This window comes from Jaculus jaculus, chromosome 19 (genome assembly GCF_020740685.1).
Source record: "Jaculus jaculus isolate mJacJac1 chromosome 19, mJacJac1.mat.Y.cur, whole genome shotgun sequence".
NCBI classification, from domain to species: Eukaryota; Metazoa; Chordata; class Mammalia; order Rodentia; family Dipodidae; genus Jaculus; species Jaculus jaculus.
The window spans coordinates 21,906,226-21,978,314 of NC_059120.1; the positions used below are offsets into that span (position 1 = coordinate 21,906,226).

General features: G+C 43.0%; 1 protein-coding gene across 1 annotated transcript; it reads left to right on the forward strand.

Moving 5' to 3' along the window:
• The first annotated feature begins 4,200 nt into the window (after positions 1 to 4,200).
• Positions 4,201 to 24,458, forward strand: Dr1 (down-regulator of transcription 1). The gene is made up of 3 exons (XM_045138769.1): positions 4,201 to 4,982; positions 14,264 to 14,427; positions 23,475 to 24,458. The coding sequence occupies exons 1-3, from the start codon at positions 4,763 to 4,765 to the stop codon at positions 23,619 to 23,621; spliced, it is 531 nt and encodes a 176-aa protein (XP_044994704.1). The 5' UTR covers positions 4,201 to 4,762; the 3' UTR covers positions 23,622 to 24,458.
• The last annotated feature ends 47,631 nt before the right edge of the window (positions 24,459 to 72,089 follow it).

A 72,089-nucleotide genomic window follows, 5' to 3' on the forward strand; every position in this document is an offset into this window, starting at 1 on the left:
CATGCATGTGCTACGATGCATGTGTGGAGGTCTGAGGTCTTTGGGGTGTTTGTCCTCAACATTTATTCTACTCGAGACAGGTTTGGTGTGAACCACTGTAGCTGGTCCCAGAGCATCTGGATTCTCCTGGCTCTGTCTACCTCCCATTCGTATCTGGCTTTCTGAGGGAGCTGGGGAGTCAAACTCTTGCTGGCAAGCTTGCAAGTTCCTTTAATCACTGAATCACCTTCCTAGCCCCACCATTTTTTGTCTCTGTGTGCATATATGTGTTGTGTACACACGTGTATGGGTGCACATGTATACACAGGCCGTACAGGTAGTGCAAGAACTAGGGATGCAGCACCGAGTCACCCTTGTACTGTAAATACCCTAATGAACTCCCAGGTTTCACTAAACTGGACTTGGGAACAATCATTTTTCTTTGGTCTATCTGCCTTACCTGGATTGAAGAGACATTTTTTTTTTTAAGTAATTAATTTATTTGAGAATGAGAGAGAAAGAGACAGAAAGAGGGAGAGAATGGGCACGCCAAGGCCTCCAGCCACTGCAAACAAAGTCCAGATGTGTGCACCACCTTGTGCATCTGACTATATATGGGGTCCTGGAGAATCAAACCTGGGTCCTTGGGCTTCACAAGCCATCTCTCTAGCCCGAAGAGACATTTCATATCTCTCCAGGAAAAGTCAAAGAATAGGATAACAAAAAATGTACATATGTGGTCCTTTTTTTTTTTTTTTTTGTCTTTGGTAGGGTATCATAGCTCAGGCTGACCTGGAATGCACTATGTAGTCTCAGGGTCGCATTGCACTCTCAGTGATCCTACCTCTGTCTCCCAAGCGCTGGGATTAAAAACGTGCAGCACCATGCCTGGCTAATATTTTTTATTAAAACTTACTAAAGAGATGTTATCCTTATCTTCAATGCCTACTTAAAATAGAACCATAGTATACTATAAATAATTTCAAGTATGGGTCACAGATTTGTGTATTTCATTACATCACACAGCTATTTACTTTTAAAGTTTTTTCAAGCATATCAGTTTATTACTGAAGACTGTCCATACCTGAAAGATAATAAACACCAACATCCTGTAATATTTAGCAATGGACATAGTACTTTTAAGTCTTATTAGAGTTTAAATCCTTGCATCATACAGTATTTTCTTTTTGTTTTTCAAGGTAGGGTCTCATTCTGGCTCAGGCTGGCCTGAAATTAACTATGTAGTCTCAGGGTGGCCTTGCACTCACACTGATCCTCCTACCTCTGCCTCCTGAGTGCTGGGATTAAAGGCGTGCATCACCACGCCCGGCTGCAGCATTTTCATTTTTATGCTTGCATGTATGTAATGTGGTATGGTATATGCATATGTATGGGCCCATGTGCCAACCCCCTTTGGGGTTATGCTCACCTGTGGTACCCAGAGGGGAAGACTGGGTGACCCCCCACCATTGCTCTCACACCCATTCTTAATTGAGCCAGTCTATTATTAATCTAGAGTTTGACTCTCCCATCTCTGTGCCTCATAGGGCTGGGGTTACCGAGGTATGTGGCCCTACCCAGCTGCTAATGTGTGTCCTGGGAATGGAACTAGTCTTAGCTCAGGCCTCCTCAGGCATGCACAAAATGTGCTCTTAACCACTAAGCCATTTCTCAAGCCCAGTATTTTAATTTCTAAGTAGAAGAAAACAAGACTGGAAAATGTTACAAAAAGTTGGAAATAGAAGATAAGTCTTTTTACTATTCATTCCATACTTAAAAAAATTTTTTATTTAGTTATTTGAAAGAGGGAAAGCAGCTGAGCAAGCGGGGGGGGGGGGGGCAGAATGGACGCACCAGGGCTTCCAGCCACTGCAAAACGACTCCAGATGCCTGGGCCACCTTGGGCATCTGGCTAACATGGGTACTGAGGAATCAAACCGAGGTCCTTTGGTTTTGCAGGCAGCCTTAACTGCTAAACCATCTCTCCAGCCCTCATTCCTTACTTTTTATAGTAGTATAGAAAACTGCAATAATAAAATATCTGGGACAAGCTCCAATAATCTACATTTTTCGGGTGGTTAAAATAAATTTAGATATGGGCTGGCGAGATGGCTTAGTGGTTAAGCACTTGCCTGTGAAGCCTAAGGACCCCGGTTCGAGGCTCGATTCCCCAGGACCCACATTAGCCAGATGCACAAGTGGGTGCACACGTCTGGAGTTCGTTTGCAGTGGCTGGAGGCCCTGGCGTGCCCATTCTCTCTCTCTGTCTATCTGCCTCTTTCTCTCTCTCTGCCATTCTCAAATAAAAAAATAAAGATTAAAAATAAATAAATAAATAAATTTAGATAATAGAGTAAATCTTTAAGCCAATAGTAAACTGACTACTCCATAAAGAAGGAACATTTGAGTCAAATTTCACATATTTTGAAGAAAAGTTAAAATAATCTATAAAAAATCTGTTTTTTAAAAGATGGGTGTGGTGGTGCATGCCTTTAATCCTAGCACTCGGCAGGCAGAGGCTGGAGGATTGTCATGAGCTCAAGGCCATCCCGAGACTACATAGTTAATTCCAGGTCAGTCTGGGACCCTACCTCACAAAAACAAGTTTTTTTATTTTTTTATTTTTGAGAGAGCGCGAGAGAGAAAATGAACACACCAGGGACTCCAGCTGCTGCAAAGAACTCCACCATATGCATCTGGTTTATATGGGCCCTTGGGAACCTGGGTCTTTTGGCTTTGCAGGCGCGCCTTAACTGCTAAGCCATCTCTCCAGCCCAGAAGTTTTGGTTTTAACTAAACCTTGTAGCAGTGAAAAAGAAAGCGTGCTGGGGAAACATGTCAAACGAAAATTAATGACTCAGTGTGGCATTTTAGCTCAGTGATAGAGCACTTTCCCACGTAGTGCTTGCTTGTGGGGTGAAGTGCTAAACTGTCAGGTCTCCTGGAAACTCTTATAAAAAAACACTCCACACAAACCAGATGCCATTCAACCTATCAAGCACAATGAACCTCATGAACTAAAGTGCCAAACGGATATAAGTGGGCCATCCCTTTAAAAATTTTTTTTGTTTATTTTTATTTATTTATTTGAGAGCAACAGACACAGAGAGAAAGACAGATAGAGGGAGAGAGAGAGAATGGGTGCGCCAGGGCTTCCAGCCTCTGCAAACGATCTCCAGATGCGTGCGCCCCCTTGAGCATCTGGCTAACGTGGGACCTGGGGAACCGAGCCTCGAACCGGGGTCCTTAGGCTTCACAGGCAAGCGCTTAACCGCTAAGCCATCTCTCCAGCCCGGGTCATCCCTTTTAGACATTACAACATCCCACTATTTATAACGTAGTCTTTCCTTGCACGTGACATCATGGGGCACACTTAGTTTTTAAAAAAACAATGCAATTTCTGTGAAGCACTTGACACCCATGTATTCCGAACCAGTCTGGAAAGTAACAAATATCAGAATTGCTTAGGATGCCCCAACTTTTTCTTTCCCTTCGCTTTCTAAGCCACCCGGCAGGCCGTACACCACAAGAAGTCAGCCCCAGACAGCGCGGCTCCTGGAGGTCTGCGCCTTTCCACCGCCCCGGACCCAGCTTCCAGCTTCGGGCTCGCACTGACCCAGTCGGTTCTCCCAAAGCTTCGTGTTTTCCTTCCCAAGGAGAAAGATGGGTGGAGGACCCTGGAGAAGCTCTGCTCGGGTCAGCCTGAGTCACAGAGAGACCGACCCCACCTCCAAAAGAACCCTGGTCTCCGCCGTGGGCATGGGCGCACGGGACTCCTCCCCGCATGCCACTCCCGCGCCCAGGCTGCGCTCCTCGGGCTCTCAACCCCAATCCGGCCCGCTAATGGAGCAGCAAAGACAGCCCAGCGCTCCTCTGTCACCTAACACGGAGGACGCACACGAGCCACCGTCCCTGCCCGTCCACTCACGCCACCCGCCCCGGCTCCGGCCCGCGCGGACCCTTCACCCGCTCGGAGCTGCGAGGAACCGCAGCGACCCTCGGCCGCGTGCCTGGCCGGCAAACGCGCGAGCCCGGGCGGTTCCCTCACCGCGTGCGAGCGTGGGGGAAGGGCAACGCGCACACACCCGGAAGTCGATGCGGGCGGGGGCGGAGGTGGGACCCGGGGAGGGAGACTTCCGGCGGCGCAAAGCGTGTCGGGAGCGGCTTCCAACAAACCTTCGCCGGCCTCTGGAGAGCCCACCGTTCAACGCCGCTCGGGGCTTCCCACGACTCGCTTCCGTCGTGAACGAGCGCGGCCGCGGCCAGCGCGGTTTCCGTCGTGCTGAAGCTCTGTCGGTAGTCGTTCCTGGGCGGCCGGCCGGCGAGGCGGCGGCGTTGGCTGCGGCCGACATGTTGTGAGGAGGCGGCGCGGGGTGTCTGAAGGATGGTTTGGCCGAGGCGGCGGCTTCGGCTGCTGGCGGCGCCGGCCGCGGGGGCTCCGGCTCTGTAGAGCCGAGCCTGCTGGGTGTCGGCCCGGTACACCAGGGGCTCCCTCGGACCCCGGCGCCGTGAGGGGTCGGGGGCGTCTCCGAGCGGACCCACGGACGTGGTTCTCTCCTTCTGGACCCGGGAGCTGGTGTCCCCCCGAGTCCTCAGCCTCGCTCCCCGACCTCGCGGTCTCCCCCGCCGTCGGGCGCTCCCCGCCCTCGGGAGCCCGCTCCTCTTCCTCCTCCTCCCTCGCCTCTCCCCCTGCCCCCCCGGGGACCACTCTCCGTGGGCGTCCTGCGGAGACTTCTCTGCGGTGTGCCGTCGTGGATCAGAGCCGGGGACTTGGCAAGGTACGATGGCCTCCTCGTCTGGCAACGATGATGACCTCACGATCCCCAGAGCTGCTATAAATAAGATGATCAAAGAGACTCTTCCCAACGTCCGGGTGGCTAACGATGCCCGAGAGCTGGTGGTGAACTGCTGCACGGAATTCATCCACCTGATATCGTCCGAAGCCAATGAGATTTGCAACAAATCGGAAAAGAAGACCATCTCACCAGAGCACGTCATACAAGGTAAGTCGTGTATTATTGATAGTGTGTGCGTGTGGGATTTGGTTGAAATGAAGGGCCCGGGGGAGGGGGTGAGGGATTCTGCTAAAATTGTCTCATCGGTTCATGTCAAAAGCCTGGATCCGTTCCTCATCACTGGTAAGTATTGTGAATGAAAAAAAAGAAATCACACGAGCACGCGGAGGCAGCAGGTGCCTTGAGAAAATACTTATGTAGCTGTATCTAGACACTTTTTATCCAGCTAATGCAAGTAAAAGTGCACACAAAAGGGTCAGCAAGAATCTTCCAAAACATAAAGGGGGAGTTCAGTTTACATCCAGATCTCAAAAGCAACAGGAATCGGCTGCCTACAGTTGCACCTGAATAATGACAACTAAGAAAGAAACCTAAAAGTTCTCGCATAGAAAGTTAAAATTTAGAAAGAAGAACTTCAAGCATGAGTTGCCTCACAGTATCCCTTCCTCACTTGACCTTTCACCATGGCGGAGGAAAAGATTCGTTTTCGGAGCACACGAATTAAAAATCAAAACAAAAACCTCGGGCTGGGCATGTAGCTGGGCGGTAGTAGCCCTTCTCTAGCTGTGCGAGGCCCTGGGTTTGATCCTTAGTACTGGGTAGGAAAAAGATCTTAACATGAGTGTGTTCAGCGTAAAGTTTATTGCTTTTCAATAAAGGGAGTATGTTTTCTGCTTTAAGTGGTTTGATGGAGAACATTCATCAAGCTACTAAAACACAGTAAGAAAAAGCAAATGTTATATAGCTTTTTTTTTCTTTAGCTGTTACAGAGTTGCGTGCTTTGTTCTCTCCAGATAAGTTTCAAAAGATTGAGTTGAAAATTATATGAAAATGAGCACTTTTTATTGGACTTTTCCCATCCTTTCCTCATGCTTCTCCATATATATATACGCAATGCTTCTCTCTCTTTTTTTTTTCTTTATCGAGGTAGAGTCTCACTTTAGCCCAGGCTGACCTGGAATTCACTATGTAGTCTCAGGGTGGCCTCAAAATCACAGTGATCTTCCTGCCTCTGCCTCCCGAGTGCTGCGATTAAAAGGCTTGTGCCACCAGGCCCCTCTCCCAAAGCTTTTTTATTGAAAAGCATTTCTCAGGTTTCAACAACTTCTCCCTTAGGAAGGATTTGTAGTAGGAATCTCAGGCTGCATTTTGATGGTTGCAGAGGTAAAACATAGTTACTGGTGGCAAAGTCTTGGGAAGCACTTTTGGTGATTTTACAAGTACTCTTATGAAAAAGTTGCATTCAACTTGAAGTAATAATTTATATTTTGTTATTGTGGAATTTCCAACAACTTATTGATTGTTTTAAAGTAAAAAAAAAATTCCCTATCAGTTTTAGTCATTGTCAGGTAATTATCTACTATTGCATTTTTATAATTTAATGTTTAAATTTTTGACCTTTTTTGTCTGTCAAGTGGGTATCTGCTAATGTGGACCGTAGCCATTATTTACTGTCAGTATTGACAAATGGATTAAGTGATTGATTCAGTGTTGATCCTTTGTGACATACTGAAGGTAGATTTAAGATATATCCTGCTGGTCTGGGAGTATATCTCAGTGATAAACACTTACTTACCTAGCAAGTCAGAGTCCCTGAGTTTAATCCAAGTGGGAGATGGGGAGATGATGATAAATATTGTATACACACCTACATATGTGTGTTTATGTATGCAAACATTATACAGTGCCTTTTCAGTAAATGCTAGAAATTGCCGTGGAAGAAAGTATGTTTATTCTGAGTGGGGGAATCACTGGACAGATCTTAACTAAAGTTGCCTATCCTTGTTTGAACTCATACTTCTGCCTCAGCCTCTTGAGTACTGGGATTATAGGCATGTACCGCCATGCCCAGCTGCATATTTGACTCATGAAGCTAGTATTTTTTTTTTCTAGTTACTTAGTGTGCTGGGTAGTAAGTAAAATAGAAGCCAAGTTTTCTGTTTCTTTTGGTGTTTTTATTTTTACATTTTACATAATTGCAGGCATGAGTTTTTACAGGATTACCCAACACAAATAGCTATAATTTCCTCTGTTTTTTTTTTGTTTTTTGAGGTATGTTCTCCCGCTGGTCCATGCTGACTAACGAACTCTGGAGTCCCAGACTGACTTCAGCTCACTTCCTACTCCCCCTAAATGCTGGGATTAAAGGCATATGCTACCATGCCTGGCTATAATTTCCTTTCAAAACATAAAGAAAGAAAGAAACGGAGTGGGGGAGACTGGAGAGATGACTTAAGAGGTTAAGGTGCTTGCCTGGGAAGCTTAAGGACCCAGGTTTGATTCTCCAGGTCCTATGTAAGCCAGGTGCACATGGCAGCACATGCGTCTGGAATTTGCAGTGGCTAGAGGTCCTGGTGTGCCTATTCTCACTCTCTAATAAATAAATAAAAATCATTTAAAAAAAAAGAACCTTTTTTCTTTTTTTTTTAAATTATTTATTTATTTATTTATTTGAGAGTGACAGACACAGAGAGAAAGACAGATAGAGGGAGGGAGAGAGAATGGGCGCGCCAGGGCTTCCAGCCTCTGCAAACTAACTCCAGACGCGTGCGCCCCCTTGTGCATCTGGCTAACGTGGGACCTGGGGAACCGAGCCTCGAACTGGGGTCCTTAGGCTTCACAGGCAAGCGCTTAACCACTAAGCCATCTCTCCAGCCCAAACCTTTTTTCAATATTGCGTTTTTAGTGAAAATTGCAAAGGATTTCAATAGGATCTGCCTAAACATTTTCTCAAAAGTTGAGATTTGTTCCAAAATTGCAGTCTGTCTTCTTGGGGGAGTTTATTCATTTCTAGGATATATGTAGATTTCTGATTGACATGAAGGAATAAAAGTGCAGCTGTAGCAAGCAGTATGCTAAATAGTTCAACTCTGGAGTATGCTAACTTCAGTTAATGCATGAATCAGAAAGTTACTGTGAAAGATTATTTTCTTCTGGCTAATGAAGGCAATCTAATAATTTTTTATTTCAAATTTTTATTAACAACTTCCATGATTATAAAAAATATCCCATGGTACTATCCTCCCTCCCCCCACTTTCCCCTTTGAAACTCCATTCTCCATCATATTCCTTCCCTATCTCATGTCATGATCTTTCCTCCTCTTTTGATGGTCTTGCATAGGTAGTGTCAGGCACTGTGAGGTCATGGATATCCAGGCCATTTTGTGTCTGGGGGGACAGTCTAATAGTTTTTAAAAATCACGTGACCATCAACAGTCATAAATGTACCTGTTCTTGTAATATTGCTATTAAATGAATAAGACTATCATTTTGCTCCAAATGGGAAAGTAGATTTTATACATTCCTAATTTCATATTATGTACTGGTGTTAAGAAGCCCAGCTTGAAATTTTTTTTGGTTGGTTGTTTTTAGCAAGGCTAACCTGGAACTCACTCTGGCCTAAAACTCAAGGCAGTCTTCCTACCTCAACCTCCTAGGTGCTGGGATTATAGGCATTAGCCACTCTGCTGCATTTTTATTTTTTTAATTTTAGTATTTTATTTATTTTGGGGGAGAGGCTAAAATAATTTTTATCACTGGGCAGGTGTGGTAGCTCACACCTTTAATTTCAGCATTCAGGAAGCAGAGGTAGGGGGCTTGCCATTGCCATGAGTTTAAGGTTATCCTGAGACTAATTCCAGGTCAGCGTGAGCTACAGTAAGATCCAACCTCGACAAAACCAAAATAGGGGCTGGAGAGATGGCTTAGCGGTTAAGCGCTTGCCTGTGAAGCCTACAGACCCTGGTTCGAGGCTTGATTCCCCAGGACCCACGTTAGCCAGATGCACAAGGAGACGCACACATCTGGAGTTTGTTTGCAGTGGCTGGAGGCCCTGGCGCGCCCATTCTCTCTCTCTGTCTCTCTCTCTCTATGTCATTCTCAAATAAATAAATAAAAATGAACAAAAAAAATTTTTAAAAAGGAAAAACCAAAATATATAGGGGTGTGTGTGTGTGTGTGTGTGTGTGTGTGTGTGTGTGTGTGTGTGTATCACCAATAAATATTCAAAATACCATAATTTAATTTTAAAATGCTGTTTTTTTGTGGTTGTTGGTTTTTCGAGGTAGTGGAACTCACTGTGTAGTCTCAGGGTCATCTCGAACCCGTGGTGTTCCTCCTACCTCTGCTTCTGGAGTACTGAGATTAAAGGCATGCGCCGCCATACCCGGCTAAAATGCTATTTTTGATGTTTTAGTTTTAAGAAAGACTTGGCATTTGAAAATTACAGGTACATGAGTAGAGGGAATTTTAAGCTATTGAAGTTTTTGTTGTTGTTTCTGTTTTTCTTTTGGAGGTAGGGTCTCTCTACCCCATACTGACCTGGAACTCACTATGTAGTTTCAAGCTGGCCTTGAACTCATGTTGATCCTCCTGCCTCCCAAGTGTTGGGATTAAAGTTGTGCACCACCACACCCAGCTTCATTGCTGTTTTTTTGTGAACACATTTTATGTTTTTGGTTTTTCAAGGTAGGGTCTCACTCTAGCCCAGGCTGACCTAGAATTCACTGTGTAGTTTCAGGGTGGCCTTGAACTTATTTCAAGCCTCCTACCTCTGACTCCAGAGTGCTGGGGTTAAAGGTGTGCACCACCACACCTGGCTACCTAAACACATTCTTGAATGAGTTCTAACATGGTGTATTGCATTATGGAATGGCACTGAGGATCAAGAGCTTTGAAGTTCTATACTGGAAATTCCTTAGTCTGAGGCAATCTGTTAGCTAAGATTTCCTCATTTATGTATAAATAACGCTTGAGTTCAGGTATAATTTGTAATTGTTGAGAATCAGATAGGGCTTAAGAACCTTACATGAAGTATGCAACAATGAAGCTGGGTGTGGTAACTCATATTAGGGGGTGTAGGCAAGAGACGTGATAAGTTTGAGCCAGTCTAAGCTATATGGTTAATTCTAGGCCAGCCTGGGCTACAGTGTGACTTCCTCTCATAAATGAAAGAACACAGAGAGAAATACAAAAACAATAAATACTAATTCTAAAACTTGGTAGCAGTTCTGATTAAAATATAAAGTCTAGATCTGTTAACTTTAGAATACAATGTTATTTACAAAGCATAAGTTAAATGAGAATGCTTTAAATTATATTATTCTCTTTCTTTCCCCCCAAGGTAAGGTCTCTCTCTAGCTCTGACTGACCTGAAATTCACTATGTGTCTCAGGGTGGCAACTCTCAGCGATCCTCCTGCCTCTGACTCCCAAGTGCTGGGATTAAAAGGTTGTGCCACCACACCTGGCTTTTTTGTTTTGGTTTTTTGAGGTAGAGTTTCACTCTAGCCCAGGCTGACCTGGAATTCACTATATAATCTCAAGATGGCCTCAAACTCATGGTGATCCTCCTACTTTTGCCTCCCAAGTGCTGGGATTAAAGGTCTTCCTCTATTTTGAATCTCTGCCACGTTTTTTTCACATGAGATTCATAACTGAAAGAAGTGAAAGTTTGAGTCACTGTGAATTTGTAGTCTGTTGGTCTATTGAATGACTTTTTTTTTTTTTTTTGGTTTTTCGAGTTGGGTCTTTCTCTGGCTCAGGCTGACCTGGAATTCACTGTATAGTCTCATGGTGGCCTTGAACTCACAGCGATCCTCCAACCTCTGCCTCCTGAGTGCTGGGATTAAAGGCGTGCATCACCACACCTGGCTTTGAATGACATTTTTGTTATTTTAGCTCTTCTCATTACTAGTACTTTTGTAAAATACAGTAAAATGAATATATGAAAAATCAATATATATATATTTCCTGGTTTTCTTTTCCTTTATTAAAAAATTATTTTTTATTTGAGAGTGACAGAGAGAATGGGTACACCAGGGCCTCTAGCCACTGGAAACGAACTCCAGATGCATGTGCCACGTTGTGCATCTGGCTTATACATGTTCTGGGGAATCAAGCCTTGAACTGGGGGTCCTTAGACTTCACAAGCCAGCACTTAACTGCTAAGCCATCTCTCCAGCCACGCCTCCCCCCTTTTTGTCTGTTTTATGATCCTAGGGTCTTGCTCTAGCCCAGGCTGTCCTGGAATTCAGTATGTCGTCCCAGTAGCAATCTTCCTGCTTGAACCTCCTGAGTGCTGGCATTAAAGGCATGGGCCACTGTGCCTGGCCAAAACCTCATTTCTTATTTAGTAGATATAAAATTAATTCACCAAATTGTTATAAAGAGTCTTAAAAAAAAACTTGCTATAGAGATTCTTAAATGCTTACTTTGAATTTTCATTCTTAACCAATTGCAGCCATTATCAGAACATGGGCACAAGTCTATGGACCACACTTTGAGAGCCTTGTTCTAAAGCATAAACCATGATCTCTTTTGGAAAGTGGGTGTGAAATAGTTTTTTTTTTTGGTCTGTTTTTGTTTTTTTGAGGTAGGGTTTCACTCTAGTCTAGCCTGACCTGGAATTCACTATGTAGTCTCAGGGGGTCCTCAAACTCACAATGATCCTCCTACCTCTGCCTCCTGAATTTTTCTGTTTTCTGATATATTTTATTTATTTATTTATTTATTTTAGAGAATGGGTGCACCAGGGCCTCCAGCCTCTGCAAACAAACTCCAGATTCATGTGCCTCCTTGTGCATCTGGCTTATGTGGGTACTGGGGAATTGAACCAGGGTCCTTTGGCTCTGCAGGCAACTGCCTTAACCTCTAAGTCATCTTCTCCAGCCCAGTGAAATAATTTTGAAGTCTCTAAAATAAATATAAAATATTAAAAGAATGATTTATTATTATTTATTTATTTCCAAAGAGGGGGAGAGAATATGAATGGGTACATCAGGGCTTCTAGCCACTGTAAATGGACTCCAGATGCATGTGCCACTTTGTGCATCTGATCTGGTTTTATGTGGATACTGAGGAATTGAACCCAGGTCATTAGGCTTTGCAGACAAGTGCCTTAACCACTGAGCATTCTCTCTGTCTATTCCTGGTAGAAAACCAAGAGCCTTGACAGTGTAATGTTTTGGGGCATCAGGGATCCTGCCAACAACTCACTAGAAGGTATCCCATCCCTGACACTGAAAATTTCCTAGTAATAATCAATCTATGTCTTACGGGTGCACCGTTGTCCAAAAATGTGGGCTTTTATATGACTTAAACATACCCTGTTAGATTTTGATTAACCCTCTTTCCATCCTCTTCTCCTGAGCTCACTTTGACCTTTTCACCCCCAGTAATCTGTTCTACTTACATATATACAATACTATCCCCTTAAGTCCCCCCTCTCCTCCCTCCCTTATATCCCCTTTCTAGCTTACTGGTTTCTGCTACGGAGTTTTATTCCAACTCATATGCAAGTCCAAACATTTGTAGCTAAGATCCACATATGAGAGAGACTTGTGGCACTTGGCTTTCTGCACCTGAGTTACCTCACTAAGTATGATTCTTTCTAGGTCCATCCATTTCCCTGCAAATTTCACAAGTTAATTTTTTTTTTTTTTTTTTTTTTTTTGAGGTAGGGTCTCATTCTAGCCCAGGCTGAAGTGGAATTCACCTTGTACATCTGGCTTACATGGGTACTGGGGAACTGAACCTGGGTCTTTGGCTTTGCAGGCAAGAACCTTTACCAGTAGCCATATCTCCAGCCCCTGGAACTCACTATGTAGTCTCAGGCTGGTCTCAAACTCATGGCAATCCTTCTACCTCAGTTTCCTGAGTACTGAGATTAAAGGCATGTGCCACCACACCTGGCTTCCACCTAATACTTTTTTAACTTTTGCTATTGACAACTGCCATAATTATAGACAATAAACTATGATAATTTCCTCTCCTCCCTCACTTTCCCCTTTACACATCTACTTTCTATCATATCCCCTCCCCCTCTCAATTAGTCTCTTATTTTGATGTCATCAATTTTTCCTTCTATTACGAGGGTCTTAATGTAGTTAGTACCAGGTACTGCAAGGTCATGGATATCCAGACCATCTTGTGCTACCTAATTTTTTTTTTGGTTTTTTCAAGGTAGGGTCTTGCTGTAGTCCAGGCTGACCTGGAATTCACTAGGTAGTCTCAGGAAGGCCTTGAACTCAGTGCAATTCTCCTACCTCTGCCTCCCAAGTGCTGGGATTAAAGCTGTGTGCCACCACACGCAGTCATACTACCTACTTTTTTAAGAGATAAGCTCTCTTATCGAATCTGCAGCTTACTGACTTGTTTATACAAGCTAGCCAGCAAGTTTTCATATCCTTCTGTCTCTACCTTCCCAGCCCTAATTACAGGCACACATTGCCACACCCAGCTTTTATGTGGGTATTAGGGATCCAGACCTAGGTCCTCATCCTTGAATGCTAGGGATCCTCACATCCTCATATGTTCACAGCAAGCACTTTACTGACTTAATGACACTTAACTTACTATGCATGGTATAGGGAGAATATATTTACTAAAATCACATCTTGCTACATTGGACCTTTTTTTTTCCCATCATAGGAAACACTTTGGTCTTTTAAAATTAAGAAAGGGAGCTAGATGTGGTAGCTTCCGTTAGATTCTCGAGGACCCATTTAGACCAGATGCACAAGGTGGCGCATGCATCTGGAGTAGTTGGTTTGCAATGGCTGGAGACCCTGGCACTCCCATTCTTTCTGTCTTTCTTCCTCTGCCTCCTTCTCACTCTCAAATAAATATATAAAAATAAAAATATTTAAAAATAAAAACCAAAAAAAAAAAAACCCATGGGGACTGGAGAGATGATTTAACAGTTAAGGCATTTGTCTGTGAAGCCTAAGGACTCAGGTTTGTTTTCCCCAGTGCCCACGTAAGCCAAATGCACAAGGTGGCACATGTGTCTGGAGTTTGTTTGCAGTTGCTAGAGGCTCTGGTCCACCCATTCTTACTCTCTCTCTCTCTACAATAAATTAATAAAATGTTTTTAAAAATTGAGAGGGGCTGGACGTGGTGGCACATGCTTTTAATTCCAGCACTTGGGAAGCTAAGAGGTAGGAGGATCACCATGAATTCAAGGCCCCCTGAGACTACACAGTGAATTCCAGGTCAGCCTGGACTAGAGTGAAACCCTAACTCAAAAAAACAAAAAAAAATTGAGAGGGAAAAATGAAGGCCTTGAAATATTCCATCTAATGTGTCATCTAATGTTAAGAAAGTTAATATTTTGTATCAGCTACCTAAGCAACTGCTATACAACTATAAGTAAAATTACTAGGAAAAACAAACAAATATCCCCTCCCAAAGGGGAAAACCTCACACACAAAACTTCATGTTCCATAGGAGGAGGAAATCTTTATCACTCTCATATTTTTATTTCTCTAGCACTAGAAAGTTTGGGCTTTGGCTCTTACATCAGTGAAGTTAAAGAAGTTTTACAAGAATGCAAGACGGTAGCATTGAAAAGAAGAAAGGCCAGTTCTCGTTTGGAAAACCTTGGCATTCCTGAAGAGGAGTTACTGAGACAGCAACAGGAATTATTTGCAAAAGTAAGTGACATATTTTAACTATTTTCATCTAAAATCTACTCTGTTTGCTAACAGAAATCATAGTAAGTGTTTGAAATCACTTTTTTGTTGTTTTTTAAAATTTTTTTGTTTATTATTTATTTATTTGAGAGTGATAGAGAAAGTGGGGGGGAGAGAGAGAGAGAGAATGGGTGCACCAGGGCTTCCAGCCACTACAAACAAACTCCAGATGCATGCGCCCCCTTGTGCATCTGGCTAACATGAGTCCTGGGGAATGGAGCCTTGAACTGGGGTCCTTAGGATTCACAGACAAGTGCTTAACCGCTAAGCCATTTCTCCATCCCTTGTTTTGTTTTTTAAGGTGGTGTCTTGCTATACTCCAGGCTGATCTGGGATTCTCTATATAGTCTAAAGCTGGCTTCAAAATCATAGCAGTTCTTAACTTCTGCCTTCCTAGTGTTGGTACTAAAGGCAAGTGCCACCAAGCCTGGCTGAAATCACTACTACTACTACTACTACTACTACTTTTTAAAAAAATATTTTTATTATTTATTTGAGAGAGAAGCAGATAGAATGAGTGAGTGTGTCAGGACCTCAAACCACTGCAAATGAACTCCAGGTGCATGTCCATAGACTTCATAGGCAAGCACTAATCCATCTCTCCAACCCACTTCTTTTTTTATTTTTTAATATTTTATTTTTTTTAGTCATTTATTTGATAGAGACAGAGGAAGGGATGAAGGGAGGCAGGGAGAGAGAGAGAGAATGGGCACAGCTACCAGCCCCTGCATGCGAATTCCAGATGCATGTGCCCCCTTGTGCATCTGGCTATCGTGGGTCCTGGGGAATCGAAACTGAGTCCTTTGGCTTTGCAGGCAAATGCCTAACTGCTAAGCCATCCTTCCAGCCCCAATTCTTTTTTAAAAATATTTTATTTTTTATTTATATGAGAGAGAGAGAGAGAGAGAGAATGGGTGTTCCAGGGCCTCTAGCCACTGCAAATAAATTCCAGATGCATGTGCCACCTTGTGTATCTGGCTTATGTGGGTACTGGTGAATCAAACCTGGGTCCTTAGGCTTTGCAGGCAAGTGCCTTAACTACTAAGCTATCTCCTGAAATCACTTCTTAAATCAGCATAACTACCCAGAGCATTCTCTTTCAACTAAATAAATTCAGCAACCTGTTTTCTAAAGAGAGTATTTTCAAATGACAGTTAATATTTTACTTTGATTTTTATGCTGAGTGGCATATAAAGAAAATCTGATTAACATCTACTGTGTAAACTGTCTTTAGTATGCCTTTAAAACATTCTAATCTCAATAATTTTAAAAAGCTGGTGGTGTTCTTTCTTGCTTGTTATAATTCTAATTTGTGAAGGATCAGTACCATGCACCAATATTCCTGGTTTTAAAAAAGCAGGTGGGGAGAGGTGGCAAGATACTGCTGTATAGTCTAGGCTGGCCTTGAACTTCTGCCCCAGCCTCCCAAGTATTGGGGTTATAGGAATGAGCCACCATACCTGAATGCATTATTAGGCACTAGATTCAAGGTACCACTTAAATTTAAAAAAAAAACTGCCTTCCAGCATTTATTAAGTTCTAACCATGTTAATCAAATTGTCAAGTTTATATATCTGTATTTATGTCTATAAATATATACATACACATATATATATAGTATATATATGTATATATGTGTGTGTGTGTATATGTGTGTGTGTATATGTGTGTGTATATATATATACACACACACATACACACACACACACATACATACATACATATATATTCATTTGCAGTGGTTCGAGGTCCTGACACACTCATTCTATCTGCTTCTCTCTCAAATAAATAATAAAAATATTTAAAAAAAAAGAAGTAGTATGGGCTGGAGAGATGGCTTAGTGGTTAAGCGCTTGCCTGTGAAGCCTAAGAACCCCGGTTCGAGGCTCGGTTCCCCAGGTCCCACGTTAGCCAGATGCACAAGGGGGCGCACGCGTCTGGAGTTCATTTGCAGAGGCTGGAAGCCCTGGCGCGCCCATTCTCTCTCTCTCCCTCTATCTGTCTTTCTCTCTGTGTCTGATGCTCTCAAATAAATAAATAAATAAATAAATAAAAATTAAAAAAAAAAAAGAAGTAGTAGTGATTTCAGCCAGGCTTGGTGGCACTTGCCTTTAGTACCAGCACTAGGAAGGCAGAAGTTAAGAACTGCTGTGATTTTTGAAGCCAGCTTTAGACTATATAGAGAATTCCAGATCAGCCTGGAATATAGCAAGACATTTTGTGTGTGTGTGTATGTATGTGTATATATTTGTGTGTGTGTGTGTGTGTGTGTGTGTATGTATGTATACACAAAAATATAGGTATCATGAAATGACATAAATTTTATGTCCACTTACAGAATCAGAAAGGAAGACACATGAAGTAATTTGCTCCATGGATATTTGTCAGAGTTCTTTCTGTTTATCAGGAATTATGCTAGATGCTAGGCTTATAACAAGTCAACTAAAACAGGCATAGTTTGAATCATTATGGAACTTAGTTTACTGGGAAAGTTGACTTTTAAAACAGGTACATGGAAGCCGGGTGTGGTGGCGCACACCTTTAATCCCAGCACTTGGGAGGCTGAGGTAGGAGGATTGCCATGAGTTCGAGGCCACCCTGAGACTACATAGTGAATTCCAGGTCAGCCTGGGCTACAGCAAGACCCTACCTCAAAAAACCAAAAAAACAAAACAAAACAAACAAAAACAGGTAAATGGGGCTAGAGAGATGGCTTAGTGGTTAAGGCATTTGCCTGTGAAGCCAAAGGATACAGGTTTGATTCTCCAGGACCCATGTAGTAAGCCAGGTGCACAAGGTGGTGCATGTGTCTGGAGTTGATTTCCTGTGGCTGAAGGCCCTGATGTGTCCATTTCTCGCTCTCTTTCTCAAATAAATAAAATAAAATAAAGATTTTTTTTGCGGGGGACAGGTAAATGCATTATTGCAGGCGGCAGTGGTGCACATCTTTAATCCCAGCACTCCGGACAGAGGTAGGATCGCTGTGAGTTTGAGGCCAGCATGAGACTACATAGTGAATTCCAGGTCTTTCTGTGCTAGAGTGAAACCCTACCAAAAAGAGAGAGAGGGAGTGAGAGGGAGAAAGAATGAACAAAAATAGGTAAATGCAGACAGCTAGTATTTGAGTCTATATTTAAGCTACTATCTTTGTTTTGCTTGTGTGTGTAAAATGTGTGCATAGTGTAATATGTATGTTGTATGTCTGTATATGGGCTTTTGTGGCACTGTATGTATTCTGCTGTGTTTGAGTGAACGTTGGGTGTCCCCCTCCATCATTCTTCTGCCCGTGCTTATTTCAGCCGAGTGTCTTACTGATCCTGGAGCTTGCCAGTTCTTCACAAGTTCCAGCTATTCTTGGTGTCTACTCCCATATGGGACTAAAGGTTGTAGACATGTGGTCTTGCTCAGCTGTGGATATGGACGGATCCTGGGGATTGAACTAGAGCCATCTCTCAGGCCTCAGACCCTCATGCTTGCATAGGAAGTGCTCTTAACTGCAGTCATCTCTTCAGCCCAGCTAACATCTTCTTTAAACCTTTATTCTTTCTACATGATCTTGTTGGTACTTACATTTTGCTTATTTTTTTTTTTTAAGTAGGGTCTCACTGTAGCCCAGGCTGACCTGGAATTCACTGTGTAGTTTCAGGGTGGCCTTGAACTCATGGCGATCCTCTTACTTCTGCTTCCTGAGTGCTGAGATTAAAGGCGTGTGCCTCCATACCCAGCTTAATTTTTTAAAATATTTTGTTTTTATTTATTTATTTGACAGAGAAGGTAGGGAGAGAGAGGGAGGGAGGGAGGGAGAGAATGGGTGCTCCAGGGCCTCCAGCCACTGCAAATGAACTCCAGATGCATGTGCCCCCTTGTGCAATTGGCTAATGTGGGTCCTGGGGAATCAAACCAGAGTCCTTAGGCTTCACAGGCAAGCGCTTAACTACTAAGCCACCTCTCCAGCCCCAGCTTTAATTTTTTGTATGGAACGTTTGACTATATTTTTTTTGCCAGGCAAAAGGTAGAGGAAAGAAATACTTGAGTGCCTTCTCTCTGTATCCTCACCTGTCTGTATTGATCATCTGTTTTTCCATACCTCTTCTTTGTTTTGCTTTGGAGTATGGGTGAAGAACTTTGGTATTAAATTTTAAAGGAAGACCAGCAGAGAGGTAAGATCATAGCAGTACATAACCTAGTACTTCCAGGGAGCATGTTTAGCCATGTTTGTTTTGGGTCTCTGTCAAACTTTTGCTTGGAAAATGCATACCATATATTCCTCTTTGCAGTTTTATGTCTACTCTACTAGGTAGACCAAATTAGTTCTTACATTTTAAAAATTTTTATTAAGAACTTCCATAATTGTAAATAATATCCCATGGTAATTCCCTCCCTCTCCCTCCGATTTTCCCATTTGAAACTCTACTCTCCATCATATTCCCTCCCCCTTTCAATTAGTCTGTCTTTTATTTTGATGTCATTAGCTTTTCCTTCTATTATGATGGTCTTGTGTAGGTAGTGTCAGGCACTGTGAGGTCATGGATATCCAGGCATTTTGTGTCTGGAGGAGCACGTTGTAAGGAGTCCTACACTACCTTTGGCTCTTACATTCTTTCCGCCATCTCTTCTGCAATGGACCCTGAACCTTGGAAGGTGTAATAGAGATATTTCAGTGCTGAGCATTCCTCTGTCACTTCTTCTCAGCACTATGGTGCCTTCTGAGTCATCCTAAGGTCACTGCCATCTGAAAAGAGAAGATTCTTGAACCAAAAGTGAGAGTAGCATTAATATATGGGTATGAACATTAAGAGAGGTGCCTACTGGGCACTTTGGTGAGCATAGTATATACATTTAGCCAGACAGTAGCAGACGTTACACCCCTAGGGTTCATGACTACCCATCGTAGGTTTTCAGTATCAGGGATGTAATCCCTCCCATGGAGTGGGCCTCCACTCAAATTAGAGGGCGGTTGGTTTCCTCCATGACAGACGTGCCACTATTGCACCCATTGGCTCATTTGGCCTGGCTGGCAAAATATAAGAGTTGCAGTGTCCACTGTTGAGTATCTTCACTGGTGATTTTTCTCTCCCATTGAACTGCATGCAGTGTGGCTTTTTCCAACTTTCTGTCAGCTGGTCTGTGTGGAGGAGGTTTTCAACTCAGCTTCAGCAGGATTTCTCAGTGACCTTGCAGCCCAAGTATGTGGAATCTTCAGCAATAGGGTCTTACTATCTATTCCTGGTGGGAAACCAAGGGCTTTGGCAATGGCCTGTAATGTTTTGGGGTATCAGGGACTTCCCTGGCCAAAAACTCAATGGAAGGTATCCCATCCCTTTTTTTTTTTTTTTTTTAGTTTAATTTATTAGTTTTCTTTTCAGTAAATACAGGCATTTTGGTACCATTATTTAGGCTCATCTGTGATCTAGCCCCTCCCATTAGACCCTCCTTGTTAATGAAAATGGGTCGTGCATTGTGGAGTTAGCCCCCAGTTATTAGTATGATAAATGTCTCTGAAAATCATGACCCAACATGTAACTCTGACATTCTTTCCGCCCCCTCTTCCGCAAGATTTCCCTGAGCCATGTTGGGTTCATTTTTGGTCTGCTTCAGTGCTGCTGGCACTGAAATTTTTCTGTTAACAGTCTATGGCTTCTGAGTTCCATTGCCCGCCCCCCCAAAAAAAAGTTTCCATGTGACTTATTTATACCCTCTTAGATTTTGATTAGCCTTCCCTCCACCTTTCCTTTACTCAATCTCTTCCCCTGACCTCACTTAGGCTTTTTCACCCCCATTAATCTGTTCTCCTATTTACATATATACAATACCATCCTATTAAGTCCCCCCTCCTCCCTTTCTATTCCCTTTATATCTCCTTTCTAGCTTACTGGCAAATTTATGTAATTTTGCTTTTTTTTTTTTGGTTTTTCGAGGTAGGGTCTCACTCTGGCTCAGGCTGACCTGGAATTCACTATGTAGTCTCAGGGTGGCCTTGAACTCATGGCAATCCTCCTACCTCTGCCTCCCGAGTACTGGGATTAAAGGCGTGCGCCACCACGCCCAGCTAATTTTGCTTTTTGAGGTAGGGTTTCACCGATAGCCCAGGCTGACCTGGAATTTGCTGTGTAGTCTCAGGCTGCCCTTGAACTCATGGCAGTCCTCATAGTTCTGCCTCCCAAGTGCTGGGATTAAAGGTGTGCACCATTATGCCCAGGTTAGGTTTTATATTTTCAAACCAAAATGCTGTACATATGACATAACATAGTGTTGCACATATATAAAGATGAAGATCATTCTTGTTGTTAAGAAATGAAGCATTAGCTGGACATTGGCGCTGAACACCTAGACTCCCAGCTGCTGGTTAGGCTAAGCAGGAACATTACAATTTGAAGGTCAGCCTGGGCAACTTAAGTGAAATTTAAAGCAGGGGGGACAATGACACTGAGAACATAAACCAGTGGTAGTGCACCTGCCTAGCATGCAGGAGGCTCCGGGGTCAATCCCCAGTGCCAAACCAAAAAGGAAGCTTTGTATCTTGAAGGGTGAACCAAGTGTGTTGGTGCATGACCTAATTTTAGCACTTTGGGGGCTGAAGTAGGAGGATCACAGTGAATTTGATGTCAGCTGGGACTAGAGTGAGATCCCACCTCCAAATAAACAGTATCTTGAAGGGTGATAGGCTAGATTAGCACCAGCGATACCAGGCTATTTTGATGAGGAAGATAACTATAATATGAGGAGGCTGCCTAACTCTCATGAGAAAGAGTTCAGTGTAAAGAGACATCACATCAGGTTTTGGCCACACAGAAGTGTGCTAGTTGCTGAGTTGTCTCAACCTAAAATCCACCTTTCTTTGTTCTGCTTTTTGATGGGACTTAGTACATTAGGCCCCAACCTTTTATCTACAGGGTATCCCCACTAGCTGGCCTGAAACCACAGATAGTGCCAAACCCTACATATAAGAACTGGAGTCCACAGCTGTTGATTTGATAACCCAAGATAGTTGAGTGTCTTAACAAGAGGATAGCACGTGCAGCATGTATATGCCGTACAGGAATGATTCACATCTTCAGTGGAAGCTGACATTGCAGTTTTAACCACACTGCACACACATACAGTCTAAAACTTATAAATGGCTTATGTCTGGAATTGCACATATATTTTGGTTTATTCTGGATAAATTATGAAAAATGAAACTACATATGAAAAGGGACCACTGTAATTTTCAAAGTACATCTGCTTTGCTATATGACTATTTATTAGACTCTGTTACTTTACTAGTAGAGGCTGGAAGTCAAAGAGGCTTGCGCTATTTATTGTTCCCTCTCGGCCTCCAGTTCTTTTTACCAATTGGGGATGGATCGTGTGAGTCTTTTGAAATGGGATCTCCCTGTTTATCTCAAGCTGGTTCACAACCCACAGTCCTGCCTCTGCCTTCCAGTGCTGGAATTACAGGTGTGTGTACATCTTCACCAGAGCCCCAGAATACTACTTTTTACACTGTCTGTACCAGTTTGTCCTGATGCAGGAACTGAATCCAATTCATAGTTTCTCTAATACAGGACCAGCCTGAACCTATACTGTCTGTCCTCAGGGGTGTGAATCCCAACCCTCGTGTCCTTTTCCAAGTTCCAGTACGTTAGTACCAGATACTTTAGGCCTGTTCTTTGGTCATTTATGTCTATGTGGTTGTTCCTGCAAACATGTTTTAAAATTTCCAGCCACTTCCTTTGTTCCCCCAGTTATAAGGTTGGTGGTTGCTATAGTTGGCATCTCCTTGATATCTAGTGTTCCCTTGTCTTTTCAGTTGCCTATTACCAGTTTTGTGCTTTGTTTAGCATTCCCTTTTAAAATTATTTATTTGCTTGAGAGAGGGGGGACAGATAGAGAATGGGCACACCAGGGCCTCTAGCCATTGCAAATGAACTCCAGATCATGCTCCTTGTGCATCTAGCTTACATGGATATTGGGGATTTGAACCTGGGTCGTTTAGCTTCATAGGAAAGTGCCTTAACTGCTGAGCCACCTCTCCATCCAGTGCCCCCTCCCCTTTTTAAATTCTTTCTGTTCCCAGACTGATGTGACTTCTGTCTCCTGATTGATTATACCTTGGATGATAATGGGAGGAGAAAATGGTATTTCAGTTTGACTTGAAATAAAGATAAAATTTCAGTAAGTGAAAATCAGAAAAATTCAGGTAGAATGAATATCAAGATGAAAGTGCAGAAGTGTAGTATACACTTGAGGATCCTACATCCCAGTTACTTTTGAAGCATGAGGCAGGAAATTATGGTAGAAACTCAGAAGGAAATAGGAGAGTAGCTCTTCACTTACAAGTTTTCACCCAAGATATATAAGTACTATTTAAGAGAACTTTTTTTTCACACCCCCTGAAGTAAGGTCTTGCTCTAGCCTAGGCTGACCTGGAATCCACTGTGCAGTCTCAGGTTGGCCATGAACTCACAGCGAGCCTTCTGCCTCAGACTCCCTAGTGCTAGGATTAAAGGCATGTCATGTGCCACCATGCCCTAGAGAACTTTTAAGTTACAGAAATTATTTTTAAAATTTTTAAAATATTTTATTTATTTATTTGAGAGAGAGGCAGCCACTGCAAAACAAACTCCAGACATCTGCGCCACCTTGTGCATCTAGCTTATGTGAGTCCTGGGGAATCAGACCTGGTTCCTTTGGCTTTGCAGGCAAGCGTCTGAATTGCCAAGCCATCTCTCCAGCCCCAGAAATAATTTTTAGATTAAAATTATTTTGTGTCAAAGTTGTAATCAAGGAGACAGAAAAGGAAGGACACAAAGCACAGGGAAAGGAGTGAAATGTTAGCTATTGTGATTTGTGTTTTTCTCTGTCAGCCTTTATCATAGCATTCTTGTTTCTAGATGCATTGTAATTTCATGGTAGTAGGAAATATACAAGTTTAATAATGACAGGTGTCTTAATTTACATTTAAATTAAATATAAGTATTACAGGTTTGAAAAATTAATATTTGTTTTATATTTTTGGTACTTAGGCTAGACAGCAACAAGCAGAATTGGCCCAACAGGAATGGCTTCAGATGCAACAAGCTGCCCAACAAGCCCAGCAGGCTGCAGCCTCAGCCAGTGCCTCCAATCAGGCAGGATCTTCACAGGATGAAGAAGATGATGATGATATCTGAAGTTCACAAGCTTAGTTTCTGTTTCCTCTATAAATGTTTTTCCTTGCACACACACACACACAAAAAAAACAGTGAAATGCTTATCTGTAATTTTGTATGCATCTTGGTGGGCTTGCCATTGGTATTCTAGGGATATTTGCTGTTAAGTTTCAACTATATGTGCTATACATGTAAAACCGTCTCTTTGAACTATTGAAAATATAAGGTTTAGTATAATACTAATATTTTTAATGGTGTTTATGAAATTTTAGATAGCAGTGAGCCCTTTATTCGATCACTAAACAGTGTTACAGAAAACTTCAAGTTTATAAAAATACAGTGAACATTATACAGAAGCTCTTAGACTATATTTGCATTTCTCTACCCTTTTAACTAAACTAAAATTGGGAATTTTAAATTGAGTAGGGTATGGTGTGATGCAGAATACATTGGATTAGGTTAGTGAAAAAAGTCCAGTTCTATAGTATCTGTCTTAATTTTTTTTTGTCTTTTAAAATGAGTATAGGCAATAAATATGTATGCTCAGATAAATATACTTGTTTAGAGAAACCTCAAAATAAGACATCCAAAAACTAGAAAGGGTATGTGTTCAAAAGTAGTTGTATAAATTTGGTGAGTTATGTTTTTGATTTTGTTATTTTGTGTAGCGGTAAAAACTAGTTTTATCCTAGCATAATTTATCCTGAGCTACTCTATGACATTTCAAAGGCTGGCCAATCTTAAGAACTGTCATGATTCTTACTATTTCACTCCAGTTCAATACTGTTAATAGTATTACTTGTTTAATTCATCTATGTTTATATTATTTGAGTATATAAATGGGGCTTGTGAAACAATTGCTTGGATTCCGTTGGTTTAACTGATGTTCATTAATACTGAGACCTTTGCTAGGGGAAAGAAATGAAAGATAATGAACACGTGTGCTATAAAAAGTGTTTTTTTTTTTAATTTAACATGTAGTTGTAGTATAGTTAAGTTTGTTTTTAAGCATATATTTACATTTTCTTGACTAGATCGCCTAGAGTCCAACACTACCTTTTTGCTTGACATCGTTGTTCCCTTTGTCATAATTGAGTGATAACTTTTAAAAGTTTGCTTTTAAGGAAGTGTGTCATAATTGATCAGCCCTATATGAAACATAAGTAGTTTCAACCTGCTTGTGAAAAGGGAGAAGCTTGAATTTGGTTTTGGTAGATAACATATGATAGTGATTGTTACTGGGAGTCCTGTAAATTTGGTAGGAAATGGCATATTGTTAGTATTATGGAAGCAGAAAGGAAAAGCCACCTAAGATAGTATGAAGAAATGATGTCAGTTGCCAAATTATTTAAATTTTGATACTTACTAAACCCACAACTAGATTCTACCTGCCAGGATTCCAATTTTAATTGGAGAACTAACTAAGGAAAGAAAGTTTGTAAGTATTAGATTTCTTAATGATCATATTTTGCAGTTTTTTAAAAAAGGGAAATGTTGTTACACATTTATTAAAAAATATTTCCCCTGCATAATGAAAAGGTTAGTAATTTTGCTGAATGTTTTGAGTTGCAAGTTATTTCAAGGTATTTCATGGATGTCATATCCATGAAGTGTTTGGACAAGGTAGGTTTTTTTTTTTAAAGTTAAGTAGCAAAGGTAGTCTAGTCTAGAGAAATAATAAGTGTTAGCTTTTCTAATTTGTACTGTAACATCCTTATACTTTATATTTTAAGTGTACCTTTTTCTCAAACAACTTAGATATTTTTCCATACCATTTTTTTTTCTGATGCAGAGTTCAGGTTAATTAATATTTTACTGCATCTGATAATGTATTATATGTTTAAAGCCTAGTGACTTCATTTTGACATTCTTGTGATTTCATATGCTGTATTCTTCAAGCAATAAAATTCTAATGTGTTTTATAAACTTTTTATATTTAGTGTTTTATAGAGAAATTTCTATCCGCATTTTTACTACTTTTGAGAAAGTTAAACCCCAAAAAAGATTTTGGTCATTTGGTATATAGTACTTCCTTTCTCTTTGTTTACTGCTGTTTCAGAAAATGTGGAATTGCTCTATTTTTATAATGTACAGTCTTAGGAAACAAGGCATACAAAGGCAATTTAGCACCATTTTGTTTTACCATTTAAAAGTCACATGTTTGTCACCAGTTAATAAAACTTTTTAGTCTTAGAGAAACAGTTCTTAGATTTTGAGTAAAGAAGTTATTTTTAGTGAGCTTATTTGAATTCACTTGGGAAAAAATATCCTATTCAACAGATAAGATTGGTGAGTTTTGAAAAGGTACCCTTTTGGGGAGTAGGAATGGTGGTGAGGCAGTGCCTTGCTGTGTGGGCTTGTTGGCCTGTATATCAGTTACTTTCTCATTACTGGGCAAACTTCCTGGCCAGAAGCAACGTAGGGAAGGAAAGTCAGTCCAGAGGGTAGAGTCTTAATCATGGCACAGAAAGCATTCCAGCAGGAGGCAGTCACATTCAGTTTAGCAGAGAGAAATGAAAGCTGGTTCTTGGCCATCTCTATCCCCATATAGCCCAGGACCCCAGTCCATGTAATGGTGCTGCCCACAGTTAAGGTGAGGTCTTCCCACCTCAGTTAACCAAGATAATCTCTCAAAGGCTTGCCCATGGACTAACCTAATCAAGGTAATCCTTCACAGGTGGTTCTAGGTTCTGTCAAATTGGCAGTCAGTATAAAACCATCACATCCTGTTTCTCAGTATTTAGCCCCAGGCTGTTCTCAGACTTGTGGCTGTCTTCCTGCCTTAACCTTTCATGTGTGGGGATTACAAGTGTTTGCCACAATGCTCAGCAAAAAAGGCACCAATTTAAACTACATCTACCACACATAGAGAAGAGGCTGTAAATACAGATTTGCATGAACTAAACTTATTCATTTCACCAAACCTCAGGTCAAAACAGCATTCTGAATACTCCATAGCTTCATGCCCGTGTCTTAGCAGTTTTCTTCCCTAGAAAGTATTACTATCCTGGCTTTTGCAAATGCAAATTAGTTTTGCCTATGTTTTATTTTTGATAAATTTGCCTTATGTTACTGGCACTCTTTTTTCCTTTGTCATTTTTGTGAATGTTGCCTCTGTCACAACTACCTAGCAGTTTAAAGCAGCATAGATGTGTTCTCTTACAGTCTAAGGATCAGAAGTTCAAAATCAGTTTCTCTATGCCAAACTTGAGGAAACCTCAGGGCTGGTTTCTTCTACACATGGTGATGTGAGAATCTATTCTTAATCTCTTTTTTTTAGCATTTAATAACGGCCTTATTCTTAGGCTTTTGGCTCCTGCCTCTGTCCAAAGCCTGGTCCAGGCTGATCTGGAATTCACAGCGATCCTCCTACGTCTGCCTCCCGAGTGCTGGGATTAAAGGTGTGCGCCACCACGCCCAGCCCAAAGCCTGCTTTTGTCATGATGCTATCTTTTCTTATACAGTCAGGTTTTTCTATGTGTCTACATTTCTAGTCCTTCTGGATATTACAGACCCCCCAGTCTCAAGGACCTTAGTTGTATGTGCAAAAAAATTCTCTTTTGGGCTAGGGAAATGGCTCAGTGGTTAAAGGTTCTTTATTGAAAAACCTGCCAGCCTGGATTTGATTGTCTAGTACCCTTGTAAAGCCAGACCCACAAAGTGGCATATGTATCTGGATATCATATTGTAGTGGCAGGAGGACCTGGCATGCCCATTCATTTTCTCTTTCCTTCCCTGCCTCATACACCAAGAGACACATAAAAAACATTAAAAAAAAAAAAAAAAAAGTCTAGGGGGCTGTAGAGATTGCTTAGTGGCAAGGCACTTACCTGTAAAGCCTAAGTACTCAGGTTCCACTCTCAGGTTCCGTGTAAGCGAGATGTGCAGTGATGCAAGCATGCAAAGTGGCACATATGCACAAGGGTCACACGCATCTGGAGTTTGAGTGCAGTGGCTAGAAGCCATGGTGTGCATTCCTGTCTCTCACACTTTTATTTAAAAAAAAAAAAAAAAAAAAAAAAAGGCAGTCTGTTGGGCTTGCCTCAGAAACAAGAAAGCCGGGCGGGAGGCAGAGGTAGGAGGATCTCCATGAGTTTTAGGTCACCCTGAAACTACATAGTTAATTCCAGGTCAGCCTGGACCAGATAGAGACCCTACCTCGAAAAATCAAAAAGAAAAAGTCTAGGGGCTGGAGAGATTGTTCAGTGGTTAAGGCACTTGCCTGCAAAGCCAAATGATCAGTGTTTGATTCCCCAGTACCCACGTAAAGTTGCACGAGGTGGCACATGTATGTGGAGTTCTTTTGCAGTGGCTGGAGGCCCTGGTGTGCCCAATCTCTCTCAAATAAATAACTTTTTTTTTTTAAGGCTCTTACTATATTCACAGGTTCTTGGGTATCTTTGGAAGCCATTGTTTGACCTATCATCCACATTGTTGGATGTAGTATCATATTGTTATGTGGGTTTTTTAATTTATTTTTTATTATGTCCAAAATTTGTTACCCATTTTACCATTGATGGACATTTGAAGAGTGTTTAACTCTGGACTATTTTAAATAGTGCCATGGAGAAAATTTATATTCATGTCTTTTAGTGAATGCATGCATGTGTTTCTCTTGAACCTTAGTATGGAATTGCTAGGTCATAACATGTATATATTTTCAGTTCTAGGATGTACTGTCAAAGTTTTCCACAATAGGTAATTAAGTCCTATTTCAGCGTGTACCTTCATGATGAATTATTGTCATGGTTAGTGACCTTGACAATATTAGTGAATTTCTCAGGTCACCAAAATTATAACAAATGAATTATATTTCTGTAGAAAGTCTGTTGTTGAACATCAGAGAAGAGGAAAGTAAAATCAAAAGCATTGGTTCTATTACTGACAAAGCAGTATTATACACTCACTAGGGGGTCATCACTTCTCAAAAGAAATGTAAGTTTTGTTTTTCTGAGGCATTCAAGATTGAACTCTGGTCCTGGTGCATACCAGGAAGGAACTGTAGTACTGAACTATGTCCCCAGACTCTGAAATCTAAGTTTTAAGTAATCAGATATGTCAAGTTTAATATGCTGAGTTGTAGAAAAAAAGTGTGGCTTAATTTCTTAAGTTTTGGTTATAACTATAGTCAAATGGCCACCAAGAATTACTCAATCCAGATAGCATAGATTCTTTTTGTTTTTTTGAGGTAGAGTCTCACTCTAGTCCAGGCTGACCTAGAATTCACTATGTAGTCTTAGTTCCACCTCACCAGCTAGGATACCCACAGTCCTGGAAAACTTCACTGGGGTGGGCAGCTCTCCTTAGCAGCAGTCTCGTGGTCCCGGCATCTCCACCAGGTCTCCACTGCAACCCACAGTTCATCCTCATGGCTCCATCAGGTCTCCATGCTGGAATCCTGTTTCACACTGCCCATGGCCATTTCCAAACATAAAACCATGTTGTGTATTCAATGGCCCTCTCTCTCCTGCTTTTCTTTTTTTTTTTTTTTCTTGTTGTTTTTTGAGGTAGGGTCTCACTCTAGCCCAAGATGACCTGGAATTCATTATGTAGTCTCAGGGTGGCCTCGAACTCATGGAGATCCTCCTCCTCCTGCCTCCCAAGTGCTGGGATTAAAGGCGTGCACCACGATGCCCAGCTCTCCTGTATTTCTTACACTCCATAATACCAGGTAGGGTGCCAGTTTGTTAATCTAGGGGGAAATAAAGCAGACTTTGAAGAACAGGACACTCCCAACATTCAGGCCTCTCAAGATATTGCTTTTTTTTTTTTTTTCTGTTGTCCCAATGCAGGTCAGCTGGCCCAGTCTCAATAGTCGTAATGTCTCATAATTGCAGCTGAATGGGCAAAAGTTTCAGCCCAAAGATTTTTTTCTGGGCCATATCCATCTGCTCACACCAGTCCATTTCTACGCAAAGCAGCCCTGCACAAGTTCTCAAGACACAGGCATAAGAGCAAGCCTGTCACAGACAGCTTGTAGCCCAGTCCAGGCAGAGCTCTTTCTCACAAGCCAGACCTCAGAGTCCATAGTTCTTACCACATTCAGGTCTTTCAACTGACCAGAACAGTCCATCAAGCTATACTTACAGCATTGCAAGGCATCTCTTAGGCCAAGGTTTCAAACCCTCCCATATTCCTCTTGAAAATTAGCTCCAGAAGGCCAAAGCCACATAGGGGTCTAGCAGCAGTTCCACTCCTCTGGTACCAACTTTACTGTTGCAGTCAGGTTTGCATTGTTGTCAGAAATCACCTGAGCAAGAGCAACTTGGTGTGGTGGTGGGGGGGTGTTATTTTGGCTTACAGACTTGAGGGGAATCTCCATGATGGCAGGGGAAAATGATGGCATGAACAGAGGGTGGACATCACCTCTTGACCAACATCAGATGGACAATAGTGACAGGAGAGTGTGCCAAACAATGGCAAGGGGAAACTGGCTATAACACCCATAAGCCCGCCCCCAACAATATGCTGTCTCCAGGAGGCGTTAATTCCCAAATCAGCTGGAAACCTAGCGTTCAGAACACCTAAGTTTATGGGGCACCTGAATCAAACCACCACACTTGGATTCTCCATTCCTTCTCTCAGCCTTTTGGTCACAATTCCAGGCCAATTCCCTCTCCTTTTCACCTTGCCGTACCCCATGGATAAAATTGGCTAAGGTGAAAAGAAAGACAGACAGATGTGTAAGAGGTTTCTCAGCTAAAGTTACCACTGGTGCTTATCCAAGTTCCTGAAAATAAAAGAATTTACCATTATTTCTCTCATTAATCAAGAAATATCCTGAGCTTGGGACTGGTTAATTATTTTCTGTGGCAGCCTGGTTTGTACCTATTGTATCTGATGCCAGTAGCACCACCCCTAACCATCCGCTCCATCTGCAACAATCCCAAAGTATCTCCAGACATTGCCAGGTGCCCCTGGGGGGAGGGGACCAGGCTGATGAAAACCACTGCCTTACAACAGCTAGGTTTTTTTTTTTTTTAACTTTTTATTTATTTATTTGAGAGCGACAGACACAGAGAGAAAGACAGGTAGAGGGAGAGAGAGAGAATGGGCGCTCCAGGGCTTCCAGCCTCTGCAAACGAACTCCAGACGCGTGCGCCCCCTTGTGCATCTGGCTAACGTGGGACCTGGGGAACTGAGCCTCGAACTGGGGTCCTTAGGCTTCACAGGCAAGCACTTAACCACTAAGCCATCTCTCCAGCCCTAGGTTTTTTTTTTTTTTAGAATAGAAAATAAAGGCTCAGGAAGAGGCCATGGAAGTGAACCTCTGTTATCACTGGAGAAAGATTTAAAAAAAAGACAAAAAACATTATTTGAAGAGAACTGGCCCGGGATTGAAATTGGTTTCAAGAAAAGTGAAGCCTTTCAGGAGGCCCTTACTTCACACATCTGATGGTGTCTTCACTCACTGGGGCCCAACCCACTTACCTGCTGACCATTTTGTATTTCACCGCTAGTCACATCCCATCTGAAATACACCAGGTATACTATCTAATTACCATAAACATCTTAACAAACACGTAATATAAAAATGTTTTGTGGAGCCAGGTGTGGTGGTGTACTCCTTTAATCCCAGCACTTGGAAGGCAGAGGTAGGAGGATTGGCACGAGTTCAAGGCCAGCCTGAGACCCCATTGTGAATTCCAGGTCAACCCAGGCTACAAAACAGAACAAAAAGCTATGATTGGATAAGATTTATCATTTTCATGGTACAATCTTACAGTGTTAAACACATTCATATACATTGTCACTGTCATCTATCTCCAGCATTCTTTGTCTCGAATTGAAACTTTATCCATTAAACAATAACTTTGCACTTTTCCCATCCCATGGTAGTCACCATTTGGCTTTCTGTCTGTGAATTTGACTACTCTCAGTACCTCATATAAGCAGAATTGTATTTATTTTACTACCACAGGGTCTTGAAGTCCATGTTGTATGAATCAGAATTTCTTTTTTTTTTTTTAAAGATTTTTATTGATTTATTTGAGAGTGACAGAGAGAGAAAGAGGCAGATAGAGAGTGAGAGAGAGAATGGGCGCGCCAGGGCTACCAGCCACTGCAAAGGAACTCCAGATGCGTGCGCCACCTTGTGCATCTGGCTAACATGGGTCCTGGGGAATCGAGCCTCGAACCGGGGTCCTTAGGCTTCACAGGCAAGCACTTAACCACTACGCCATCTCTCCAGCCCCAGAATTTCTTTTAAGGTTGACTATTACTTCACATTTGGCATAACAAGTTTTATTGTTTGTTGTTTCATTTTGCTTATTGATTTATCTGTTGATCAACGGTTGGGTTGCTCTTACCTAGGAATTGGAAATAATGAAGCTATAAATGTGTGTACAGTGGATGTTCAAAACCCCAACAGGGCTTCTTTATTTTGGAGACCAGTCTCAAAAAACTTGGGCCTATTGATACAGGGCAGTAATCCCAGCTACTCAGACGTCTGAGGCAGGAGGATTTCCAAGTCCTGCTTAGGCTACAGTGAGAGTTCAAGGCCTTCTAGGCAACTTAAAACAAAATAAAAAAGTGGAGGCTGGAGACTTGGTTTAGCAATTAAGGTGCATGCCTGTGAAGCCTAAGGACTCATGTTTGACTTTCCAGGTCCCACATAAGACACACATAATGATGCAAGTGTGCAAGGTTGCATGTGCACACACGGGGCACATGTGTCAAGTTTGATTTCAATAGCTGGAGGCCCTGGCATGCCAATTCTCCCTCACACTCTCCTTTTTTTTTTTTTTTTTTTTTTTAAAGCTGGTCTGTTGAGCTTGCCTCAAAAAAATATAAAAAGGAGAAAAATGTAGGACTGGGGTGATGGCCCATGAGTAAGAGTGCTTGCTGCATAAACATGAAGAAGAGTTCAATCCCCAGCACCCATGTAAAAAGCTGGGCATGGCCATGCATGTCCATAACCCCAATGGTGAGTGGAAACAGTGGTCACTGGGGTCACACTGGTCAGCCAATCTAACTGAAGAAATGGCAGCTCCAGGATCAGTGAGAGATTCTGTCTCAGGGAAATAAGGCAGAAAAATGGCAGGACACCTGTTGTCTTCTTCTGGTGCCCATACATGCATACATGTATACAACCATACACGTGTACGGAAAGTTAAAACAGGTACTGGGGAGATGCCTTATCTAATAAAACACTTGTTGGACAAGCATGAGGACCTGAGTTTGAACCATGAACATCCAGGTAGATGCCAGATGGGGGTGTAGAAACTTGCCTGTAATCCTGGGCCTTGGGGGTCAGAGATGGGGATCCCTGGGGCAAGCTAGCTAGTGAGCCTATCCAAATCAGAAAAAAAATTTTTTTTTAATTTTTATTTATTTATTTATTTGAGAGCGGCAGACACAGAGAGAAAGACAGATAGAGGGAGAGAGAGAGAATGGGCGCGCCAGGGCTTCCAGCCTCTGCAAACGAACTCCAGACGCGTGCCCCCCCTTGTGCATCTGGCTAACGTGGGACCTGGGGAACCAAGCCTCGAACCGGGGTCCTTAGGCTTCACAGGCAAGCGCTTAACCGCTAAGCCATCTCTCCAGCCCAAAATCAGAAAATTTTATTTTTATGTATTTGTAACCAGAGAGACCTGTAGAGAATGAGCACACCAGGGTCTCTAGCTGCTGCAAACAGATTCCAGGTGCATGTGTCACTTTGTGCATCTGGCTTATGTGGGTCCTGAGAAAGTGAACTCAGGTCATTAGGTTTTGGAGGCAAGCCCAAGTCAGGAAGTTTTGACTTCAGCCGGGAATGGTGGCACACGCCTTTAATCCCAGAACTTGGGAGGCAGAGGTAGGATCACTGTGAGCTCAAGGCCACCCTGAGACTACAGAGTGAATTCCAGGTCAGCCTGGGCTACAGCGAGACCCTACCTCAAAAAAAAAAAAAAAAAAAAGCCAGAAAGTTTGAGTTCAAATAAGAAGCACTGTCTCAATAAAATAAGATGGAGAGCAATCGAGGAAGATAGCTGATGTCATCACCTTGTGCACACACACACACACACACACACACACGTATGCCCACATACATGTAAACACATACTCTGCACATACAAAATAAAAAAGAGGAATAGGAGTGTATCTCAGTGGTAGAGCACTTCCTAGCATGTGTAAGACCCTAGGTTCAGTCACCCCATCTCAAGTGCTGGCATTACAAGAATGTCCCAACATGCCTAGCTGCTGCAAACAGATGTGTGTCATGCTTTTTCTTTTTCCTTTTTTTTTTTTTTTTTTTTTTTTTTGAGGTAGGGTCTTGCCCAGGCTGACCTGAAATTCACTATGTAATCTCAGGCTGGCCTCGAACTCACAGTGATCCTGCTACCTCTGCCTCCTAAGTGCTGGGATTAAAGGTGTGAGCCACCACGCCCATGTGATTTTTGAGTGCACAGGCCTGTATATTAAGAACTGAAGGGCTAGAGAGATGGCTTAGTGGTTAAGGCACTTGACTGCAAAGCCAGATGCACAAGGTGGTGCAACAATCTGGAGTTTGTTTGCAGCAGTTAAAGGCCCTGGTGCACCCGTTCTCTCTGCCCCTTTCTGTCTCTCATAAATAAATAAATGATATTTTTGTCTTTTGGTTTTTCAAAGTAGGGTCTCACTTTAGCCCAGGCTGACTTGGAATTCACTATGTAGTTTCAAAGTGGCCTTGAACTCATAGCGATCCTCCTACTTCTGCCTCTCAAGTGTTGGGATTAAAGGCATGTGCCCACCACGCCTGGCTATAAATAATTTTTTTTAATTTTTATTTGAGGGCTGGAGAGATGGCTTAGCGATTAAGCACTTGCCTGTGAAGCCTAAGGACCTCGGTTCAAGGCTCGATTCCCCAGGACCCACGTTAGCCAGATGCACAAGAGGCCACATGCATCTGGAGTTCGTTTGCAGTGGCTGATGGCCCTGGCGTGCCCATTCTCTCACTCTCTCTCTCTCTGCCTCTTTCTCTGTCACTTTCAAATAAATAAACATAAAACAAAAACATTTTTTTTTAAAAATTATTTGATACAGAGAGAAAGAAAGGGAGAATGGGCACACCAGGGCCTCTAGCCACTGCAAACGAACTCCAGATGCATATGCCACCTTGTGCATCTGGCTTACATAGGACCTGAAGAATTGAACCTGAGTCTTTAGGTTTCAGAGGCAAGTGCCTTAACTGCTTAGCCATCTCTCCAGTCCTATAAATAATTACATATATATATATATATATATATATATATATATATATATATGATTATTATCCTATAATTATATATATATATATTATATATATATGTATGTATGTATGTATTTGTGTATATATATATGTGTGTGTGTGTGTGTGTGTATGTACTTGGTTTTTCGAGGTAGGACCTCACTCTAGCTCAGATGGACCTGGAATTAACTCTGTAGTCTCAGGGTGGCCTCAAACTCACGGTGATCCTCCTGCCTGTGCCTCCCAAGTGCTGAGATTAAAGGCGTGCGCCACCACGCCCGGCTTTAAAAAATATTTAAAAAACAAACTGGGGGCCCTGGGGTGCCCATTCTCTCTTTCTCTGTCAAATAAAAATAAATTAATTAATTAAAAAATAAAAATCAGAAAGAACTGGAGCCGGGCATGGTGGCGCACGCCTTTAATCCCAGCACCCGGGAGGCAGAAGTAGGAGGATTTCCATGAGTTCAAGGCCACCCTGAGACTACAGAGTTAATTCCAGGTCAGCCTGGACCAGAGTGAGATCCTACCTCGAAAAACAAAAAAAAAAAAGAAAGAAAGAAAGAAAGAAAGAACTGGGGCTGGAGAGATGGCTTAGCAGTTAACGCACTTGCCTGCAAAGCCTAAGGACTCAGGTTCAATTCCTTAGTGCCCATGTAAGCCAGATGTACAAGGTGGCACATGCATGCACCTGGAGTTCATTTGCAGTGCCTGGGGGCCCTGGTGTGCCCATATTATCTCTCTCTTAATTAAAAAACAAAAAAACTGAAGCAAGGGGTCTAGATTGATGGCTCAGGTTTAAAGGCACTTGTTTGCAAAGGCTGATGGCCTGAGTTTGACTCCCCAGTACCCACATAAAGCCAGATGCACACAGTGGCACATTTGCAGTGACAAGAGGCCCTGGAGCACCCAAATTCATGCATTCACTCATTCATTCATTCCTTCTCTCTCTCTCTCTGCTTGTAAAGGGCGTGGTAGCACACGCTAATCCCAGCACTCAGGAGGCAGAGGAAGGAGGATCACTGTGAGTTCAAGGCCAGCCTGAAACTACATAGTGAATTCCCAGGTAAGTGTGGGCTACAGCAAGACCTTACCTCAGAAAACAAACAAAGAAATGAACAACACAATACACAATATTTTGTCAGTATTTATCACTAAATAGAAATTGTAGTAATAGTAGAGGAAGAAAATTTTGCCAGAATAAGCCTTTCCTATGATTGAAACGTTTTTGTTAAGGATTGGGATCAGAGGGAGCGAGATGCTAGGAGAATATACCTACAGGAAGAAGAAAGTATGTCTGTTGTCAGGCTAGTTTATAGTCCTCTCACTAGCTGGGAAGAAGGGGTTCAGTGGGAGTGGGAAGAGGCACAAGAGAAGGTAATGGGAGGGGAATACCATCAGAACACAGTATATACACATATAAATATGCCAATCAGTAAAATAATTTTTAAAAAACAGGAAAAACATTCCCCTGACTACTGAGGAAGAAACACAGCAGGCTCAAAATTGCCTGGTTATGCTAATACTGTTGGTTTGTTTCTTTGGTTTTGAGGTGGGGCCTCTAGCCTCTGCAAATGAACTCCTGATGCTTGAGTTACTTTGTGCATCTGGCTTTAAGTGGGTACTAAGCAATCAAACCTGGGTCCTTGGGCTTCACAGGTAAGCGCCTTAATGGCTAAGCCATCTATCCAGCCCAAGATCACATTCTTTTTTATTTTTATTTATTTGAGAGAGAGAGAAGCAGATAGAGAGAGAATGGTGTACCAGGGCCTTCAGCCACTGCAAATGCACTCTAGAAGCATGTGCCACCTTGTGCATCTGGCTTATGTGGGTCCTGGGGAATCAATCAAACCTGAGTTCTTCGCAGGCAAGCGCCTTAATGGCTAAGCCATCTCTCCAGCCCAAGATCACATTCTTTTTTTTTTTTTTTTAATTTATTTATTAGAGAAAGAGGCAGACAGAATGGGTATGCTAGGGCCTCTAGCCATTGCAAACAAACTCCAGACGCATGTGCCACCATATGCATCTGGCTTATATGGGTCCTGGGGAATCGAATGGGGGTCCTTAGACTTTGAAGGCAAGTGCTTTAACCTCTAAGCTATCTCCTCAGCCCCCAAGATCACATTTTTTAAAATATTTTATTTATTTATTTGAGAGCGACAGACACAGAGAGAAAGACAGATAGAGGGAGAGAGAGAGAATGGGCGCGCCAGGGCTTCCAGCCTCTGCAAACGAACTCCAGACGCGTGCACCCCCTGTGCATCTGGCTAACGTGGTCCCTGGGGAACCGAGCCTTGAACCGGGGTCCTTAGGCTTCACAGGCAAGCGCTTAACTGCTAAGCCATCTCTCCAGTCCCCCAAGATCACATTTTTAAATAACTTTTTAAATTTTTTTTTCATTTTTATTCATTTATCTGAGAGTAACAGAGAGAGAAAGAAGCAGATAGATAGATATAGAGAGAGAATGGGCACGCCAGGGCTTCCAGCCACTGCAAACGAACTCCAGACGCATGCACCCCCTTGTGCATCTGGCTAATGTGGGTCCTGGAGAATCGAGCCTTGAACCGGGGTCCTTAGACTTCATAGGCAAGCTCTTAACCGCTAAGCCATCTCTCCAGCCCCAAGATCACATTTTTTTTTTTTTTTTTTTTTGGTTTTTCGAGGTAGGGCCTCACTCTGGCTCAGGCTGACCTGGAATTCACTATGTAGTCTCAGGGTGGCCTCGAACTCACGGCGATCCTCCTACCTCTGCCTCCCGAGTGCTGGGATTAAAGGCGTGCACCACCACGCCCGGCAAGATCACATTCTAATGCTGCCACTTTACCTTTATGGTAGGACTAGTTTTCAGTGTTCTTATCATGCTGCCTGGAAGGTTAGCAATCACAAGTCCTCACTTGATAGCTTTACTGGTTTCACCTGCTTCTGGCAGCCACCTCCTAGCTGTCCATGCTGCTCATCCTTCTCCATCATCTCTTCCACCTTGCCTTCGGTGCTGTTTTCCTGAAATACAGCCAGATGTGTTGATGCACGCTTTTAATCCCAGCACTAGGGAGGCAGAGGTAGGAGGATCACCATGAGTTCTAGGCCACCCTGAGACTACATAGTGAATTCCATGTCAGTCTGAACTAGAGTGAAACCCTCCCTTGAAAAACAAACAAACAAAAAAATCGGTATGTCTGTATTTATTTATTTATTTTTATTTATTTTTTTTAAAGGCAGAGTCTGGTTCTAGGCCAGCTCACCTGGAATTCACTTATGTAGTTTCAGGCTGGCCTTGAGCTCACAGCAATTCTACCTCTGCCTCCCAAGTGCTGGGATTAAAGGTGTGTGCCACCAGGCCCAGCTATATATGTATTTTTTTTTAATTTTATTTATTTATTTATTTGAGAGCAACAGACACAGAGAGAAAGACAGATAGAGGGAGAGAGAGAGAATGGGCGTGCCAGGGCTTCCAGCCTCTGCAAACGAACTCCAGACGCGTGCGCCCCCTTGTGCATCTGGCTAACGTGGGACCTGGGGAACCGAGCCTCGAACCGGGGTCCTTAGGCTTCACAGGCAAGCGCTTAACCACTAAGCCATCTCTCCAGCCCTGTATTTATTTTTTGAAACAATGTCTCATGTTGCCAGACCAGCTTCAGACTATATATATAGCTGAGGATCAGCATGATTTCCTAGTCCCGCTTCCACTTGTTGAGGGCTGAAATTACAGGTGTCTGCCACCACGCCTGGTGTGTGATCTGGGGATTGAATCCAGGTTTTCGTGCTTGTTGTATAAGCACTGCCCTCAGAGCTACATCCCCACCCATAAGCAGCAGTCAGCTCTCTCCATCCTGAGAATGTAGTAGACTCAGCTGAGTGGTTCTCATGGTGTCACTTGAGGTGGAATGAAAGGTTATGTCTTACATGGCCCATTTGCACAGGTTTTAGTTGGCATTATCAGGAGTCTTAGCTGAGGTGGTCAGTCATAATTGATTGCCCATATGTCATGGACTTCTTACAGCAGGAAGGGATTCTAGAAGGGAGTCTGAAGAACATACCCTAAGAAAGGAAGTAGTAACTGCCAGTCACCTTAAGCTTTTGGATGAAAAGTCCAAGAAAAGATCTCGGGCTGGAGAGATGGCTTAGCTGTTAAGGTGCTTGCATGCGAAACGTACAGACCCATGTTCAAGTCTCCAGATCCCATGTAATCCAGACACACAAAGGCCAGGCAAGTGCGAGGTCACACATGCCCAGTAGGTGGTGCAAGTGTCTGGAATTTGATTTCAGTGGTTGAGGTCCTGCAACACCAATTCTCTGTGTGTGTTACTCTCTCTCTCTCTTGCTCCCTCTAAAAATAAAAAAAAAGGTCTTCCACCACATTCTATTGTTCAGAGCAATTGCAAGGCCAGTCCAGGTTCAAATGAGAATATAAGCATGCGAGAACAAGATGGGTGTGGGAGCCATTTTTGGAGACTAGGCATCATGTCTGTCTTGGCACATGCTTCCCTCTCTGGAATGCTCTTCCTGAAAAATGTTTATGTATATTCTAAAGTCCAGCTTACTTATCAGTCCCTGTGTAGAGCCTTCTGTTTCCTCCAGTCATAGTGAGACGGAACTTTGGGGATTCAAACACAAAACCCCAAACCTGAACTCATGTCTGCTTTACCAAAGAACTGAAGTAAAATGAGATTGAGAAGGATCATTTTAGTGCATTATTACATTTTATTCCATAAAGTCCAGAAACCAAAAGGATGAGGAATGGGTACATCCATGTGGTCTAAGGGCCCATGTTAAAACCTGTGGGCCTAGAAAAAAAAAAGTGACAAAGAATATAAAAGAGAGGCTTTAAAAATAAGACACCAAATCATCCTTTCACACCCTAGCAGCAGCCAAGCTTCCAGGGCGGGAAGGACAAAACTTTACTGATGGTGAGAACGTCAAGTACTGGGAAATGAGTGGCCCAGGAGCCGAAAAAGAGCTCACAGCCAAGCAATTTTTTCCCTGGGTCAAGGCTGGATCTGGAAGAAGTCAACACACCTGGGCACAAAGTCCTGAAGAGGTCAGGGCCAAAGTCGGTGCCCACCTGAGTAATTCCAGCTGCAGACAGCAGGGTGAGTGTGAGGTGTTAAGTTTATCTCTACCTGGCAGACAGGAATTAAGATCCCTGTTTCTCCGACGGACCTTCCTGTCTGACTGCCTCTCCTTGATGCTTCCTCTCTCCCCCACACATACTAATGCTTTTCTCTGTATAAACTGCCCGTTTTACATATGTGTAGTTTATGACAGTCATCCCGTATTTATTTGCATATGTATTCATTTTCCTGTCATGGTGTCTAGGGACCAGTAACTATAACCATGTTGTTATCAACAAGATCTCTAGTAACTACCATAGAGAGAGTTTTGACAATTGAGTTTCTAAGTATCTGCTTCTACTTGGTACCTAATGCCTGGGACTCCACATGCTCTGTTTCAAGAACTTCAACCTGGAGACCACCCAGGAGATACTCAGTGAAGAAGGAATGGTGGTAAATGGAAAAAGAGAGAAACATTATATTTCAAGGACTCTTTACAGGAAGAAAAGTGCCATGTAGAAAATATTTAATAAAATGTTCAGGAAAATGGGTGTTTTCGTGCTGGAAGGTTTAAATTTACCTAGGAAATAAAATTGTCCAAGCCCAGCTCAATGTGATGGTACACACCTTGAATCCCAGCACTCGGGAGGCAGAGGTAGGAGGATCACCATGAGTTCAAGGCCACCCTGAGTCAACATAGTGAATTCCAGGTCAGCCTGGGCTAGAGTGAGACTCTACCTCAAAACAAACAAAAATGGCCTGGACTAGAGTGAAACCCTACCTCAAAAAAAAAAAAAAAAAAAAGAGCCGGGCATGGTGATGCACACCTTTAATCCCAGCACTCAGGAGGCAGAGATAGTATTGCCATGAGTTCGAGGCTGCCCTGAGAATACAGAGGGAATTCCAGGTCAGCCTGGGCTACAGTGACACCCTACCTCAAAAAACCAAAAAGAAAAAAAGCTAGATGGGAATGTCACCAGTTGGATAAAGAAGTCCACAGAAGGGCCTGGAGACATGGCTCAATGGTTAAGGTGCTTGCCTGCAAACCCCAACAACCAGAGTACAACTCCCCAGTTCCCGTGTAAAGCCAGATGCACAAAGTGGCACATGCATCTGGAGTCTGTTTGCAGTGCCTGGAGGCCCCTGGTGCACTCTTGAAAATAAATAGAAATACTTAAAGAAAAAAAGAACTCCAGGGCTGGAGAGACGGCTTAGTGGTTAAGCACTTGCCTGTGAAGCCTAAGGACCCCGGTTTGAGGCTCCATTCCCCAGGACCCATGTTAGCCAGATGCATAAGGGGGCGCATGCATCTGGAGTTCGTTTACAGTGGCTGGAGGCCCTGGTGCACCCATTCTCTCTCTCTCTCTCTCTCTCTCTTGCTCTCAAATAAATTAATAATAAATAAATAAATAGATAAATAAATAAAAGAACTCCGGGCTGGAGAGATGGCTTAGCAGTCCAGGTGCATGCCTGTGAAGCCTGAGGTTACAGGTTAGATTCCCCAGGAGCCATGTAAACCAGATGCACGAAGTGGTGCATATGTCTGGAGTTCGTTTGCTGTGGCTAGAAGCGCCGGCAATCTCGTGCTCTCTGCCTCCCCCCCCAATAAATAAATAGAACTCTATAGAAATCCTGCAACTTGCTATCATATTCAACGGTGAGCAAGATCAGAAACAAGGCTCACAGCAGATACATAAGTAGAACACTGGGGGCAGGTTGAGTGGTCTAAGTGGGGTCGGGAGGGGACGGAGTAGAGTAGGAAGTAGGAGGAGGGTTAATCAAAATTTAAGATGTGGCTGGAGAGATGGCTTAGCAGTTAAGGCACTTGCCTGTGAAGCCTAAGGACCCAGGTTCAATTCTCCAGGTCCCACGTTAGCCAGATGCACATCATGACACATGCATCTGGAGTTCATTTGCAGTGGCTAAGGGCCCTGGCATGCCTATTCTCTCTCTTTTCCTCTGTTCCTCTGTATCTAATAAATAATAAATGAAACGATAAAAAAAATTAAAATGTAAAAATCTGTAAAGGCTAGAGAGAGAGGGCTTAGGGGTCAAGGCATTTGCCTGCAAAGCTAAGATCCAGGTTCAATTCCCCAGTACTCATGTAAAGCCAGATGCACAAGGTGATCATATATCTGGAGTTTGTTTGTAGTGACTAGAGGCCCTGGAGTGCCCATTCTCTATCTGCCTCTCTCTCTCTCTCTCACACATAAATAAATAAAAATATATATTTTTTGTAAAAGCTACATTTTATCCAGGTGTAGTGGCACACATTTTTAATTCCAGCACTTGGAAGGTAGAGATAGGAGGATTGCTGTGTGTTCAAGGCCACCCTGAGACTACATAATGAATTCCAGGTCAGTGTGGGCTAGAGTGAGACTCTACCTCAAAAAAAAAATTTATTTATTTATTTATTTATTTATTTGAAAGAGACAGAGAGAGAGAGAGAGAGAAAGGCAGATGGAGAGAAAGAATGGGCGCACCAGGGCCTCCAGCCACTGCAAATGAACGCCAGACACATGCGCCCCCTTGTGCATCTGGCTAACGTGGGTCCTGGGGAATCGAGCCTCGAACCGGGGTCATTAGGCTTCATAGGCAAGCACTTAACCGCTAAGCCATCTCTCCAGCCCCCAAAGATTTTTTAAATGAAGCTGGGCATAGTGGCACACGCCTTTAATCCCAACATTCCAGAGCAGAGGTAGGAGGATCACCATGAGTTTGAGGTCACCCTAGACTACATAGTGAATTCCTGTTCAGCCAGGGCTACAGTGAGACCCTACTTTGAAAAAAAAAAAAAAAAAGAAAGAAAGAAAGATAGGAAAGATATATGGAAATCTTCACTAGCTAATAATGTATATGTTAAAAAAAAAAAAGAGCTTGGGCAGAGGTACCCTGTGGAGGTGGATAATGTTGGCCCTAGAAGCCATAGATTATTACTAGAAAATTTTCAGTACGAGGGATGGGATACCTTCCAGTGAGTTGTTGGTCAGGGAGGTTCCTGATGCCAGCAAAACATTATAGACTATTGCCAAGGCTTTTAATTACCCACCAAAATGAGATGATTAAACCTTATTGCTGAGGACTCCACATGCTGGGGCTGCCGGTCAATGAGAAATCAAGCTGGAGCTGAGCTGGACACCTCCTCCCTGCTTGACCAGCAGTCATGATGCTGGAAAGAGCAGCTGGGCCACATGTCCCAACTGGCACAATGATGGCATGTCTGGTTGGATGCGGGGCCCTGTCCATGGGAGGGAATTCCTGCCTGGTATTGAAAACTTCCGGCTGGAGAAGTCATAAGCCTAGTGTAGTGAGGAAACTGTTACTGTTTTCTGGCTAAATGAATATATTATACCCTCCAACATGCCCTTTAAATACTTGTATTTATGACCATAGATTAATGCTACTTCCACTTTGGGTTAGAGAAGACTGTTTTCTGATGACAGTGGCCAGTAGGGCTCCAAGGCTCAAGAACTGTTGCAGAAGAGGAGGCAGAATGTAAGAACAAAGGAACGGGTAGTGCTTTGTAATACTGTCTTCCAGAGACAAAATGGGTATAGCACCCATGACCTCAGACTAGTTGGCAGTACCTCCACAATACTCACATAGTAGGAAGGAAAAAACAATGACAAAAGGGTGAGAGAGAGATTGCTTGGTGGTTAAGGTGCTTGCCTGTAAAATCTAAGGACTCAGATTCGATTCCCCCATGCACAAGGTGGCGCATGTGTCTGGAGTTTGTTTGCAGTGGCCAGAGGCCCTGACTCACCCATTCTCTCTCTCTCTTTCAAATAAATAAATAATAAAATACTTTTCTTTTAGATTTTTAAATTTTATTATCTTTTCAGAATTTTTATTAACATTTTCCATGATTAAAAAATATATCCCATGGTAATACCTTGCTTCCCCGTCCCACACTTCCCCCTTTGAAATTCCATTCTCCATCATATGACCTCCCATCTCAATCATTCTACTTACATATATATAATACCAACCTACTAAGTACCCTCCTCCCTTCCTTTCTCTTCCCTTTATGTCTCCTTTTTACCTTACTGGCCTCTGCTACTAAGTATTTTCCTTCTCATGCAGAAGCCCAGTCATCTGTAGCTAGGATCCACATATGAGAGAGAACATGTGGCGCTTGGCTTTCTGGGCCTGGGTTACCTCACTTAGTATAATCCTTTCCAGGTCCATCCATTTTTCTGCAAATTTCATAACTTCATTTTTCTTTACTGCTGAGTAAACTCCATTGTATAAATGTGCCACATCTTCATTATCCACTCATCAGTTGAGGGACATCTAGGCTGGTTCCATTTCCCAGCTATTATAAATTGAGCAGCAATAAACATGGTAGAGCATGTACTTCTAATGAAATGAGATGGGTCCTTTGGATATATGCCTAGGAATGCTATAGCTGGGTCATATGGTAGATCAATGTTTATCTGTTTTAGGAACCTCCACACTGATTTCCACAATGGCTGGACCAGATTGCATTCCCACCAGCAGTGTAGAAGGGTTCCTCTTTTTTCCACATCCCTGCCAACATTTATGATCATTTGTTTTCATGATGGTAGCCAATCTGACAGGAATGAGATGGAATCTCAATGTAGTTTTATTTTTAATTTTTATTAGCATTTTACAGGATTATAAAAAATAGCCCATGGAAATTCCCTCCCTCCCCCCCACCAACACTTTCCTCTTTGAAATTCCATTTCAATGTAGTTTTAGTCTGCATTTCCCTGATGACTAGTGACGGAGAACATTTTTTTTAGATGCTTATATGCCATTCGTATTTCTTCCTTTGAGAATGCTCTATTTAGCTCCATAGCCCATTTTTTGATTGGCTTGTTTGATTCCTTATTATTTAACTTTTTGAGTTCTTTGTATATCCTAGATATTAATCCTCTATCAGATATATAGCTGGCAAAGATTTTTTTCCCATTCTGTAGGCTGCCTCTTTGCTTTTTAGTGCAAAATCTTTGTAATTTTATGAGGTCCCAGTGATTAATCTGTGGTTTTATTGCCTGAGCAATTGGGGTTGTATTCAGAAAGTCTTTGCCAAGACCAATATGTTGAAGGGTTTCCCCTACTTTTTCCTCTAGCAGTATCAGAGTTTCAGGTCTGATGTTAAGGTCTTTAATCCATTTGGACTTAATTCTTGTGCATGGAGAGAGAAAAGAATCTATTTTCATCCTTCTACAGATATATATCTAGTTTTCACAACACCATTTGCTGAAGAGGCTATCTTTTCTCCAATGAGTATTTTTGGCATTTTTATCAAATATCAGGTGGCTATAGCTACCTGGACTTATACCTGGGTCCTCTATTCTGTTCCACTGATCTACATGTCTGTTTTTGTGCCAGTACCACGCTGTTTTTGTTACTATGGCTCTGTAGTATAGGTTAAAATCAGGTATGGTGATACCACCAGCCATATTTTTTTGCTCAGTATTATTTTAGATATTCGAGGTTTTTTGTGATTCCAAATGAATTTTTGGATTGTTTTTCCTATTTCCATGAAGAATGCCTTTGGAATTTTGATAGGGATTGCATTAAATGTGTAGATTGAGCTGGGCGTGGTGGCGCACGCCTTTAATCCCAGCACGCGGGAGGCAGAGGTAGGAGGATCGCTGTGAATTCAGGGCCACCCTGAGACTACAGAGTTAATTCCAGGTCAGCCTGGACCAGAGTAAGACCCTACCTCGAAAAAATCAAAAAAAAAAAAAAAAAAGTGTAGATTGCTTTTGGTAAGATTGCCATTTTCACAATACTGATTCTTCTAATCCAGGAACAAGGGATGTTTCTCCACTTTCTAGTGTCTTCTGCAATTTCTTGCTTGAGTGTTTTAAAGTTCTCATTGTAGAGATTCTTTACTTCCTTGATTAGGTTTATTCCAAGGTACTTTTTTTTTTGATGCAATTATGAATGGGAGTGATTCTCTGATTTCATTCTCTGTGTGTTTGCTGTTAGCATATATGAAGGCTACTGATTTCTGTGTATTTATTTTGTATCCTGCTACATGGCTGTAGGTTTTGATCAGCTCTAACAGTTTGCTAGTAGAGTCTTTAGGGTCCTTTATGTATAGAATCATGTCATCTGCAAATAATGATAACTTGATCTCTTCCTTTCCAATTTGTATCCCTTTTATGTGTTTCTCTTACCTTATTGCTATGGCTAAGACTTCCAAAACTATATTAGATAAAAGCGGGGACAGTGGACACCCTTGTCTAGTTCCTGATTTTAGTGGAAAAGCTTCCAGTTTTTCCCCATTTAGTAATATGTTGGCTGTAGGTTTGTCATAAATAGCTTTTATTATATTGAGATATGTTCCTTCTATTCCCAGTCTCTGTAGACTTTTATCATGAAGGGATGTTGGATTTTGTCGAACACTTTCTCTGTGTCTATTGAGATGATCATGTGGTTTTTGTCCTTCAACCCATTTATATAATGTATTACATTTATAGATTTGCGTATGTTGAACCATCCCTGCATCTCTGGGATAAAGCCTACTTGGTCAGGGTGAATGATCTTTTTGATATACTCTTGTTTTCTGTTTACCAATATTTTGTTGAGAATTTTTGCATCTATGTTCATGAGGGAGATTGATCTGTAATTTTCTTTTTTTGTTCTCTCTTTGCCTGGTTAAAAATAAAATAGTTTTTTAATGACAACATCAAAATAGAAGAGACACTAGTTAGAAAGGAGGGATTCAGTAGAGGGGGATTTGGGAGAGAGGAAAAGGTGGTGGTAGGGGTTATAATCATTGTATATTGTCTGTATTTATGAAAGCTGTCAATAAAAATTTTTAAATATTTAAAAGTAATAAAAACTTTAAAAAGAAAGAAATAAAAGATAGGGAAAAATTAAAACTGTTTGCAGACTGCATGATCATATATCTAGAAAATCCAAAAGAATTGCCAAAAAAATTTGAGCTAATGAGCAATTATAATAAACTTTACAACAAAAGTCAATTTACAAGCCAGGTGTGGTGGTGCACACCTTTAATCCTAGCACTTGGGAGGCAGATGTAGAAGGATCACTATGAGTTCAAGGCCAGCCTTGGAGTTCTAGCTCAGCCTGGGCTAGAGAGAGAGAGATCCTCCCTCAAAATAACAACAAAACAAAACCAAAAAGTCAATTACTTTCCTGCAGACTGGCAATGAAATATTTAATTTTTTGAAGTGTAATTTTAAAAAGTTTTCTTTATTTATTTGAGAGAGAGAGATGGACAGATAGAATGGGCATGCCAGGACCTTCAGCCACTGCAAATGAACTCCAAATGCATCCACCCCATTGTGCATCTGGCTTACACGGGTTCCGGGGAATCCAACCCAGATCCTGTGGCTTTGCAGGCAAGTGCCTTAACCACTAAGCCATCTCTCCAGCCCTTAAAGTCTAATTTTATTTTCTTAATATTTTATTTTTATTTATTTATTTGACAGAGAAAGAGGGGGAGAGAGAAAGAGAGAATGGATGTGCCAGGGACACTGCAAACGAACTCCAGACACATGCACCCCCTTGTGCATCTGGCTCATGTGGGTCCTGGAGAGTCGAACCAGGATCCTTTGGCTTTGCAGGCAAATGACTTAACCACTAAGCCGTCCCTCCAGCCCTTGAAGTATAATTTTAAGTGAACATATATGCTAGAACTGGAGAGATGGCTTAGCAGTTAAGGCGCTTGCCTGTAAAGCCTAAGGACCCAGGTTCGATTCCCCAGTATCTACTCAAGCCAGATGCACAAGGTAGAGCAGGTATCTGAAGCTCATTTGCAATGGCTAGAGGTCCTAGCATGTCCATTCTCTATAACCTCTTTCTCGCACTCAAATAAATAAATAAAATATTAAAAAGGTATAGGCTATTTATATTAGCAACCACCTCAGCTCGAAATGAAATGCTTAGGTAAAAATCTAACATGATATGTACAAGATCAATATGAGGAAACTCGGATAAACAAAACCAGCTACATAAATGGAGAGACACTCCATGAATAAGAAGACAGTGTCCACATGTCTGTTCTTCCCAAGTTAACCTGTTGATTCAGTGCAGCTGATTAAAATCCCAACAGGCCTACAGCAAGATGGGAGGCAGAGACGGCAAAGTCCCCAGAAGCTCACAGCGGGCTAGCGTGGTGTACACAATGGCAAACAAGTGTCCCTGCCTCACACAGGTGGAAGGGGAGGCCCAGCATCCAAGGTTGTCCTCTTACCTCCACACGCATGCCGTGGCACATGCACACTCCTAAGTTCTCACATACAAACTAACATAAAAATTTAAAACTTCTTCTCTGCAAGGGAATGAAGAAGCAGGCCAAAAGCTGGGCATGGTGGCACATGCCTTTAATCCCAGCACTCGGGAGGCAGAGGTAGGAGGATCACCGTGAGTTCGAGGTCACCCTGAGACTACAGAGTGAATTCCAGGTCAGGCTGAGCTAGAGTGAGACCCTACCTAGAAAAAAAAATAAAAAGCAAGCCATAGACACACTGGATGAAATATATCCAAAATATGCAAAGACCCCTTAGAAACAATGAACAGCCTAATTAAAAAATGGGCTAAGGACCCTGATAGACACATCTCCAAAGAAGGAATACAGGTAGCAAATACTCATATGCAAATGCCTTGCATGGTGCCACTGGGCAATGACAAGTGCCACCACGCACGTGACAGTAGTGCCACACTTTGGAGCCTTGACGGTAAAGGTGCTCACGAGGCTGCAGAAACGCCTCCACCGCTGACTGGAACATGAAATGTACCACTTTGGAAAATAGTTGGATGATTTTTGGTTTTCTGTGGTGGTGCCGGGCATTGAACCAGAGCCTTGTGCATGCTAGGCAAGCACTCTACCACTGAGCCACATCCCCAGCCTAGGTTGGTAGTTCCTTATAAAACTAAATGCGTTCTTACCATATGATCCAGTGAGAATTATTTCTTGGTATTTACCCAATGTCCATTTGATGTCCATACAAAGTCCTGCACATGGATGGTAATGACAACTTTATTAATCATTGCCGAAACATGGAAGCAACCAAGATGGCCCTCAGGTACTCTAGCTGGGTGAATAAAGCTGTTTTCAGAAGGTATGAGATATTAAGCAATCCCAGTGCCAGGGATGAGATACTGCCTTATGAGTTACTGGCCAAAGGCCACAGAAACCATTAAATATAAGCTATTGCCAACCAAAATCAAATGGTAAATCCCTCTTGGGAAGATACCACGTTTGGTTGCAGGGCATGGGAGACTCAAGATGGAGCATCCTCTTGCTGGCTGCCTCTTATGGTCCCAGAAGTTGCTGGGGGAGAAAAGTCGTCAGCAGTCATGCTCAGCTGTGGACCATGTATGCTTCACAACAAACCAGCCAGGCAAGATGGGCCCATCGTGGTAGTGGCATGGCTGTTATGGGGGTAAGCAACTGCTTTCTGATTGTGTAATGGGCTGCTAGGGCTTCAGGAAAGTACTCGAACTCCAAACCCTAGGTTTGTTTTTAATTTTTTTTTAAATTTTTGTTCATTTTTTATTTATTTATTTGAGAGCGACAGACATAGAGAGAAAGACAGATGGAGGAGAGAGAGAGAATGGATGCGCCAGGGCTTCCAGCCACTGCAAACGAACTCCAGATGCGTGCGCCCCCTTGTGCATCTGGCTAACGTGGGACCTGGGGAACCGAGCCTCGAACCAGGGTCCTTAGGCTTCACAGGCAAGCACTTAACCACTAAGCCATCTCTCCAGCCCTGTTTTTAATTTTAATCAAAGAATTGAATAAAATTTGACCAAGAAGGATAATTATTTAATTATATTTATTGAGGGAAGTACAGAACCATGGAAAGATACACACGGCTTGAGAGCCCATGTAGAGGGCTTGGGAAAACCATGAAGGAAAAAGAAAGTTCAAGGGCTGGAGAGATGGCTTGATAGTTAAGGTACTTGCCTGAGAAGCCCAAGAACTGAGGTGCAATTCCCCAGAACCCACATAAGCCATATGCACATGGTGGCACATGTGTCTCGAGTTCATTTACAATGACTGGAGGCTCTAGCGTGCCCATTCTCTCTCTCTTTCTCCCTCTCTCTAATAAATGAATAATTTTTTTTAAGTTTAAAAAAGAAAGAAGGGCTGGAGAGATGGCTTAGCGGTTAAGCACTTGCCTGTGAAGCCTAAGGACCCCGGTTCGAGGCTCGGTTCCCCAGGTCCCACGTTAGCCAGATGCACAAGGGGGCGCACGCATCTGGAGTTCGTTTGCAGAGGCTGGAAGCCCTGGCGCGCCCATTCTCTCTCTCTCCCTCTATCTGTCTTTCTCTCTGTGTGTCTGTCTCTCTCAAATAAATAAATAAATAAATAATTTAAAAAATATATTTAAAAAAAGAAAGAAAGAAAAAATGTTCAAAGAGCTCCTGCCATGTGGGGAGCTGGAGGGGTAAAGACCCATGTGGAGAGTAAGGGCTGGGGGCGCTCCTCTCAGCTTTGCCCAGTCTTGGCCCAACTGGGCCAAGCTGAAGAGGAACGCACGAGCAGCTGGAAGTTCAGAAGAGGTCAGGCAGCACAGAGAGACCTTGTCCTCTTCCCACAGACGAATTTATTACCTGATGGCCGTGGTCCCTACCTTCTGGCTCGGAGGGACGGTTGATTTGTTAGGCCTAGGGGCTGTCTCAGGAAGAGGCTAGCCAAGTTCTGGGGTCTAAGCTTGGATTAGATTTAAATCTAGGAGAGACCTCCCTCCCAGGAGGCTCAGGTTGCTTGTGGAGAAACAGCTATAGGAAAACCAGGCAAGAGGTAAGAAGTCAGATCATCCTTTGATTTCTAGCAAGTGCAGATGGTCCTGCCTTTTTACTTTCAGGGGTCACCCCAACTACCTAAAAGAGCTACCTGACTCCCTCTCAATTGGATTTAAGGCATGTTCCATGGGGGAAGGTAAGGTTTCCTGCTAGATACTATAAATTGAGTTTAAAGCCTGTGTTGGGGGCTGGAGAGATGGTTTAGTGGTTAAGGCACTTGCCTGCAAAGACTAAGGACCTATGCTTGACTCTCCAGATCCCACGTAAGCCAGATGCAAAGAGGTGAGGCAAGCACAAGGTTACACATGCCCACTAGGTGGCACAAGCATCTGAAGTTTGATTGCTGTGGCTGAGGTCCTGGCGCACCAATTCTCTCTCTTTCTAGCTCTTGCTCTCTCTAAAATAAAAAATTAAAAACAAAACCTGTGCTGGGGATATCATAGGCTGAAGAGGGCAACGTAATGTTGTTATGCCAAATGAACAGGCTGCCACGCTGTCTTTAAATATTTACGTTTATGCTCATAGATTAGTACTACTCTCATTCTTGATCATAGAAGTGTCCTTTTGCAGTGGGCAGAGGTTAATGCAGAGATACATAGCCAGTGAAATTGATAGGAACGAGTGGCTATTGTGTGCTCAGCCATCAATGGTTCATCTGGTCACACACTCATGCTGGCTTAGGAGCATTATGGTAGAGAGCGCGAAAAGAATGTAAGAGCCAGAGGATGGGGAGGAATGCTACGGAATGCCGTGTCCTGGACATGACATGGCTATTATACTCATGAACTCACAGCAGCTCCTGCAGTGGGACAGTGGAGGGGTCATGAAACCCCACTCCTCACAGGGGTGCTACTGGGCAGTCATGATTGTTAGGGGGTAATAATGCTCTCCAGCGATGTAGCCGCTGGTAAGTTGTCATGCTCTCGCAAACAGCCCTCCACATGTGCTTGTGAAGCAACCCTAACCTGTGAGTCATCAAAACAAGAGATGAAAGTAGGAAGGGGAGTAGTTGGGAAGAAGGGATTTAAGTGGAGGGGGGAATAAGAGAACGGGAGTGAGGGGCTTGAGAGATGACTCAGCGGTTAAGGCACTTGCCTGAAAAGCATAAGAACACAGGTTCGATTCCCCAGAACCCACAGAAAGCCAGATGCACAAAGTGGCATATGTGTCCGGAGTTCGTTTGCAGGGGCTAGAGACTCTGGTGTGCTCATTCTCTCTATCTGCCTCTCTCTCTTTCAAATAAATAAAATAATAATATTTAGAAAAAAGAGAGTGCGAGGGGGCTGGAGAGATGGCTTAGCAATTAAGACACATGCCTGCAAAGCTTAAAGACCCATATTTTACTCTCCAGGTTCCACATAAGCCAAATGCACAAAATGACGCAAGCATGCAAAGTCGCACATGCGCACAAGGTGGCACACACATCTGGAGTTTGATTGCAGCGGCTGGAACCCTAGTGTACCACTTCTCTCCCTCTCTCTCTCTCTCTCTCTCTCTCTCTCTCTCTCTCTCTCTCTCTCGCTGTCTCACATAAAGAAAAAGGCCAGTCTGTTAGGTTTAACTCAAAAAAAAAAAAAAACCAAAAAACAGAGAGTAAATATGATTAAAATAAATTATAAACACATATGAAATTGTCAAAAATAATAGAAAAAGACAGGTATGGTGGTGGCACACGCTTTAATCCCAGCACTTGAGTGGCAGAGGGAGGCAGATTACAGTGAGTTCAAGGCCATCCTGAGACTACATAGTGAATTCCAGGTTAGCATGTGCTAGAGTGAAACCCATCTAAAAAAAAAAAATAATAACATTAGAAAAGTCACCTAATTTGTCAGTCTTTCAAAGATACAAAAAAAAGGATCTTTGAAACACTAATGTTTATTGGTTAATGGCACTGTGCTTTGAGCCAGAAACAGAAAAACACATCTTACATGTCTAAACTAACTCCAAAAATATTCATTAAATATCCACTGGAGACTGGGATTACCAAGAAGAGCAATGCCAAAGAGCCATCTGTGAAGTCCTCATCATCCAGGGGGTAAACACTGATCCAAGTTTGATAAGCCACTGAAAATATGATCAACTGGAGAAAAAGAATAGTGAAAATTTAAAATTTAGTTGATAATAAGAAACTGGTAGGAGAAAAAGATGACAACATCAAAATGAAAGAAAGACTGATGGAGGAGGAGGGGTATGATGGAGAGTGGAGTTGTGAAGGGGAAAGTTGGGGTGAGAGAGAATTATGTTCTATTGTCTATAATTATAGAAGTTGTCATTAATAAATTGTTTTTTGAAAAAAGAAACTGGAATGCACTTCTAATCATTAAAGTAGATACCATGTCTTGGGGGTGTGTGGAATACTGGCTGTGGAAAGAAGCATCCATGGAGGCAGGAAAAGCTGAAAGAACTTTGGTCTTCAAAATGCATTCAGGCTGGAGAGACAGCTTAGCAGTTAAGGCACATGCCTGCGAGGCCTAAGGACCCAGGTTCGATTCTCCAGGTTCCACGTAAGCCAGATGCCCACAGTGGCGCATGCATCTGGAGTTCATCTGCAGTGGCTGGAAGCCCTAGAATGCCCATTTTCTCTCTCTCTCTCTCTCTCTCTCTCTCTCTCTCTCTCTGTCTTTCTCACTGTAAGCCGGGGGGTGGGCGGGGGGCTATGGAGGAGACTGTGGTGGTGGCGGTGGTGGTAGTGGAGTCTACAGTGGAGACAGAGGTGGCAGTTTTGGGGGAGACAGGAGTGGTGATGGCTATGGAGGAGCCCGAGGTGGCTATGGAGGCACAATGGGAGGAAGAAACGACTGCAGAAATGATCCGCACAACCGGCCATACTGATGACTGTTTTCAGTGTTCCTGTGTCTCTGACCTGATCCATAGTGAAATTGTCAAGTTGTGCCTGCTGCTTTCCTCATGGCTTCCTTTTGGGTAGCAAAATTAAGTGAAATTTGGATTTTTATTTGGGTGGGAGGGCTAGGGACTGTTTTCCTTTTAGAAATGTCCATTGAAATTTTCCCTTTTAGTTTCCCACCTTGTCTTTCCCAACCCCTAAAGCTACATGCAATGTAAAACATTGCCAAAATAGAAAGTGTTTTGTAATACTGCAATAAAGGCTGCTTGTTTTTTGAAAAAAAAAAAAGTGTATACAGCCAGGCATGGTGGTGCACGCCTTTAATCCCAGCACTCTGGAGGCAGAGGTAGGAGGATGTCCATGAGTTCAAGCCACCCTGAGCCAGTGAATTCCAGGTCAGCCTGGGCTAGAGCAAGACCCTCCCTTGAAAAAAAAAAAAAAAAAAGTATACAATGCTTACTGGGAAATATTGAAGGATATTCTTAAAAACTCAACTGCATGGGCTGGAGAGATGGCTTTGCCTACAAATGCCAAAAGGATCCTGGTTTGACTCTCCAGGACCTACATAAGCTAGATGCATAAAGAGGCACACACATCTGGAGTTCATCTGCAGTGGCTGTAGGCCCTGGCGCGCCCATTCTCTCTCTCTCTCTCCCTTCCTCCCTCCCTCCCTCCCTCCCTCCCTCTATCTCTCTGTCAAATAAATAAATAAAACATAGTTTAAAAACTCAACTGCAGGGCTGGAGAGATGGCTCAATGGTTAAGGCACTTGCCTATAAAACCTAACCACCTGAGTTTGATTGCTCAGTACCCACGTAAAGCCAGATGCACAGGTTGGTGCATACATCTGGAATTCATTTGCAGTGGCTAGAGACCCTGGTGCACCCATTCCCCCCCCCTCTCTCTCTCTGTCTCTCCTGGCAAATAAAAATATTTAAAAAAAAAAAAACCTCAACTGCAATCTCCACAATCATCACTGGTAATATTTTGGTGTATTACTTTCGAATCCAACAGCATGTTTATTTAGAGAAGTGGAAATAAAAACCAAATATACTTTTAGTCCCAACTGTTTAGAAGGCAGAGGCAGGAGCATCACTTGAGCACAGGAGGTCGGGTCTGGGCTACTTAACAAGTCCTTGCTTCAGTTGTCCATCAATCATCAATCATGTAGATTTATAAACCTGCAAAAAAAAAAAAAAAACCCTGATTTTTGAAAAATATTTTATTAATTTATTTGAGAGAGAAAGGGAGGAGGGAGTAAGAAAGAGAGAGAGAATGAGCACACCAGGGCCTCTAGCCACTGCAAGTAAATTCCAGAAGCATGTGTCACCTTGTGCATCTGGCTTACATGAGTACTGGGGAATATAACCTGGGTCCTTAGACTTTGCTAGCAAGTGCCTCAACCACTGAGCCATCTCTCCAACCACTCCTCCAAAAAAAGCCCACCCTGATTTTATAGTTTTAGGAAAACAGATTGCAAGTTATGTTAGGAAAACAGAGGGCAGGGGTGAGGGAGGGTAAGATCCATTGAGACCATGTATTTCAGACTTCAAAATATACAGCCAAATGCTGAATCATTTTCCCAATTGTAATTATCCCCTTTAAGGAGTAGCATCACCAGTCACATTATCAACCACTGAATGTTGTTATTCAACCAACAGAATCTCCTGAAGCCATCCAGCCACGCCTTGGGGTGCAATCCTTCAATATCTCCTGGTAGATTGTAGCATCAAGTGTCACCTTCTTATTTCACCATCAGCAGCCATTAACCATCTAACTCGCATCCACCTGCTCCTCACAGACTTCTCCGCTCTAGCTACAGTAATGGTTTGGAATCTCATAAATGTATGCTGGTGTTCCCGGGTCCTTCTGAATGCTCTTTCTCGTCTCTCTAGAACCCCATTATCCATCCCTCCTTTTCTCCTCTGACAAGTCAAGGATTTCCTTTCAGGAGACTCAGTCTGCCCTCCCTCCCTGCCAAAACCCCTGTTCTGTATGAATGCTTTCTGAAGTGGCCTGGGCCACAATATCCTGGAGTTCTTGGTACATCTATTATTCAACTCAAGCAAGAAATCCTTGAGGTCAGGAACTATGTCTTGATTTAATTTTTTTTTTTTTTCGAGGTAGAGTCTCACTCTAGCCCAGGCTGACCTGGAATTCATTATGTAGTCTCAGGGTGGCCTTGAACTCATGGTGATCCTTCTACCTCTGCCTCCTGAGTGCTAGGATTAAAGGCATGCACCATCATGCCTGGCTTGATCTTTTTTTTTTTTTATTTGAGAGAGAGGGAGAGGGTGAGAGAATGGGCGTGCCAGGGCCTCCAGCCACTGCAAATGAACTCCAGACACATGCACCACCTTGTACATCTGGCTTACATGGGTCCTGGGGAATCCAACCGAGGTCCTTTGGCTTTGCAGGAAAGCACCTTAACAGCTAAGCAGTCTCCCCTGCCCTGTCTTGATCTTTGAAACTCCTTCAATCATAGTACCCAATACATAGTAGATGTCATAAATATCGATGGAAGGAATGAAATATAGATTAGTAAAAAGGGGCTGTTGAAGGGTATGTGTGTGTGTGTTTGTGCTATAATGTATGTATAGAGTGGTGTCCATGTGCACAACATGGTGTGTGTGTGTGCTGTGTGTGCTCCTGTGGCAGCCCACATGTTTGCCTGTGGCAGGGTCATTCACCTGCAGTGGCCAGATTGGAACTGTGGGGTGTTTAGCTACATTGCTGTTCTATCTGGTCTTGTTTTTATTTTATTTTATTTTATTTTATTTTATTTTATTTTATTTTATTTTATTTTATTTTATTTTATTTTATTTTATTTTATTTTATTTTATTTTATTTTATTTTATGGTAGAGTCTCACTGTTTTCCAGGCTGATCTGGAATTCACTATGTAGTCTCAGAGTGGCCTTGAACTCATGGCGATCCTCCTACCTCTGCCTCCCTGAGTGCTGGGATTAAAAGTATGTGCCACCATGCCCGGCTCTGGTCTTGTTTTTGAGCCAGAGTCTCCTAATACTGATTCTGGAGTTTATACTCCAGATTCTCCCATCGCTGCTCCCCAGCAGGACTGGGGTTACAGGCTTGCGTAGCCATGCCCTGGACTGGAGATTGGAACTCACAGTCTCCGGACCCCTCAGTCAGGCTTGCACAGCTAACCACGGAGTCATCTCTCCCGTCCTAGTGGGGACTTTCCTTGTTTTTGTTTTAACACATTTAGGAATTACAGCAAACATTAGCTGCCTACCAATCCCCCTTGTTTTTGTTATCAAATCCACTTTTGTTGTTACCATGTACCCCAGGGCTTATATCTCATTCAAGATCGCAGCGCTCCGTTCCTCTGGGCCAGGGGCATGGCTGGGCTGGTAGGACAGGACATGGAGGAAGACACTGAGGCTTCAGGGAGAAGTATTCTTCCCCGGTGGGAGAAAGCCGCTTTCTTCTCTTTATTCCATTCACTGTTTTGTAAGGGATGAAACCTGGAGCTGGAAGGACAAGCTTCAGAACAAAAAATAGCATGCTAAGAATAGCAGAGAGAGAGGCAAGGTCTCACTCTAGCCCAGGCTGACCTGGAATTCACTATGGAGTCTCAGGGTGGCCTCGAACTCATCCTCCTACCTCTGCCTCCCAAGTGCTGGGATCTGGGATTAAAGGCGTGCGCCACCACGCCCGGATTCCTTTTTTTTTTTTATTGATAACTTCCTTACTATAAATCATGATAATTCCCTCCCCTCCCCCACTTTCTCCTTCACAAATCTACTCTCCATCATATCCCCTCCCTCTCTCTGTTAGTCTCTCATCTATTTATTTATTATTTTATTTAGGTTTTCGAGATAGTGTCTCGCTATAGCCCAGGCTGACCTGGAATTCACTATGTAGTCTCAGGGTGGCCCCCAATTTACAGTGATTCTCCTGCCCCTGCCTCCCGAGTGTGGGGATTAAAGGCACACATCCCCACACCCAGCTCGATCTTTGATGGTACCACTGAGCACAGCCTATCCTAAATTGCAATTGCCTGTTGCATTCAGACTTCATCTCATGTGAGGTAATTAAAATGACTGCATTGTTTGAGCCACTATGTGGCTGAATTGTAGCCCCACCCCATATACTTATGTCCTCCTGTTGAGGGCTGATTTGGAAAATAATATAATTAAAGACTTCAAGATACCAGCCTGGACTATTCCAGTGGAAGTGACCTCAGACATGCAGAGGAGAGACAGAGAGAAGGAGAAAACAGACAGAGAAGTCATTGAGGAGAGAGAGATTGGAAAAATGCAGTGGCAAAACCCACAAAGATTCAACATGTGTTTTACTAGAATCAGTCTATCAAGATGACAAATCTGTCTGTGGCAACCAAAAAGAATGCGATTTGTCTGGTAATGTGTTGATCATTAGCAGTGGGCTTTATGGAGTGCTGCCTGTCTGCCAGACATTGACTTAGATGTCGTACGTATGCTGTGTGATAGCAGAGGCAAAAACTGGCTCTTTTTATAACACATGTATTTTATTTATTTATTTAGGATGTTTTTAAGGTAGGGTCTTGTTATAGCCAGGCTGACTTGGATTAACTATTGTGGTGGTTTGATTCAGGTGTCCCGCATAAACCTAGGTGTTCTGAATGCTAGCTCCCCAGCTGATGGATATTTGGGAATTAATGCCTCCTGGAGGGAGTGTATTGTTGGGGGCGGGCTTATGGGCTTTATAGCCAGTTTCCCCTTGCCAGTGTTTGGCACACCCTCCTGTTGCTGTGGTCCATCTTCTGTTGGCCAGGGGGTGATGTCCACCCTCTGTTCATGCCATCGTTTTTCCCTGCCATCGTGGAGCTTCCCCTCGAGCCTGTGAGCCAAAATAAACTTCTTTTTCCCAGAAGCTACTCGTGTTGGGTGATTTCTACCAGCAATGCGAACCGGACTGCAACAGTAAAGTGGTACCGAGGAGTGGGGTTGTTGCTAGACACCTGACTGTGTGGCTTTGGCCTTTTGGAGCTGTTTTTCAAGAGGACTGTGAGAGGATTTGAAACCTCGGCCTAAGAGATGCCTTGCAGTGCTGTAAGTACAGATGATGGACTATTCTGGTCAGAGTTGAAAGACCTGAATGCAGTAAGAACTATGGACTGTGAGGTTTGGCTTATGAGGGTGAGAGCTTTGCCTGGACTGGGCTAGCAGTTTGTATGAAAAGCTTGCTCTTGTGCCTGTGTCCTGAGAAGTTGTGCAGGGTTGCTTTGCGTAGAAATAAACTGGTGTGAGCAGAGGGATATGGCACAGAAAGAAAAATCTTTGGGTGAACTCTTGCCTGTTCAGCTGCAACTGAGAGATTACAACCTTTGAGACTGGGCTAGCTGACCTATGCTGGGGCAACAAGAAGAATGCAGACTCTTTTGAAGGGGCCTGAGTGCTCAAGTAGTGTCCTGTTCTTCAAAGTCTGCTTTATTCCCCCCTGGATTAACAAATTGGCACCCTACCTGGTATCGTGGAGTATAAGAAATGCTGGAAAGAGGGTCATTGAGTTTACAACACGGTCTTGTGTTTTGGAAATGGCCATGGGCAGTGTGAAGCGGGTTTGCTGGTTGCCTGCATAGAGACCCCATGGGGCCATGAGGATGAACCGTGGCTTGCAGTGGAGACCCAGTGGAGATGCCGGGACCATGAGATGGCTGCCAAGGAGCTGCCGGCCCCGATGAAGTTTCCCAGGACTGTGAGTAGCCTAGCTGGAGGGGCGGAATTGGAATGCCAGAGACTTGTTGCTGGTTAGAATTATCGGACTTGAAGATTTGTCACTGGCTAGAGTTGCTGGACTTGAAGCTACAGAGTTTGATGTTTGCCCTGATTGTTTTAAATCTTGTATTGGTTAAATGTTTCTTTGCTATGCCCAATGCCATCTATTGCAGTGTGAATATTTATTCTGTGCCATTCTGGGTTTTTTGAGGTTATTTTTTGGTATTATGGCTCAGTTAAAATATCTTGGACTATGGGGATGTATGAACATCATTGGAATTGATTAAAAACTATGGGGACTTTTAAAGTCAGACTGAATGCATTGTATTTTACATCATGTATGGATATCAGTTTATGGGGGCCAGGGGCGGAATGTGGTGGTTTGATTCAGGTGTCCCCCATAAACCTAGGTGTTGTGAATGCTAGCTCCCCAGCTGATGGATATTTGGGAATTAATGCCTCCTGGAGGGAGTGTATTGTTGGGGGCGGGCTTATGGGCTTTATAGCCAGTTTCCCCTTGCCAGTGTTTGGCACACCCTCCTGTTGCTGTGGTCCACCTTCTGTTGGCCAGGGGGTGATGTCCACCCTCTGCTCATGCCATCGTTTTTCCCTGCCATCGTGGAGCTTCCCCTCGAGCCTGTAAGCCAAAATAAATCTCTTTTTCCCAGAAGCTACTCGTGTTGGGTGATTTCTACCAGCAATGCGAACCGGACTGCAACAACTATGTAGTTTCAGAGTGGCCTCAGAGCCTCCTACCTCTGTCTCCTGAGTGCTGGCATTAAAGACATTGAGTCACCATGCCTTGCTTCTGCTTTTTCTTTTTCAACTTTTTAAAATATTTTTATTTGAGACAGAAAGGGAGACAGAGAGAGAGAGGGGTGGGGGAGGGAGAGAGAGAGAGAATGGGCATGCCAGGGCTTCTAGCTCCTGCAAACAAACTCCAGATACCTGTGTCACCTTGTCCATCTGGCTAATGTGGGACTTGGAGAATCGAACCTGGGTCCTTAGGCTTCGCAGGCAAGGACCTTAACAGCTAGCCATCTCTCCAGCACTTTTTTTTTTTTTTTTGGATGCAGTCTCACTCTAGCCCAGGCTAAACTAGAACTTATTCTGTAGTCCAGGGCTGGTCTCAAACTCACAGCAATTCTCCTACTTCTACCTCCCAAGTGCTGGAATTAAAGGTGTGTACCATCACGCCTGGCTTTTTTTTCCTGATCCATTTAGTATGGGAGATTTTTAAAAAATTTATGTACTTATGAGAGAAAGAGAGAGTGTGTGGATATGCCAGGGTCACTGCAAATGAACTCCAGATGCGTGCATCTTTGTGGGTATTGAATTTGGAGAGGAGGCTTAACAAGCAAGTGCCTTTAACTGCTAAGCCATCTCTCCAGCCACTATGGGAAATTTTATGTTTTTGTTTTAAGTATGATGAAAAGATATCGGGATTTGAGCAGGGTGTAGCCACATGTCTGTAATCGTCGTTGTGTGGAGGGACAACACTGGACAGTCACTGAGGGCCTAGATGGTGGAGGGAGGGGTGACGTGGCAAAAAACAGCAACTCTGGGTTGAGTGAGAGACTGGGTCTCAAGTAAACAGAGAGAGCTCACACATCTGCACACACATATGCCAGACCAAATGCACCTATGGGTGCAATAGTGGCATGTCTGTTATGGGGGAAACCAACTACTCTCTTATTGGGCTGGAGGCCTGCTCCATGGGAGGGAATACAACATCCCTGATACTGAAAACCTATGATGGGGGAAGTCATGAGCCCTAGGGATGTACCACCTGCTGCTGTCTGAGACAGCCTCCCTCTGCTTTCTTCCCTTGGGGGCTCTTTCAAGACATGACATCTCATTTCATGAGATTTATCAAGTAAAACCTATTTAAAACTTTTTACATTTTCATTTATATGCAAGCACAGAGAGGGAGAGCGTATGGGCATGCCAGGGCCTCTTGCCAGAGCAAATGAACTCCAGATGCATGTGTCCCTTTGTGCATCTGGCTTTATGTAGATGTTGGAGAATCGGACTTTGCCCATCTGGCTTTGCAAACAAGCAAGCAAATGCTTTTAACCACTGAGCTATCTCTCCAGCCCTATTTAAAACTTTTGTTGGTTTGTGTGTTTTTCCAAGTAGGGTTTCACTCTAGCGAAGATTGAGGTGGAATTCATTCTGTAGTCCCAGGCTGACTTCACAGTGATCCTCCTACCTCAGCCTAGGCTTAAAGGTGTACACTTACCATGCATGGTGAGTTCACTCTTTTTGTTGTTGTTGTTTATTTTTATTTATTTGAGAGAAACAGACAGAGAGAGAAAGAGGCAGAGAGAGAGGAGAGTTGGTGCGCCAGGCTTCTAGCCACTGCTAATGAACTCCAGATGCGTGTGCCCCCTTGTGCATCTGGCTAATGTGGGTCCTGGGGAATTGAGCCTCAAACTGGGGTCCTTAGGCTTCACAAGCAAGCGCTTAACCACTAAGCCATCTCTCCAGCCCAAGTTCACTCTTTTATAACCACTTTTTTTTTTTTGAGGTAGGGTCTCACTCTAACTCAGGCTGACCTGATGAAATTCACTATATAGTCTCAGGGTGGCCTGAGTGCTGGGATTAAAGGTGTGAGCCACTACACCTGGCTTATTTAAAACTTTTAATACTTATCTGGGTATGGGGGCACATGCTTTAATCCCAGTAACCCCAGCACTGGGGAGGCAGAGGTAGGAGGATCAATGTGAGTTTGAGGCCACCCTGAGACTATATAGTGAATTCCAGGTCAGTCTGGGCTAGAATGAGACCCTACCTCAAAAAACAAACAAACAAAAATCCAAAAAACAAAAAGCAACTTAAAAATTTTTTTTGTTTATTCTTATTTATATGAAAGCAACAGAGAGAGAGAGAGAGAGAGAGAATGGACATGACAGGGCCTTCAGCCACTGTGAACAAACTCCAGATGCGTGTGCCCCCTTGTATATCTGGCTAACGTGGGTCCTGGGGAATCGAGCCTTGAACCGGGGTCGATAGGCTTCACAGGCAAGCGCTTAACTGCTAAGCCATCTCTCCAGCCCCCCAAAAGCAACTTTAAAAAAATTTTTTTGTTATTTTTATTTATTTATTTAAGAACGTCAGACACAGAGAGAAAGAGGCAGATAGAGAGAGGGAGAGGGGGGAAAAAAGCAACTTTTATTTTATTTATTTTTTTTAATTTTTATTTATTTATTTATTTATTTGAGAGCGACAGACACAGAGAGAAAGACAGATAGAGGGAGAGAGAGAGAATGGGCACACCAGGGCCTCCAGCCACTGCAAACGAACTCCAGACACGTGCGCCCCCTTGTGCATCTGGCTAATGTGGGACCTGGGGAACTGAGCCTCGAACCGGGGTCCTTAGGCTTCACAGGAAAGTGCTTTAACCGCTAAGCCATCTCTCCAGCCCTCTTTTTCCTTTTTGTTCTGATATATTTTCTTTAATTTGTTCTATTTTTCCCTTTTCAATTGGAGTATACTATTTAGTCAATTTTTAGTTCCTGTTCCTTTCAATTTTACTTGCTTTAAGTTGACATATATTATTGGCTCAAATTTACAGGGTACAGTATGATAACTCAATATCTGTATATAATATGTGATGGTCAAAGCAGGGAAATTAGCATTTCCACTTCAAGAATTAATCATTTTTATGTAGTGGGAACTTTCAGGGTCATCTCTTCTAATTACGTTGAAATATATAATAAACTGCTATTGACTTTAGTTAATCTACTGTGCTATGGAAACTTAGAACTAATTCATTCTATCCTTTTTACTCATTTTGCCATAAAAAAAAGCAACTTTTAATCCTGCAAAGTGTTCAAGATGAATTTAGAAGCTGCCCTCTGACATCATGCAAAGGTTCCAGTATGTGATGTGGTTTTTAGCAGCATTGTTTTCTTTCTTTCTTTCTTTCTTTCTTTCTTTCTTTCTTTCTTTCTTTCTTTCTTTCTTTCTTTCTTTCTTTTTAAAAATATTTATTTATTAGAGACAGAGAGAGAGAGAAAATGAATGGGCACACCAACGCAAACTGCAAACAAACTCCAGATGCATGTGCCACCTTGTGCATCTGGCTGATGTGGGACCTGGAGAATCAAATCTGGATCCATAGGCTTCGCAGGCAAGCGCCTTAACCACGAAGCCATTTCTCCAGCCCAGCAGCGTTGTTTTCTGTTGAATCCTGAGTGATAAGCCAGCTAAACCAGCAGACTGCTTTGGCAAGTAGCCTAAAGTGCACCTCAGAAGTTATTCTCCAGCTCCCATAGGCAGGAAACTGGGGTTCTTACCTACCGCCTCCGGCAGGCAGGCACTGATAAGGGCTGCTCCCACGGGGGTAGGTGGGAGGGGCACACTGTGGCTGTTTGCCCTCAGTGTTCAAGCCCACAGGCTCCAGGGCCAGAACATGGAAGAACATATGCAGAACTGGCCATGAACAGGTCCTGTGGGCAGCAGCAGGGACACCATGTGCTTCAGGGCCAGTGCATTGCCTTGTGGTTGCATGAAAATAGTTATTTTCATTAAAAACCTGAGCTGCAGGGTCTAATACAGAAGAGCTGGCGGAAAGAATGTAAGAGCCAAAGGAAGGGTAGGACTCCTTACAACATGCTCCCTCAGACACAAAATGGCCTGGATATCCATGATCTCACAGTGCCTGATACTACCTGCATAAAACCATCATAAGAGGAGGGAAAGAGCATGACATCAAAATAAAAGAGAGACTGATTGAGATGGGGAGGGGGGTGTGATGGAGAATGGAATTTCAAAGGGGAAAATGGGGGGAGGGAGGGTATTACCATGGGATATTTTTTACAATCATGGAAGATGTTAATAAAAATTGAGAGAAAAAAAAAAATCCTGAGCCAGGCGTGGTGGCGCACACCTTTAATACCAGCACTGGGGAGACAGAGGTAGGAGGTTCGCTGTGACTTCAATGCCAGCCTGAGACTCCATAGTAAATTCCAGGTCAGCCTGGGCTACAGTGAGACCCTACCTCGAAAAACCAAGAAAAAAAAAATTAACCTGTATGTGAAGTATGTGAAGGCCAAATAGTGTCTATGATTTTCCTTTAAAAAAAAAAGGGCCCCTGGATTCCCAATTCTTGGCTACCCTGCGCCAGACGTGAGCACAGTGCAGAGTAGGCCAGATCTGCCTGTTCCTTAGCGCCTCCCAGTTCCCTGGTCCGGAATCTGTTCTTTTTCAGAAGGTAGCGAGACCCAAGGAGGTAAAGTCCCCCTCGCGCTTCAGCCAAGCCACAGCTGAATCCACAGAGGAATTGGGGAGATAAGCAAGACTGCTGCTTCCATGTGAACCTGATAATCAGCACCAGGGCTAAGGAGACAGCCGCTGAGGATTCTCAACACCCACCAAGCAGAGATGCAGAGGCTGAAGTAGACTAAAAACTCACCCACCGTGGCTCATGGAATTTTGCAGAAGAGGGGGCGGAAAGATTGTGAGAGCCACAGGATGACATCATACCCAGAGGCATTCCTTACCCCAAAATAACTGATTGCTGCTCCCACAATGCATAAACTACAACCCCATGGGCAATACCTGTAACCCCACTGAGGAGTGTCCCCAACTGAATGGGGGGCAGGGAGGAGGTAAAAGAGGGTTCCAACATGTGATGTATCCATACAAAACATGTTGTTAATAATAGTAAATAGAAAAAAAAAAACAAAACAAGAGACAGATGATACAAACATGGTAAAACTGGATTATTATTAATCTTGATCAGCACGTGGGGACTGACTGTGTTGGCCTCTGCTCTATATGTGGTAATTAAAAAAAATTTTTTTTCTTTATTTATTTGAGACTGACAGAGAGAGAAAGAGGCAGAGGGAGACAGAGAGAGAATGGGCGCACCAGGGATTCCAGCCACTGCAAAGGAACTCCAGATGCATGCACCCCTTGTGCATCTGGCTAACGTGGGTCCTGGGGAATCGAGCTTTGAACCGAGGTCCTTAGGCTTCATAGGCAAGCACTTAACCACTAAGCCATCTCTCCAGCCCTGTGGTAATTTTTTTTTAATTAATATCATTGTAAGTAACTAAAACAAGTCACTGGGACTGCATGGGTAATTATATATAAATTATTTCATATTAGTAGACATCCGCCAGAAATAATCATTTTAGTTTAAATATAGTAGACTTTCAGCTGTTATTTCTGGTTATAATTAGCATCTGCCTGAAGTGGTTTCCCAGGAGCATGGGCTCTCTGCGATCTGGAAGTATCACATACTGATCTTTGAAGACACAGCTGATCAGTGAACAAGACCAAACCCATTCTACAAATGTCCATGAGCCTCACCAACTGGGGTGTCAGAAGCCCCGAGCCCAGGTAGTTGGGCCTCCTAGCATCGTGCTGAGTTTATAGATCTTTCTTGGTCACCAAAATCACCAAATCTCATTGTTTTCTTGTCTAAGTCAGAATATGAACCATCCAACTATGCCAATTCGATTTTTAGATGTGGTCTTTTGTATACTGCCACCATAACACTTGATGCTTGGGCACTTCCTTGAAGAAAGACTCTGAGCTGGGCGTGGTGGCACACCCCTTTAATTCCAGCACTCAGAAGGCAGAGGTAGGTGGGTCACCATGAGTTGGAGGCCACCTTGAGACTACATAGTAAAGTCCAGGTCAGCCTGAGCTAGAATAAGAACCTACCTCGAAAACTCAAAACTATAAAATAAAATAAAAAATAAAAATGTCATTAAAAAAGAAATGATCAGGTAGTGATACAGGTGAAAAGAATTAGTGCCTTTTGTTGACCATGTCTGGCACCATGATTGGGTTATTAACTACCTAGATTTTGCATTTTACCATCAACATTGTCTTTCCCAACTCTTCCATACTGCCCTCAACTGGCAGTCCTAAATAGCACACCCTCCCTTCATGAGCTGGTTTTAGGGACTAGATTTTCAAGTGAGCAACTAATTTAGCTGCAGGATCCTTCAAATATTTACTATTTGCTGTTTATATGTCAGGCACTAGCTGGCTTTGGAGTGAGAATGTACAATGCCGGTTCACAGTGGAAATCTCAATGCTAATATCCCACCAGCCACTAGACAAAGTCTTTTCGACTACTCTGTTCACGACAACCCCAGACCACCTTGGCTGTTTGCAAAGTGAGGTCATCCTTATTTTGAATGTTTTACAAGAAGATGTAACTCTAGCCAGGTTATAAATACTAGAATTATTAGGTTCCTTAAAACATTCACTACAAACTGTAAGATCTAAAATGAACAAAAGGTCCTTTAATTTCCGACTTGGAAAATGAAACGTGAAAGGAATGGGGTGATCCATCTGTGCAGTGTACCATGACCTCCCTGTATCTCTTTGTTTCTAGAGATCTTTGTGATTACATAGTATAGAATGTTTCTCACCTCAGTTCCGCCTATGTGACCTGTGTAACCTTGTGACTTCTTGTAATACCCCCCTTGTTTAACAGTATGTAATTTTGTGGTTTAACTCTTGATCCTGTGTTTTTGTTTTTTAATCATTTATTTATTTGACAGAGAAAGAGGGAGAGGGAGAGAGAATGGGCGCACCAGGGCCTCCAGCCCTGCAAGTGAACTCCAGATGTATGTGCCCCTTATGTATCTGGCTAACGTGGGTCCTGGGGAATCGAATCTGGGTCCTTTGGCTTTGCAGGCAAATGCCTTAACTGTTAAGCCATCCCTCCAGCCCCTTGATCCTGTTTTTACTATAAACATCATGTGGTTATTTCCAATAAAAGCTGACACTCTGAACAGACCAGGGCTGCATCTTGAGATCCCGAACTCTGGGCTGCAGACCTGGAGCCCAGCTTTCTTCTTTTTCTTTCTTTTTACCCAATAAAACTTTGCCTCACATTCCGTGAGTCAATGGTCTTACTTGTGCGACACCAGACCCCATAACACGACTAAGCGTTGATTGTGTTTTCGAGCACTCGATCAATTTTCTTGGAAGAAAAAAAGACAGAAGAAAATTGTGACTATTTAATTTATTATTTATTTATGAGAGACAGAGAGAGAGAGTAATGGGTCTGCCAGAGTCTCCTGCTGTTACAAACTCCAGACAAATGTGCCAGTCTTAGTGTTTGGTTTTATGTGGGCACTGGAGAATCAAACCTGGGCAGTTAGGCTTTGCAGAAAAGTATCTTTAACCACTGAGTCATCACTACAGCATCATGATTTTTTTTTAATTATTTATTTATTTATTTGAGAGCGACAGACACAGAGAGAAAGACAGATAGCGGGAGAGAGAGAATGGGTGCGCCAGGGCTTCCAGCCTCTGCAAATGAACTCCAGATGCGTGCTCCCCCTTGTGCATCTGGCTAACGTGGGTCCTGGGGAACCGAGCCTCTAACTGGGGTCCTTAGGCTTCACAGGCAAGCGCTTAACCGCTAAGCCATCTCTCCAGCCCATGGTTGTTTTTTTTTTGTACCAAGGTATTAGCTTTTCTTTGTTTCTTTAGTTGATAAGCTGTTTTCTATTTATCTTTTTATATTTGTAGGAAGTCTAAATTTTGTTGCAATAACACCACCCCCTCCCATCTACAGAATTTTCTCTCTCTCTCTTTTTTTTCTTTCTTTTGTCTTGTTTTGTTTCATTTTTCAAGATAAGGTCTCTCTCAAGTCCAGGCTGACCTGGATGGAATTCACTATGAAGTCTCAGCTGGCCTTGAACTCATGGAGATTCTCCTACCTCTGCCTCCTGAGTGCTGAGATTAAAGGCATGCACCACCACACCTGGAAAAATCTTTTTTAGAGACAGAGAGAGAAAGAGGCAGATGAGAGAGAGAGAGAAGGAGAAAGGGAGGGAGAGAGAGAGAATAGGTACACCAAGGCCTTCATCCACTGCAAACAAGCTCTAGATGCATGTGTTACTCCGTGCATCTGGCTTCACCTGGGTAGTTGGAATTTGAACCTAGATCCTTAGGCTTTGCAGGCAAGTTCCTTAACCACTGAGCCATCCCTCCAACCCTGGAGAGTTTTCTTAGTCATGCTCAACCTCTCTCTTTCACTGAAGGGGTTCTGGCCTGTGTCGTTCTCACTGACTGCTGCAGGTTAAGAAAGAAGCGTGACTGGCTCCAGGATGGTGGAAGGGAGGAGAACAAATTGTTCACTGTCTCTCAGCGTCTTCCTGGAAGTGACAGCATACCTCTATCAGCCCCTATCAGCCTGGTTTCATTGCCCCAAACAAATCAGACAGTTACTTTTAGCTTCAAGGGAACAGAACAATGTGTCCTTCCCAAGTGCCTGGAAGGAAGAGAACCAGGGACATGGGTAAGCAGCAATGTTTCTGCCCTCTGGGTGGCGAACTATTTATTCATGTCTCCCATGTTTTATTTGTCGAGGTAGGGTCTCTCTCTAGCCCAGGCTGACCTGGAATTCACTATGTAGTCTCTAGGTGGCCTCAAACTCACGGCAATCCACCGACGTCTGCCTCCCGTGTGCTGGGATTAAAGGATAAAGGCGTGTGCCACCATGCCTGGCTCTCTGAATACATCTTTTAAAAGAGAGTCGCTGTGAATCAAAATGCATTTTGGTGAGATGACTGACAGGTGGTCTCCAAGCAGGAGTTAAGGAAGCCAAGCCTTCCTGTGGCTAAATCCCAGCCTGCTGTTTATTGATGGAGTGACCTTTGAAAGCTATATGTCCTTTTTAATTTTAATTAAATAAGTAATTATTTTTATTATTACTGTTTTTTGGGCTTTTTTTTTTTTTTTTTTTTTTTTTTTTTGCCTCATGTTGCTCAGGTTGACCTGGAAGTTGCAATCTTCCTGCTTCCGCCTCCTCACTATTGGATCATAGGTAGGTACTGCCATGCCCAGCTCCCAGCTTTTTTTTTTTTTTTTAATGTATTTTATTTATTTGAAAGAGATACAGAGAGAAAGAAGCAGATAGAAAGAATGGGCACACCAGGGCCTTTAGCCACTGTAAATGAACTCCAGACACATGCACCACCTGGTGCATCTGGCTTTTGTGGGTTTTGAGGAATTTGGGTTATTTGGCTTTGCAGGCAAAAGCCTTAACCACTAAGCAACCCCTTCAGCCCTAATTTTTAAAATATTTATTTATGAGAGAGAAAGAGAGGGAAGGAGCACAGCAGGGCCTCTTGCTGCTGCAAATGAAATCCAAATGTGCACCTCACTTTGTGTGCCTATCTGCCTTTTCATGGGAACTAGGGAATCGAACCCCGGGCTGATAGGCTTTGCAAGCAAGTATGTTTAACTGCTAACCCATCTCCCCAGTCCTATATGTCTCTTTTTAAAATAAGTGGATGGGGCCAGCCCAGGTTCAATTTCCCAGTATCCACATAAAGCCAGATGGTGCATGTGTTTGGAATTTGTTTACAGTGGAAAGAAGTCCTCTCTCTCTCATAAATAAAAATATATTTTTAGAGCCAGGTGTGGTGGTGTATGCCTTTAATCCCAGCACTCAGGAGGCAGAGGTAAGTGGATCGCCATGAGTTTGAAGCCGCCCTGAGACTATATAGTGAATTTCAGGTCAGCCTGGGCTAGAGAGACACCCTACCTCAAAAAATCACAAAAAAAATTTTTTAAAAATTTATTTGAGAGCAACAGACACAGAGAGAAAGACAGGTAGAGGGAGAGAGAGAGAATGGGCATGCCAGGGCCTCCAGCCTCTGCAAACAAACTCCAGATGCGTGTGCCCCCTTGTGAATCTGGCTAACGTGGGACCTGGGGAACCGAGCCTCGAACCGGGGTCCTTAGGCTTCACAGGCAAGCGCTTAACCAATAAGCCATCTCTCCAGCCCACAAACAATTTTTTTAAATAACTAGTTGATTAAAAGAATATTTTTGTGTATTTATTTGAGAGCTACAGACAGAGAAAAGAAGGCAGAGAGTGTGTGTGTGTATATATATGGGCATGCCATGGCCTCCTGCCACTGCTAAGGAACTTCAGACAAATGCACCTCTTTGTGCATCTGGGTTTATGTGTGCACTGGGGAATAAAACCCAGTTGTCAGACTTTGTAAGCAAGTGTTTTAAACCACTGAGCCATCACTCCAGCTCAATTAGTAGATTTTTAAATTGTTGTTAACTTATGAGTTTTTAAAAATTCTGAGCCTGGGCTGGAGAGATGGCTTAGCGGTTAATGTGCTTGCCTACAAAGCCTAAGAACTCATGTTTGAATCTCCAGGTCCCACGTAAGCCAGACACACAGTGCCACAGCAAGGCAGCACACGCACACGCGTCTGGAGTTCCTTTGCAGCAGCTGAAGGCCCTGGTGCTCCCATTCTCTCTCTTTCTCTCTCTGCTTCTTTCTTCCTCTCTCTCAAGTAAATAAAAGAAAAACCATTCTGAACCTTACAAAGAAATTCTGAATCTTCACCCTTTATCAGACATATGATTTATAAATATTTTCTTCCATTCTGAGGCAGGCCTTTCATCCTGTTGGTAACATCCTTTAATTTTATTTGTTTATTTTTATTGGTGTGTGTTGTGTGGGTGCGGAGGTGTGTCACAGTGCGCATGTGGAGGCCAGGACACCTTCCCGGTCTGTGCTTGCCTACCCACCTCACTTGAGGCGGTGTTTTGGACCCTGCACTCTCCCTCTGTTGTTCTTTGCTGCGTGCACCCCAAGCTTCTGGGAAATTCTCCTGTCCCCCACCTCACATCACCATCACTATCACCATCAGCATCAGCATGCTGGGATTACAGAAGCCCACTGGAGCTTCTGGCTTTTCACATAGGGCCTGAGGACTGAATGAGTTTAGGTACCCCAGCCTGAGCAATAAGGATTTTATCTTCCCAGCTGTCTCCCTAGCCCCAAAACTTTTTAAAAAAATTTTTTGGTGTTTATTCTTATTTATTTATCTGAGAGCGACAGACAGAGAAAGAGGCAGATAGATAGAGAGAGAATGAGCACGCCAGGGCCTCCAGCCACTGCAAACGAACTCCAGATGTGTGCGCCCCCTTGTGCATCTGGCTTATGTGGGTCCTGGGGAATCAAGCCTCAAACCAGGGTCCTTAGGCTTCACAGGCAAGCGCTTAACCACTAAGCCATCTCTCAAGCCCACCTAGCCCCAAAACTTTTAATGCTGATGAGATTCAATTGGATTTGTTTTTTTTTTTGTTGTTGTTGCATTTTTGTTCTTGTTCCTGTTGGGGCAGGGTCTCACTCTAGCCCAGGTTGGCCTCAAACTCATGGCAATTCTCTTATCTCAGCCTCCTGAGTGCTGTTGTTAACAGACATGAGCCGCCACGCCTGCTCACCTGTCTGTACTTCTGATGTCATATCTAAGGTATTGCGTGAAGCTTTCTCCCATGTATTTTCTTTCTCCCATGTCTTTTAAGGATTATTTATTTTAGCTCTTCCTTTTAGGACTGTATTTTGAGTTAAATTTTGCATATGATGTAAAGTAAGAGTCAGGATTCCCTTTTTTTTTAATTTTGTGCATGGGGATATCCTGTTTCCCAGGTCCATTTGTTGAAAAGACTGTTCTTTTCTCCATTGGATAGTCTTGGCACTGTTGTTGAAAATCACTTGATCATCTATGCCAAGGTTTATAACCTGGCTCTCGGTTCTATTCTAATTGGTTTCTAGTCTGTCTTTATGTTATTTGCAGTGTTTTGAAATCAGAAAGTATAAACCTCCCAACTTTGTTCTTTCTTTCTTTCTTTTTTTTTAGGTAGGGTTTCACTCTAGTTCAGGCTGACCTGGAATTCACTATGTAATCTCAGGTTGGCCTTGAACACATGGTGATCCTCCTACCTCTGTCTCCCGAGTGCTGGGATTAAAGGCGTGCGCCCCCCCCACCCTGCTTCTTCTTTTCAAGATATACTAGTTACTTGGGTCCCTTGAAAATTCATGTGAATTTTCATGTTTTTTTTTCTACATATGCAGAAAGAAATCAGGGAAGCTGTCCTATTTACAATAGCCACAAAAAATTAAATATCTTAGAGT

What these genes read in the sequence shown, in the direction of transcription:
- Dr1 (XM_045138769.1), top strand. Translation starts at nt 4,763, where the DNA reads ATGGCCTCCTCGTCTGGCAACGATGATGACCTCACGATCCCCAGAGCT. An exon ending in ACCAGAGCACGTCATACAAG is followed by an intron (nt 4,983 to 14,263) that starts GTAAGTCGTGTA and finishes TTATTTCTCTAG; the next exon opens with CACTAGAAAGTTTGGGCTTT. An exon ending in AACAGGAATTATTTGCAAAA is followed by an intron (nt 14,428 to 23,474) that starts GTAAGTGACATA and finishes TTTGGTACTTAG; the next exon opens with GCTAGACAGCAACAAGCAGA.